We start from the raw sequence: 72,089 nt of genomic DNA on the forward strand, positions 1-72,089 counted from the left end.
GCAAAAAGGAGACTTAAAAAAACAACACTTAAGTACTGGTTTTCTTGAGTTCATAAGAAAACTTTCTCATAATGACAAATTAAGTTCATAAGATATCTATAACTTTTTGTATAATATTGTATAATCACGTATATCCTCTGAAAAAGAGGATGCGAATTGCCCAAGATCAGCAAGCATTACTTCAGAACCTATAATACCGTAAAATAAAACATTTCAACACTCATTAATCGTCACAATCGTATACAATAAAAGTATATTTCATTGATTAGCAACATCATTGTACTTTACAGTATCGCATCAAAACAGCTAAGTCAAATTCCTTTCTAAAAGCCACCTTGTCTGTACATTACATTATCGCATCAAAACATCCTCTTCCCAAACAACCTGCCAGTAACTTCTTTACATCCACTAGTTGCATTGGCCTTTTATTTTTTCCTTCCAAAATCTCACATCAGGGATCCATACCTGGTGCGATGTACCTCAATGTCAATATTATCTTTTGTGATTTCTTTACCATGGATGAAATAATCAGCAAAGACAGCAACATAAACTCCGTAATCACTGTAAACCAAAGAAAGCAAATTATCTAAAAGTTAATGTAAAAAAGAAAAATAGAAATTTTAAAAAGATAGAAAAAGATACCTTTCAGTTTGCTGTGGCAGATTATCAACCATATTAATGTGCAAAGCTTCACTTTGAGATTTCTCAATGCCCCTCTTAACATTGAATTTGGACCTTTCTAGGAAGTATGATATCAATAATTTGTAAGGTAACAGTGCTTTCATAACAAGTTTATCATTCTATGAATCACGGTTGGAGTCATAGACATGGATGCACCAATCACCGAAGGTAAACACACCCAAAACCCAGTGTCTCAATTTAGCTTTTCCCCAGTCGACAAAAATCGGGAAAAACACGTGGTCAACTTCGTCCCACGCTACATTTGCATCACAATAATATCGTCTAATATACTCTTCTATTTCATGTTCTTTAGGGATCACAAACAAATCTTGGTTCTTTTTCTCAAACTCCGTATAGAGTGAACAAAGCTTCTTATTGAAAACAAAATCAGTTGTAGTAAACCTTACGGCAACAGAAGGTCCATATTTTTCCTTCTTCCTCATACAATAAAAAATGACATCCAAATGCTGAGACAAAAAAAAAAGTTAAAGAATAACATTCAATATACAAAATTATACAACACGTAAACCAAAAAAATACAAACATATTCAAAATAGAAGTCAATATATGCTAAGAATTACACACAAGTTGTCACGACCAAAATTACCGATCGTACGGGCACCTACCTTTTCCCACCTGGTAGGCGAACTCGTCCTTTAGTCATTCATCTAAACAACGTAAACAATAAATGAGAAGCAATAGAAGTCTAAAATCATAGATAGATAGCAATGCGGAATTTAAATATACAACCCCCAGATCTGGTCTAAATAACACAAGAGCATCTATATACAACTGTCTAGAAATACAAGTCTGGAAAATAAATATCTGTCTCAGAATGAGAATAAGTAAAGACAGAAGGTAGAGGAGTCTCCGGGCAGCGGACTTAGTAGATGCTCACCCTGGATACTCGTAAGCCTTGCCTTGGGATCACTCTCGAGGAAAAAGATGTGGAGCCTCTCACGAACTCTGCACTCAGATTAAGAGCACAACAAGGTAGTATCAGTACAAAAATTATGTACTGGTAGGTATCATAGGCCAACAACAATTAGATAACATATATAAAAGAAAGGAACTGAAGATAGGCATACTAGCAATCAAGTAAAATCACAACAAAGTCCAAGAACAAGTAACGCAGTAATAGGAATATCAAGACAGAATCAATGTAATATATGCATGAGGTGATCAGCGCATATGCAATGCAATGATATGCACTGGCCAAATGACTATCTCCATACACACATGCTATGGACGGATAACCTCTACGTCTCCAAAGTCATGACACATGAGGGACCTGCGAAGTCCATGTACTAGTCACTCCGCACACAACCCAGAGATGACTTCCACAATACCAGCCACTCCGTACACAACCCAGAGATGGTTCCATATCACTAGCCATTCCGCACACAACCCAGAGATGGATACTATATCAAGTTTGTCCAAAATCTCGAATGTTTCCTTCTCACTTATCATCATCGGTACCAATCACATATCATATCAATGTATCATGGAAATGAGTATGAATGCAATGCATAATATCAAGATCAAGTTTAATGACATCGATTCCCAATCGTGCCTCTACATGGACACATATCACAATATCAATATCGAATAAAGTTCTTTCCTTTATCAATGATAATGTCAAGATAAGTGAGAGACAACCGTATCACAACCACACAAGTCCGCTACCACACACATGGCGACAAGACAATACACAACAAGAGGCGATAATCCCACAAATCAACAACAATACCGACCTAGGATTCCATCCCTACTTCATACCCGAAGGCGTAACTTGCTTTCTCAGTCAATAACTAACTCTACATATGCTTCGCTAACTGAAGTCTAACCAAAAGGTAAGCCACAATATACCTCACTGCCGAGCTGGTGCCAAGAACAACCAGATCATGGCCTTGCCCTTCTGAAGAGTCTCCGAATACTCAAAGTCTAGCCATTATCAAATTCTAAGTTATAAACAAGAAATAATGGTACCCGTATTGCTATACATTCGTTAGAATCAAAATTAACAAAGGAAAAAAGTGAAATCATGCCCACAAGCGTAAAGCGGGTATTCAATGATGGAATAGGTAACCCAACGTTATAGAAGTCCAATTCTATTCTCCATTTGCTAATTTAGCTCAAGTATTGATCAATTTCATCATTCAAAGCAAAAACCCCAATTTAGGCATAAACCGTAGCTTTCCATATTCAATTTTTTTTAACTCAAATAGAAGACTCAAGCCTATTGGTTACTAATTAATGAAATTCCATGGTTAGATTAGTCAAATTCATCAATTAATCTCACATTGGAAGCCTAGAATTCAAATAACAAAGTTAAGGTTAAGCCTTATCTTCTCCCATTAGTGTTCTAGATTCCCACCATTGATTCAAGCTTAGGAAAGATAAATAATGAATAATGAGGTTAGAAGACTTACCTAAAAAAGAATCCACTCAGAAACACCTCAAATCGCCCTTGAGACACTTAGGAGAAATAGTTTTTGGGAATGGGAAATGAAAGGTTTAACTTAGCATTTAATGACTTCTGGAACAATGATTTTCGCCGCAGCAAAAAAACGTCCGCTAGAGCGGACTCCCATGGAACTCACATTCCTCACCCACGGACCAGGCCTCACCGAGGCTAGTCCGCCGGGGCGCACTCAATCTCGCTGGGGCGAGACACCAGACACCAGAATTTTTCTGGTTTTTCGCCAAGTCCTTCCCAAATCCCGATAATCACCCGAGACCTCCCAGATGCAAATCGGACATTTACACACACATAAAAATGCGCTAAGGACTCACTCGTGGTCTCAGAATTTCCATCGGAGGTCTAGTTGACTGGTCAACACCCAGTGGCAAAAAATCAACTTTCCAACCAATAATCCAAAACGCTCCCGGGTGCCCGGGGAACCAAATTGAACATCCTATACCAAGTTATAGTTGAACCTCCGGACCTCACGGAATCGACGGATTTCCAAAAAAAAGGTCGGTCTACTCAAAAGTCAACTGTCGGTCAATCGTTTTTCACTTTAAGGTTCTATCTCTCATAAGTCATCATAAAACTCGCTCCTCAGGAATCGTGCCACCCAATCCTGCGGGTAAAAATCATGCTAACAGGGATGGGGGAAGGGTCAACGGGGGTAAATGGGTCAAAAGCACTATAACGATCAAACGGGACGTGACATCAGATACCAATTAGACAATCGTTCGTTCTCGAACGACAAAGTAGAGAAACGGGGGAAAAGTACTTGAAACGGTAAACAACTGGGGATATCTGGTATGCATATCGCACTCGGTCTTCCCTGTGGCCTCCTCAACAGGACGTCCCTTCCATTGCACTTTAACTGAAGCTATCTCTTTCGATCTCAACTTTCTCACTTGCCTATGCAAGATAGCTACGGGCTCTTCCTCATAAGAGTGATTCTTATCAAGCAACACGGAGTCCCAACGAATGTTATAAGAACCGTCTGAATGGTACCTCTTCAGCATGAAAACATGAAATACCGTTTGAATACTTGACAGGCCTGGTGGCAAAACAAACTCATACGCCACTGTACCAACACGACGGAGAATCTCAAATGGACCAGTATACCTCGGGCTCAACTTGCCCTTCTTCCCAAATCGCATAACACCCTTCATGGGTGAAATCTTAAGAAGAACTGCTCACACTCCATAAACTCCAAGTCTCAAACCTTTCGGTCTGCATACACCTTTTTCCTACTTTGAGCTGCCAGAAGCTTTTCCTGAATCAGCTTTACCATGTCCAAGGACTCCCTCAGCAAGTCTGTACCCCAAGGTGTCAACTCAAAAGCATCAAGCCGCCTAATCGGAGAATGATATCTCCTCCCATATAAAGCCTTGAATGACGCTATATCAATACTCGAATGGTAGCCATTGTTGTACGTAAACTCTGCCAATGGTAAGAATTGGTCCCAATGACCACCAGAATCAATAACGCAAGCCCTCAACATATCCTTAAGCACCTGAATAGTCCTCTCGGACTTACCATCAGTCTGTGGATGAAATGCACTGCTAATATCTAACTTAGTACTCAACTCACTCTATAAAGTCTTCCAGAAATGGGAGGTAAACTGATTCCCTCGGTCGGAAAGGATAGAAATAAGAACCCCGTGCAATCGCACAATCTCTCGGATGTAAATCTTGGCCAACTTCATTGCATTATAAGTAACCTGAACTGGGATGAAATGTGCAGACTTAGTCAACCTATCCACAATGACCCAAACCGAATCATACTTGCCCAAGGTCTTTGGAAGACCCACAAAAAAATCCATGGCTATCCTCTCCCACTTCTATTCGGGGATGGACATTCTCTGAAGCACACCACCAGGTCTCTAGTGCTCATACTTCATTTGTTGGCAATTCAAACTATTACACCTTGTAGTTTTGTACGTTGAAATTCGTTAGATGCTAGCGGCTCAATTGTAAACACTGGAGTTATTTTCTAGGATATATGAGATTATATGCGCCTATCTTATGATTATGAGGGTTAAGTTCAACTAATAAGTCATGGAGGATTAGAGAACAAGTGAATTAAGGAAATTAAGTTTGTTGGAACTTTGGAGAAGGGATGGGCAAGGTTTCGTACGATAATTTTGGCCTAAGTTGAAAAAGGAATATCTCCTAGGATATCAGGAGTTTTGAAGTAAAACGAAAGCCTAAATTGAAGTTCAGGAAGTCTAGTTTCCACCGTAACAAACCGCGCATCGATCCGACATCAGAATCAAACGTTATGAGAATTTCAAAACAGACTGCCAGAGCAGGAATTAACCCTACGCGAATGCCTGGGAGTGGTGCGAACGCGAAGGGAAACCACTGGGAAACTCTTCGCGAATGCGCCCAAGGTGGCGCGAACGTGAAGGGCAAAAATTGAGTCGGTGCAAACCGACTCCAAAACAATATAAAAGGGGGTTTACCCCCTCATTTTCATCATTTCACCCCTGAAAATTATCCCCAACTCCCTAGAACATTCTCCCAACTTCCACCCATAAATTTTAGCCCAAATCAAGTGTAACCTCGGGATTTAGGTTCAGACAGCGTATAATTGTGATTATAGTATCGTATTGCGATGAATCTTGGCTTAGATTCAAGGTGAATATTGAAGATATTGCAGTTTTAGCGGGAACAAGGTAAGAATCTCTACTTATTGATGTTGATTTAGGTTTATTTACGGAGATAGAGCTAATAAATGGTCGTATAATGAATTAGTTGGTTGAGAAATCGAATAAACATCGTGTGAGATGTTTTATGGAGTATTTTGGTATTGATGATGATGTTGTTGATGTTGTTGTTGTTGTTTGTTGGTATTGTAATTTCGGGTTAGGGATATAAGCCAGGGAGATGCTACCCGAATTTCGGCAGATTCTAAAAGGATTTAATTTAAAGGCTTAAGACAAGCACATGACGATAAGCATAACAATAGCATGAATGGTTTTATATGTAGATTATGAGACTATGAATGATCTTATGTAGATAGCAAGACAGGAAGCAGGTTGGGAAGTCGAGAAGTAAGCTTTAGCTATGTTAAGGTTGTTCCTTCTTTTCTTGGCATGATTCCATATAAGGTAAGAGTGTAATAACCTTGTGACTAGAAATTGTCTAGGTAGAGCTTGTTATATTGTTGCATGATTTCCGAGTGTTCTGTTATTCTTTCTGAGGGGATATATCCCTTTCTTATGTCCTTGAGTTCATAGAGAGACAGAAGAGCCATGTTATAGTATCGATATTCTTTTGCACATACATGATATGCATATATTATATTTAGCCTAGCCACTTGATCAGTGAGACATTTTATTTAGCCTGGCCACTTGGTCAGTGAGATAGATTTGCCTGACCGACGGGTCAGAGAGATTTTACAGTTGCCTGGCCGTGTCACGACCCAAACCGATGAGTCGTGACAAGCGTTTGACCTCTAGCAACCAAACACCCCTAAACACGTATCTGAAACATACTGAACATCAAAGGCCCATAAATGGCATAAACTGATCTCATAAGAGGGAAACATCGGAACTCTATACAATCTGCATATCTATACACAACATGCGGAAGAACAGTGCAAGCCAGCTAGGCTGCTACATATACTATACACAAAAGAATAGAAGCCGACAATGCTACTTCGTCTGACTGCTACATACAACTGTCTACAGACCTCTACTGGATTAAAAGTTGTAGAAAGGACGGAACAGGGCCCCATCATACCCATATGTATACACATCTAAAAAGGGGCATACCAAAACTGATTGTAGCTCCGGATCGAATGGAGCGTACTGACCACTGCTAGATCTAGAGGTCCTACTGAGCTGGACCACCTATTTGTCCTCCTGTACCTGCGGGCATGAACGCAGCCCCCGAGCAACGGGGAGTCAGTACGGATAATGTACCGAGTATGTAAGGCATAAGAACAACATGTATACATAAGAATCATGGATAAGATCTGAACTCATAAACTGAAATGACTAACTGCATGTACTTGTATGAACTAGTATCTGCCTAAATCTGCATAAATCTGTATAACTGACAATGCCTCTGTGGGCACATAATATGCACGCTCATGCCTATCAATGATGGTCATGCATTTATATATGTGTGCGTATATAACGCCTGCTGTATGTGCGTATATAACGCCTGTAAAGCCTCTATGGCATCTCATCATATCATATCGGCTCCTCTGCGGCCATAATCAATATAATCATCATAGTGGTAGTGCGTATATAACGCCTATATCTCTTCTCATACTTTACATATATCTAGTATTCGCGTATATAACGCCTTCTGGTCACGGGTCAATGTACATAAATATATAATGAATGTAATGCATAAATAACTGTATGCACAGAGCTGACTACAAAAAACTAGACCCATGAACAGAAAGATCACTCATAAACGGGGTACATGAACATCAAAGACTGAAGTACTTCTAATGCTTCTAAGAGTAGAGTAATATGGAAGCTCTCTTACTCGCTTGTTGGATCATATCATAAGATCATGCCAAAAGAAGGAAATAATGGCTTTAACATACCTTGAAGTATACTCAATCGTCCAACTTCTACCTCTCGAACTTGCAAGTCTACAATCAAGATAACATAGGGCTTAATTAGGCTATTTACCTCGCTTACTAATCATTTTAAACACGAATAGAGCTTGACAATTTATGAGCAAAATTTTCCTTATAAGCTTAACAAGTCTTCAGCTTCTCATTCGGTCCAACATCAACCACAATACCCACAACATAATGACAACACATATAGATATCAAAATATACTTAAATCCATTCCCAATCATCTCTTAAAATAACCCCAAGTCACCATCTTATCCTTCATCAACTTACCATTCCCACAAATACCTTCTCTTTACCTAGTTCACTAAAACTCTTGGTAATAAACTCAAATACAAGGGTATAAATCATTTACATACCTTGAGGGGTCAAAATTCCAATAATCGCTTCAACTTCAACTCCCTAAGCTTCACAACCTTGAAGAAACCCTAGGAGCAACCTTCTTCTTCACAAGCTCGGGTTTACGGGGTCCAGGTCTTGTCAAATCTTCACTAATATGATGAAAAATATTGGGAGAGAATATGTTAGGGTTTTCTGATTTGGAATGGAGAAAAATATGAAATAAGGTCGTGCACCACCTATTTATACTTGGAAGCCAAAAAGGCTATAACGGTCCGGTTCGACGAGCGGGTCGACGGCCCATCGACCTGCGCCTGCAGATGCAAGGTTGCGGGATCCTGTCGACGCCGTACATCGACGGTCCGTCGACCATGTTGACGACCCATCGACAATGACTGGTGTTGTGCAGATTTTTCTAATTCAATTCAGATCGCGTTGATTCGATTCGTTCAACTTCTAACTCTATAAATTGCCAGGAATATCTGCTGGTACCCTCGTACACGGGGTAAGGCATTTTCTACTCCAAACTCGGGCTCGAGTCTCTATTCCAAGGGCATACCCGACTAGGAACCCATAGGTTTTACCACTACGAGAACGAGGGGTGTAACAGGCCACTTGGTTAGTGAGACATATGATATCATTGTATTTGAGACAGATCAGAGGGATATTCTGAGAATTCTTTGGCCTCCAGATTGTATTGTTTTTAGTTCAGTTTCAGTTATCGTTTCCTTACATACTCGGTATACTATTTTGTACTGACGTCTCTTTTGCTGGGGGGGGGGGGGGGGCGCTGCATTCATGCCTACAGGTACAGATCGACAGACTGATAGATCTCTCCAGTAGGCAGAATCTGATATCAGCTGATTGGTGAACTCCCTTTTTGTTTGGAGTTGCCAGGTCCTTGGAGTCTCTCCTTTTTTATTGCGGATTGTATGGTACAGTCACACATTCCCTCGAGGCTTGTAGACTAGTCTTGTATATAGTGTGTCTGTGTGATAGCCTAGTCGGCTTGTATATGTCTGCTTGGATACTGTTGGCTCTGTACAATCATAGTAGCCTCGCCGTCTTGCTCAGTTGTGTACATATATTCTGGGTGTATGTGCCCAGTTCAGACGAGATAGTGAGTATTTGTTTATATATCCAGTTTGCGGCCTCGCCGGCTTGTTGGTATTATTTGTGCACAGGTATAACTATCGGTTCAGGGTAGGGGTTACTCCCCTAGAGTTTCAGGTTTAGAGTGGTTTGCTAGGGCCTAGTTTGGCATCGAGTGCCGGTCACGCCACTCCTGACTTGGGGCGTGACAAACTTGGTATCAGAGAAGGTCTGTCCTAGAGAGTTTACAAGCCGTGTCTAGTAGAGTCTTGTTTATAGATCCGATGCATATGGTGTCTGAATATCATATGCACAACATTACCTTATGAGATAAATACATACACTCTGTGAGAAAGGAGAAAATGTTATAGCACATGATTTCATATCATGTGTGCAAATTTCGATCAACAGGGTTAAATAAGTTTTATCTCGACTTATTGTTGTGTGAGACCTAAAAAATGAGTACCCTTAGGACTCCTATCAATGACTTGAAGGTTGGTTTGATGTTCGATATCTTATCATGCTATCAAATGATCGTGAGAGATTTAGTTTGGCGGAGCATGACTAGAAACGAATTCAAGTTGAGAGACTCGTGAGAAGAGGACGATCATGAACGAAATCTCATTTAATTAGTGGTTGCTGGCAGTGTTTTAAAAGGCGTTTTCGGGGCGAGCCCTGGGGCGAGGCGTACCAAAAATGCCCCGGGGCTATGGGTCGGGGCGAAAGTCTCCAAAGGCGTACGCCCAGCAATTCGGGGCGTACGCCCGGACATTTGGGGCGAGTTTTTTTTGTTGGGGCGTAAGCCCAGAAAACTTCTTCAAACTAAAATGAAATTTGTTAAATAAGTCCTTAATATAATGCCCAAATTCTCAAAAGTCAACATGTAATTACTCAAATGTTTTAAAAAGGAACTGAAACATTAAATTTAAAAGTCAAGACCTTTTTTTATTGCTAGAATGTCTAATATATATTCTTTTCCAATTATTCATCTTGTCTTCTACTATCTCAAAAAAGTAACGAGCAATCACTTGTACTTGTAAGTAGCATATAATAGATTGCTCTAATTAGTTTTTTTGTGGGGCTGGAGCATATATATATATATATATATATATATCACTTATTTATAGTTTTCTTCAATTTTTTTACGCTATTTCACCTATTTAAAAGTATTTATTATAATTATATCATTTTATAAAATACTAAAAATTAAAACCCCATGGGGCTTACGCCCCGTGCCTCGAGGCTTACGCCTCACTGAGGCAGACGTAAAACGCCCCGCCTTACGCCCTCGCCTTTTAAAACACTGGTTGCTGGTACCAATTATGACTTATGGGTCATAATTGTGGACACAAGAAATTATGATACATGAGATCTAGAGAGGTGTATTAATGTGATTCGAATGATCTGGGGCACTGAGAATACTTCTTATGACATCTACTTGAAGAATCTCATTACGACGAGAGTCTATATATTCCTAACAGATGTATAGGAATGTGCTCTCATAGTATGCTGGTCGCACAATCTATTTATCTAGTATGAATGATGCAAGAGAAAGAAAAGAAAAATATGTTTTCCTTTAGCTTGATCGAGCTTGAGCAATCCCTTATGTATGAGTCGGAGAATGTTAATAAAAATATCTTTTGGACCTAATACACCCTTAAGGGGTGCTAGCTAAGTAAGACAACCCATTTATTAATCTAATAACCCTAAGTTCTAATGTGGTTTATATAAACATCATTATAGGTGTTAGAAGATGTACTCTAAGTCATCCAGAGAACGGCTAGGGTTAGTAGAATTCTCTGCATATCTTAAGTAAGATATTTAGGCTGTGGAACTAGGGTTCCCATCCGTCACGTGAGGATTCCCGACAATTTATAATTCAAGTCGTGGTTGCTGCAGACGACCCGCTTCCGCAAGTAGAAAACCCGTAAGTCTCCGAACTAGCAAGTACTACATAAAGTTATCCAACAACACATCACATTCCTCAATCATAAAATTACTCGAGCTAGATTATACTATTTTTTTATTTTATTTGTCCTAATTCATTTCAATACTCAATAATATATATTTAAAACAAATTAATAATTCTTTATGACTATAATTTTTTTTTTTCATATCACAAATTTGATTCCATATTGACATATTAATCTCCTACCAAACTGAAAAGATTCTGTGACCAAAACTTAAAAGAAAATCAAAAGAAGAACAAAATAAAGATAGGTTATTTTTAAGTTTATATTTATATGGAGGTGATTAATTAGGTTATTTTTAAGTTTATATGGAGGTGATTAATAACAGAGTCTTGAACAAAACTATTATAGAGCGAGATCTGTACTTTGGAAAGGGGAATGAAAGAGTATGAGAAGGTTTTCCTCCCTAGCTTCAAGGGCTTCTTTCACCAATCTCTCTAAACAAAACCATAATTCCCTCACACCAAAAACTTCAAATCTTGCCACCACTAGCAACCCCAGCACTGAACAAAGGAATTCCAACACTTCAACCGCAGCTAAAAAAGGACACTTTATTGACCATGAGTATTTTACCCAGATTCTTGCAAGAAAAGACTGGTATTTATTGCTAAACCATGAGTATAAAGCCAAGAGGGTTACTTTGAATCAACAAGCAGTTGTTAGTATTTTGCAAAATCAAGAAAACCCGTTACACCCTTTGAGATTTTATGTTTGGGTTTTGAATATTTGCCCCTCTTTTTCCAAGAATCAATCAGTTAAAGGGGTTTTAGGTAATGTACTTTATAGAAAAGGTCCACTTTTGTTGTCAGCTGAGCTAGTTCTCGATATCAAGAATTCTGGAAATGTAGTTACTGTTGACTTGCTTTGTGTTTTGATTGGTAGTTGGGGGAGATTAGGGTTAGGGAAGTATTGTGCTGACATTTTAGAGCAAGTTTCTTATTTGGGGCTTGCTCCTAGTGCTAGGTTGTATAATGCGGTAATCGATGCGTTGATCAAGTGCAACTCACTTGACTTAGCTTATTTAAAGTTTCAGCAAATGCAGGTCGATAACTGTAATCCGGATAGGTTTACGTATAATATTCTCATTCATGGAGTTTGTAAGGCTGGGGTTGTGGAGGAGGCGCTCCGTCTGGTGAAACATATGGAGGGGGTGGGGTACTCTCCCAATGTGTTTACTTACACAATTTTGGTTGAGGGGTTTTGTAATGCTAAAAGGGTGGACGAGGCATTTGAGCTCTTCGGTGTAATGAAGAGTAGGGGTGTTGTTCCGAATGAAGCTACTGTAAGATCATTGGTTAATGGGGTATTTCGCTGTATGCCACCAGATAAGGCCTTTGAATTGTTATTTAGGTGGTTAGAGAAAGAAACTGTCTTGCCTAATGTAGCTTGTTCTTCCATGCTACATTGCCTTAGTACTAATCTTTTGCCAAGAGAAGCAGCTCAACTTTTAAGAATATCAATTGATAGAGGTTACTCACTGGATAACTCAACTCTTAACATTGTACTTACTTGTTTAATCAAAGGATTAGAGCTTGATGATATTTGTCGGATGTTAGACTTCATCACTGTTCGAGGGGTGAAGGTTAGTGTTGATATTTATCTTGCACTTGCTGATGCTCTTTATAAAGCAGGGAGAGTAGAACAGGGGAACGGATATTTGGACCAGATGTTTAAGGATGGTCTTGTATCTAACACATTCTTTTATAACCGGGTCATTGATTGCTTTTGCAAAATCAAAATGATGGACAAAGCATCAGAAGCTTTCAAAGATATGCTTCAGAGAGGTGTCACTCCCAATGTTGTAACTTTTAACACACTTATTACTGGATATGCCAAGGTAGGAGAGGTTAAGAAGGTACATGAGCTACTAGTCATGCTACTGGAACATGGTTTTCGACCAGACATTTTTACGTTTAGTTCACTGATTGATAGCCTTTGTAGAGTTAACCGGATTGACGATGCGTTAGACTGTTTCACAGAGATGGTAGAATGGGGAGTTGCTCCAAACGCTGTTACGTACAATATCTTAATTCGTGCACTTTGTGTCATCGGGGATGTTGGTAGATCACTGAAATTATTAAGAAAAATGCAAGGTGATGGAATAAAGGCAGATGTTTTCTCCTTCAATGCCTTAATTCAAAGTTTTTGTAGGATGAATAAGATTGATGAGGCACAACGGCTTCTGCTAAGCATGTTGACACTAGATTTGAACCCTGATAATCATACTTATGGTGCTTTTATCAGAGCCTTATGTAACTCTAGGAGATTTGATGAAGCCAAGAACTTGTTTTTCTCAATGAAAGCAAATGGATGCATCCCCGACGTTTTGACATGTAAATTATATATTGATTCAATTATCCAATCAGGTCGTACTGAAGAAGCTCAGGATGTTTTAAGGGAGTGCATAAAAAGGGGAATGCTATCGGAACCCGTTACTTCTTCGTAGTATCTTTGATTTAGGATTGATTATCCCTTAATGCTCCCAAGCTACGTTGCTTGTTAGCGAATCATGAACATAAACCTGCTCTCTTGATTCATCAGGCTGGGTTATGCTCTATATTATTGAAGCCAAATGCACTATAGGTATGACTGTTTCTTGATAAGTTACTGTAGATATGCTGTTATGATCTCCTCTCTCTGATATTTTACTTGTTTTCTTCTTCTTTTGTTGCCCTGCCCATTTTTTTTTATTATAAATGTCTTTCCATTTTGATCCCTAAGTTGCTATTCAGTTTTATGTTTTCCCGGTTGATGCATGACAAAGAAAAACCTATAGCTAATAAAAGTTACCTTTTTCCCTTCCTTGGTCCTCTGATCACTGTATTTGCAACTGTAAATCCCAAAGGTAAATGATGCTATGTAGGCAAGGATAAAGATGCGTACTGGACAGGCAGAGGAAAAAGTGAGATTTGGTTGTAATATAGTACCAGTCTAAGTGTTTGATATATACATCTAGGTAGGGCTGTGCAGTTTGGTTCAACCCGAAATTTTGAACCAAAATAATTATTTTGGATCATTTAATTCGGTTTATGATTTAACAGACTGGTTTACCAATTCAATGATCAGTTATAATGGTTTCACGGTTTGGTTACAGTTTGGTATATTTGGGCATGCATATAAATGTATAGCCTGGCCTTACAACGTATATCTAGTTTCCTCCTTTCTATTACAAAACATTTAGGGCTTCCCTTCGATGTTTCCTAAATCATAGCCGTCTCTCACTCTCTCACTCAGCCCTAAGTCGTGGTTTCACGGTCGGGTTACGGTTTGGTATATTTCACACCCGAGCCGACTGAGAAATCTAATTGGGCATGCGTATACAGGTACAACCTGGCCCTACAACGTATATCTAATTTCATCCTTTCTATTACAAAACATTTGGGGCTTCCCTTCGATATTTCCTAAATCATGGCTCTCTCTCACTCTTTCTGACTCAACCCTAAGTTTGCGTCTCGCTCACTTAGAATCGGGGTCTCTTTCTCTCCCAGACTCTCAGATTTCAAGGCTCAAGCTCCAGCTCTCATTTCATCTCTGTTTTTCAGGGTAAGAAATTACTCCTTTCATCTATATTTTTGTTTGATATTTTGTTGATTCTTTCCCTTCATTTTCACTGCATATTTGCTTTCATATCCTCCTTTCTATTTTCTGTGATGCTCTCACTGTGCAATTGTTCAATTGTCCCTTTCTATTTTCCGTCTTTGACTTTTTTGTTCGATTTTAAGTGATCATAAAATACAAAGCCGTTATTTTGAAATGGCTCATGTGTTGCACTGAAAACCTAGGTTTTTTCTTTACATTTTTATGCTTCATTAGGTCTGATACTCTGATATGATCAATGAGCAACCCTCATAATTCCACTATAATCGCTCGATTCACCCTTTCTATTTATGTTGCATCATTACATTCATCTTTTTCACTTTGCCTTCATAGATGACAGATGTAGGGTCCGAAGTGACGGGGAGTCAGATTCACGTTGTTGCAAAAGTGGCACTTTAAATGAATCATCGACAAACACAAGCCCTACTCCTATTGGATCTCCTTCTAAAAAAGGAAAAGTAAAGAAAAAAACCATGAAAGACAGATCTAAGGCTCGGAAACACTTCGAAAGGTTCATTGATGAACATGAAAAAAAGCGAAATGTAAGTATTGCGATCAAGTATACGATGCTCACTCAAAAGGTTGCGTTACTAATAATTTGCTTGCACATATGGGAAAGTGTAAGAACTTTACCCGTCATCTTTGACCTAACTCAAAAACAAATTGGTTTTGAACCTAAAAAAGTGGTGAAAAAGGTCTCACTTATCCCTTGAAAATTTGATCACGACGTGTGTAGGAAGTTTTTAGCTCGTATGATTATTGTGGACGAGCAACCTTTTAATTTGGTTGAAAAGGGGGGTTTTGGAGATTTTGTTAGGGCTGTTCAACCTATGTTTCATGTTCCTTCGTGTACTATTGTGACTGGGGATTGTCTTGAGCTTTACAATGAAGAGAAATAAGCTTTGAAAAAGTATTTCAAAGAAACAAGACAGAATTTGTATTACTACAGAGACATGAATTTCAATTCAAAGATTTAATTATATGTGTAACTGGTGATTTATTGAATAAGATTGGAAGTTGCATAAAAGAATGTTAAACTTTTATCCAATCACTAGTCACAAAGATAATTATTTAGCTGGTGGTATTTGTAAATGTCTGCTTGAATAAGGATTGGGTAAAATTTTTACTGTGAAGTTCTTATGATGTCATGGTTAAAAAGTTATCAAAACAATTTACTAAGTGGAATAACAATATGAGGGAAGATAAACACCTTCATATGAGGTCTATGGTCACATCAATCTAGATGTTCAAGATGGCTTGAAAGAAAGGAGTGTTCCCGTTGAACGTGTTAGACAAGCTGTTAGGTACATTAGGCAATCTCCTGCAAGATGAAGGAGCTTTAAGAATTGTTGAGATCTTGACAAGATAACATCTAAGAAATTTTTGTGCCTAGATGTTCTAATTAGGTGGAATGCTACATATTTGATGTTGAATGTTGCAGGTGCACTCTTAAGCAGTGATGGGGAAAGTGTTAGATGCATTGTTAAGTGTTTTGAAATTTTTTATCAACTCACCTTGAAAGTATCTGGTTCACTTTAAGTTACATCTAATGTGCCCTTTCTTGAGATTTGTGAAGTGGCTTTTTATTTGAAAGAGAAATTTGACAAGTATTGGGGTGATCCTCAAAAGATGAACAAAATGATTTTTATTCTATGTGTGTTGGATCCTCTCCACAAGTTTCACTCTCTTTCTTTTGCTTGAACTACTATGTTTGGAGAAACACAAGGGGTGAAAATACAAGAGGAAGTCAAGACATACATCGAATCTTTGTTCAATGAGTATGCAAAGAATAATGTTATTCATATCCATCTTTTCCATTTTCACCTACTTCATCAAAGACATCCAACGGCAATATATAATTATTATAGTCCAAATAGTTTAGAAAAGAAAAAGAATAACTCATGCAAGATTTAAATAGGCATAAGAATGGTGGAGGTATTGATTCTAAAACAGAGCTGGATAAGTATTTGGATGAAGATGTTGAGGAAGATAGAGATGGATTTGATATTTTAAATTGATGGAAGTGAATTCACTTAGATTTCCTAGTCTTGGTGAGATGGCTCATGATGTGTTAGCCATTCTCATTTCTAGTATGGCATCTGAATATACTTTTAGTACCGGAAGGCCTATATTTGATCCATTTAGGAGTTCATTGACTCCTACATTGGTGCAAGAGCTTGTGTGTGTGTTCAAGATTGACTTCGTAATAAATCAACTCCCGACTATGAAGAAGAGCCAACTTCACAAATTTCAAGAAGTGTGCGTTAATGTAACAGTGATCCCGATACGTTCAAGTTGAGTTGATGAAAAATTTCAAGAAACTTCTCATGCGTCTAACACTTTTCCCATCACTACTTAAGACTGCACCTGCAGCTTCCTCGTCCTCACAAAGATGGTTAGTAATATAGTTCATCAATCCATAATCAATATCACGATATTTTCAAAAAAGCTTCCTTATAAACTATAACAACATTCAATATAAAATATGTGGAATTCCACCTAGTAAGAGCATCTAAGTAGAAAGATTTCTTAGATGTTATCTTGTCAAGATCACACAATCCCTAAACCTCTTCCATTATGCGGGAGATTGCCTAATGTACCTAACAGCTTGTGTAACACATTCCACAAACATACTCCCTTCTTTCAAGCCATCTTGAACAACTAGATTGATGATGTGAGCCATGCACCTCACATGCAGGTGTTTATCTTCCATCATATTGGTATTCACTTAGTAATTTTTTTTGACAACTCTTCAACCATGACATAATTAGAACTTCCATAATCAGCTGTCATAGTAAAATTTTTATCCAATACCCATTCAAGCAAATATTTAGAAATACCACTAGCTAAATCTTGACTAGTGATTGGACAAAAGTTTAATATACTTTTATGCAAATTCTAATCTTTGTCAATAAAATGACCAGTTAGAAATTAATTCTTTGAATTGAAGTCCATGTATCAGTAGTAATACAAATTCTCTGTCTTGTTTCTTTGAAATATATATATATATATATATATATTTTTTGATGAAATGGGAACCCGCAGCCACTACCCTTTGGGTGCGCACAGGGTAAACCCAGCTCCTGTGCAATAGCTCGCAAACCACACAGGAGAGGTAACCCGCACTAGGCAAGCCCAGTGCGACGAGCTCGACCCAGAAGGCAAATCCCCGGCTGTCGTAGGCAGGGGGTTTCGAACTTGAGACCTCCATTATGAAAGCCCCATGCTCAACCAACTGAGCCACCCTTGCGGGTTGAAATATTTTTTCAGAGCTTGTTTCTCTTCATTGTAAAGCTCAAGACAATCTCTAATTACAGTAGTATGAGAAGGAACATGAAACATTGGTCGAACAACCCTAACAAATTCTCTAAAACCCTCCTTTTCAACCAAATTAAAATGTTGTTCGTCCACAATAGTCATACGAGCTAAAACTCTCCTACAGACATCTTGATCAAATTTCCAAGGGACAAGTGAGACCTCCTTTTTCACCACATTTTTTAGGTTCAAAACCAATTTGTGTTTGAGTTAGGTCAAAGCTGAGAAAATTGCTAGTACCACAATCTTTTTAAGTGAACATCAAATTGCTAGTACCACAATCAAAAGGTTCATCCATGAACCTTTTGAAGTGTTTCCAAGCCTTAGATCTGTCTTTCATGGTTTTTCTTTCTTTCCTTTTTTTTTTTTTTTTTTTTTTGTGTGTTTTCCGGAAGAAGATCCAGTAGGACTTGTGTTTGCCGATAATTCATTTGAAGTGCCACTTTTGGAACAACTTGAATTTGATCCTGTGCAGTCCTAAAGTTTAGTATTCAGAGCGAAACATGACTGTTATGTTTCAAAACCCCTTACTACTCCAGTAAGATGATTGCATAAGGTGTTTCTAATTAATGCTGTTTATATTTCACCGAAATATAGAAGAGTGAAACAGTAGCCATTACAAATTAATCCCAACATGCAATTCCTACAGTTAATTTTTTTTTTTATTAGGTAAAGTACTAAACTTGTTCTAATTTTTGAGAAGTTGCAAGTTTAGTTTAGTCACCCATTCAACTTTTTAGATCAGGTAAGGATGCTAAACTAAAGTTGTACAACTTTTTGAGAAGAATGTACAAGTGACTGAAGCACTTCGTTAGCGAATAAGCAATCCAATCAGTTATAGATACAATAATTTTTTCCGTACAGGCCAAAAATGTATGAAACAAAAATGATTTATATACTATTATTTCACTCAATATTCTGGAAAGTCTTCAACGGTATTGTTTTCTCTTCCTTCTCGAAATGTGAGGAAGCGCCTTTGGAACTACTAGCAGCGGTTCACTTAATTATTTCTCGTTAGTATAGATTAAGATAAACACGAAGAGGGGACTCTTCTTTGTTGAGAGCCAAGATCATGACGTCCTCTAAGAATGAAGAAAGTGGTGCTCAGGATGCAGCAGAACAGATTAAGGCTGCAGCCTTGTCAGCTGCAAATTGTTTGAGTCGTGCTCAGGCTGAGCGTGCTGCTGCTAGAAATGTCAATGCAAATGGCCAGAAGGAAGGACCCCGTCGAAGGCAGGAAAGAAAAGAAGCAAAGAGGCAGATGTATTTAATGAGTACTGAGAAACAGGTGAGACTGCATGAAAGAAGAGACAAGGCGTCAGTTTCGACGCTTGATGCAGCTTCACAATGTCAGAAATGTTTCCAGGCAGGGCATTGAACTTATGAGTGCAAGAATGAGAGGGTGTACATATCACGACCGTCTCGTACACAGCAGCTGAAAAATCCAAAGTTGAGGATGAAAATATCAATATGTTATGATCTAGAAAACCCAAATATTGAGAAGGAGATGAAGAGTGAAAAATCTGTGAAGAAGAGTAAGAGGAAGCATAAGTCTGATATGGAGACAGGGACTGTGCTTATCGGTCCGGTTTTTTATATTATCTGTTCGGTTTATCGGTTTTCGGTTTGTAAACATTCTAAATCTATAACCAAACCAATAAGATATTTGTTAGCGGTTTTCGATTTATCGGTTAGCGGTCCGTAATGGTTCGGTTTTCGGTTTAGCCGATGAGAAAATGCTCTAAATTTTTTTGAATATGTTTTGCAGAAACCGTTTTCCAACTTCAAAAGTGACCTCTGAGGAACAAAAAAATTAGTTTCTTTTTTGTTTGTTTGCCAAGTAATCAATATTTGGATGAAAGTTCACTGCCAAAACTTATTCAATTGAATGACACTGGAAGTTATTTCATGCATAATGGAAACTAGAGTATAGAAAAGAACAGTCACTTAATAGAAGTATGTTTTGATATAATCTTGATATATTCATCAAAAGCAGATGGAAAATTAACTGATCTTGAGCCCTCATGTGGAAGTTCCCTGTCAAAGTCGTGCCTTCTGAGCACTCGACGGCCCTAGTTTGAGAGATCAGAGAAGGTTGGCTGGTTGAGAGAGCCGAATAGGAATAGGAATAGGAATAGACGAATAGGGTTTTTAATAAATTCACTTTTATATAATTAGGGATATAAAAGGTAATTTTAATAGGACCTTATTGGGTTATTGGTTTAACGGCTAATAAAAACTTAAAAACCAGTAACCGAACCTGTAGTCCAATAAAAAGAATAACAAAACCATTTAAAATCATTAACCCAATAACCCGATACTGATAAACCAATAACATTTTTGAACGCCCCTATCAGAGACCGACAGTGAGGCTTCAGTGTTCGAATCTGACAGTGAGGCTCCATCAGTCACAGGGTCATATTATTCTTCTGGGGAGAGTGACTCAAGTGATAGTTCTTCAACTTATTCAGAGTAAGAGGAAGAAGAAGAAGCAGTAGCAGAAGAAGAGAAGACACCCGAAATACTGCTCAACATCTGAGCCCTCTGATTTGTACTCAGATTCCAGGTCTGATTCTGAAGAGCGGACTAGCCGTAAGAAAAGCAGCAGGAGGCATAACAGAAAGCAGCAGGAGGCATAACAGAAAGCAGTGAAGCATTGAACAAGATGAGAACTCCATATGTGGTACTGGTCCTTAAAACTTGAAAATATTGATATTTCTGTTCTAATGTGATAAAAGATCTTTTGAACAATGCACCAAAGATACCTAGGATTTTCCTGTCTCGAACGGATATGGTTTTGTAGATTTCTGTCATAAGCTTATGTTGTGGCTGTAGAATTCAGTGTGGTAAGAGGTGTCTCTTGTATTTAATTTTTTCCATGTGCTAGCATTACTCATTGCCCAGCTCTTATGTGAATGTATTTCCCTTGCTTGCTTGAAATTGTCTTACTCATTTCAGTTTCCCCGAGTTATCCTTTTCTGGAGTTTGACTTCATTGGTAAAACTTTTACCATGTGCTTTGACCTTTACTTGGTCTTAGTTGGACTTGCCAATAGAAACATTTGATGATTTAGCAGTTGGTAAGTTTGCTGATATGTCTTTCATACGGTATATAGTAAACATTATTCCTCAATCATCATTCTGTTGAAATCCTCGACCAGTTGCCATTGATCCAAGCAACAGGTTCTTCATTGGACAGACTCTTCGTTGGACAGACTCTTAAAGTCTTATATTGTTGAGATTTATCAAAAATTAGTAATAATGCTTGGGACTAACCAGATGTGACACCCCAGGTTAGGAGGAAAGTCCCACATCGGCATAACACAGGAGAGGTGCTGGGTATATAAGTAAGCATGCCTTACCTCCTAGTGACGCGTTTTAAAGCCGTGCGGCCTTAGGTCCAAAGCGGACAATATCACTAGTGGGCTGGGCTGTTACAGATGGTATCAGAGTCACTCCTGTGACAGCCTTGTCGATGGTGGACCAGAGTTCAACTGAGTTTAGGAAAATCCTGGGTAGGCGGGGCAAACATCAGTGCTGAGTCTAGGCAAATAGGAAAATCCTATGCGGTGGGGCAAACTTCAGCAAGGACGCTGAGTCCATAAGAGGGGGTGTATGAGACATCCTAGCTTAGGAGAAAAGTCTCACATCGGCATCACAGGAGAGGTGCTGGGTATATAAGTGAGCATGCCTTATCTCCTAGTGACGCGTTTTAAAGCTGTGCGGGCCTAGGTCCAAAGCGGACAATATCACTAGTGGGCTGGGTCTGTTACACCAGATCACCGGAAAGTTGAATATTTTCTCTCTTTATCGGCTTGTCTTAAAAGTGGAGGGTCTACCGGAAACAATCTCTCTACCCCACAAAGGTAGGGGTAAGGTCTGCGTACACCCCACCCTCCCCAGACCCCACTTGTGGGATTACACTGGGTATGCTGTTAAATGTTGAAAAAAACTGCATGATTTTTTGAATATGGCTGTTTTACTAGTAAGAAGTTTTTGTAGAATCAGATTCCCTTGATCTACGTGTTCCTGGCTGAGCTTAAATGGATGAATGAAGAAGAGCATCAGGGTAGACTTAAGAGCTCTGGATATTTTATTGAACGATAGCATAGCTAGGACCTTTCATTTTCTGATTGAGCTTATGTTCAAACAACTGATGCTTTAATCATTCAGTTGACTTCTTGCTGCTAGTCCATGTATACGATCATGCCAGCAAAAGCAGGAGTTTCAGTCAATTTTACCTACTATTAGAATCCTTCGACATTGTAGCTTTGAATTGGAGTGCTGTCTGTAATATACATCTTGTTTAATATTTCGTGGGTTACCCCTAGAATGGCAGTGGAGACCATGGCTTATTGGAGGATAAGATGGAGTCCCCAAACAAAACCCCACTCTGCAATTTTTTGTACAATTTAGAAAGAAAGGTTTAGTAGAAACGTTTGAAGGATTAAAAATATTACTGTTTAAGTTCCTTTGCATCTAATTTGTATTTTTGGTATAACAAGGATACTCCCGTTTGCGTGGATAAGTGGCTTCAGTTTGAGTTTTTAATTACGGTCTACATGTTATCTAATGTTCGTATAGCACCCAAAGGTGTTACCTAGCGATTAATGAAGCTAGAACGGACCATGGGAAATCATGACTGAAATTCCAGCTGATACAGAAAACGTTAGGGGATTTCTTCCTATTTGTCCAAGTCTTGGTGGCCAGAGTTACCAAATTACCTGTACTAGTGGAAGGTAGCAAGTAACAAGTGGATTAGTCGAGATGCGTGCAAGTTGATCCTAACTCTACCTTTATTAAAAACAATAAAATTTTATAACGTTTGTATCTTAGCATTTTCTGGGTTGTATCAATAACATAATTTTGAATATAAAAGGAGGTAGGAGTTTGAGGAATTGGTAGAAGTGCATAAGGATGTTGGCTGTTCCAGTAGGACAACGTTGTCCCTATCAAACATTCGTGTAACTTGGAGATTTTGTAGTCATAGCGAATTTGCAGAATTGATAGATACGTGATGCCAATATCTGAAGTGTGATTCCCTGCTATAGTTCACTCTTGGATAACTCTTGCTGAACAACTTTATACCATAAGACTGTGGTCGAGTGTTGCCTAGCTAACACAAATGTTAGGTACACTATAGAGATATGCTACACAGGCACCCTAAATCTCATGGCTACATATGAACAACCTTTACTTTTAGTAGATTTCTTCTACACCTCTTGATTCTTTAGCTTCAAAGAACTTCCAATCTCTTAGCTGTACTTGAAAGTCAATAGAATACTTCGCTACTAGGCATTATTTTATATACTCCTAGTACAAGTGTCTTGTCTTTTAGGACTCCATCAGAGAAGCGTTTGGGGTTAGGATTATCACTTGTCCTTGCGCCTCTGGTGTAGTAGTTGTATCTTTCTTTCTATATGAGGAACGACTGTGCGTTTCCAAGGAGCAGCAGTCTTTGATTGATCTGCCCTGGAGAAACAGCAAGTTTATCTTTTATCTCTTCCGTAGGAATCTTGATATTTTATATCTGCTTGAATTGATGTTTTAGCTGGTTTACTTATTAATTTGCTTGTATTGGATGGCAAAAGTTTCAATTTTGTATATCTCCTCTGTGAAATCTTGATGTTCTACATCTACTTGCATTGAGCTTGTGGTAATATTTGACATTTTAATTCAATTTTTCCTATAATGAGGATGAAGACGTTAACTTGAAGTTATTTTCATCTTTACTTGTATTTCCACAGGAAGGGAATGAGCTGAGAAAGCTAGCAACATTCCAGCTATCTTTAGATCTAAAAGAATTGTTACTACTTGTTTCTCTGTGGGATCAGGAATAACTATCTTGGTGCTTTGCATTAAACACCTCTTTTGATCTTAAGAAATGTGATTTTCTTTTCAAGGGCCTAACTTAAGGGAAAAGAAGGAAGTTACTGGCATGGTCTTATCAATGACAAAGTCTAAACTGATATTTCTACCCGTTATAGATACTTCGCTGTGCATATGAAGATGGAGCTCCTTGTTTAGGTCTCATACATTAAACCTGGGTGTGTATTGGTAAAAATATTTTTCCTGTCTTCTTACATGGTAAAGAGTTTTTCCTTCCTTTTTATCTTTAATCTTGTCAAGGTGGAGTGAACAGTACTCGTGACTGATTTCAGTTTGTGTGTTCATGCAGCTTCTGGCTGCTGTGGCGAAGTTTTTCTCTTCTTTCCTTTCAGCATCTATGGTCACAAAAGTATCAACATTCTGTTCTAAGTTGGCCATTTTGGGTTAGGATGGTTGTTCTTTTGGGGTTTAAATGAAATGTACAATGGCAGAAGTTCAATCACCCCTCAGTGCTCAACCGAGCAGACTAGGAAAAGGAAGGATCACTTAGAAGTGATGCTGTCCCGTCTTTCACAATTCCAAAAATGGAAGCTGGGTTTGGTCTTTAACAATTCCAAAATGGAAGTTGTCCCATCTCATTATTTCTGTCCTCCAGGCTAAGCAATCATCAAGACACAGCCCTCTGTATCAATGTATTTCTGTCACCAATGCTTGTATGAGGAATTTGTGTTACTAAATGCTTGTATTGAGAAATCGTAGCAATGGCAAATTGTCAGTTTATTCCGTCACATATACTATTTCGCAAATGTGAACACTTCGAGATGAATTCTTGATATGCTTATCTAAAGAATGAATGTAGGTCTTCACACCGTCCCTTATTCTTACCTACCAATGTTACCTTATCTTGCTTCTTGAGATTGGCTGTTCTGTTGCTTCTTCTCACCTAAGATTATAAGTTATTCTATTCCTCGATGTATGCCTCCCCTCAAGCTTTTTCCTTTGAGGAGTGTGTCGTGATGATTGAGATTCTTTATTATTAACTAAAGACACTTGGACTCAAATCTGAATGGAAATCTTTTGATAGGAAGCGCTTTACCCTTAGTAAGCCTATTCAACGCTAATCTCAATTGTCAGGCCACTGAGTTCTGAATGCTTGAAAAAAAATATCCTCAAATCTTTTTGCTATATACAAATAAAAAAAGGCTATGTAAGCTTCCCTAACTGACTATAATAAAACTCCTTTTAATTTTTTTTTTTTGGTTTGGTTCAATTCCCTGCATGGCTTCAGATGGTCAATGAATGGCACTACATTGAAGACTACTTCATAACATTGGAGAGCAGTACAACTATAAAGGGTAACTTGTGGGGCAAGGGTAGATCTCTCTGGTTTGATTTCCAATACGAAAGACCTCAAGCAAGTTAAGTCTCGTTAGTTGGCCATATTGTAGTTCAACTTATTAGTCAACTTTTTAGACCATCCAATATTTTAAGTTTCCATCGAGCAGATCACCATTGCTTTTACATTTCCCCATAGATTTAATCTTGTTTTACTTGACTCTTGTAGATTCTTCACCTATAAGCTTCGTAAGTTACTATTCCATACCTAATGAAAACTTTTAATATATATCTGCAACCATCCTGCAGGTAGAACATTACCCAAATTTTTGTTGTTCCTAATCTTGGAGAAATTATTACGTGTGAAATACAGCAAGGACTACCTTGGTTTGAGGCATTGCTTATTTTTTATATAATCAGCCCAAACTAGTTCTCTTTTCTGTAATACTCAGTTTTTGAGATGGCAGTTTCCATTAACATGAAGCATTCTCTTCAAGCTATAAGCGTGGCCTGTTTCTTGTTTTTGCTTTTCACATTAGGTGACATATACTTTCTGCATCTCTCCTTGCTCCATTACATTGCTGATTTTTCAAGTCATATGACAGTTTATGTGAATGTAAATTGTTCTTGATAGGTAAAGCACATGATTATGAGACTCAAACTGCCGCTGTAGGAGTTCTTGAAAATGAATATTTGCCTAACTATGGAGGCGCAAATGGAGGATATTCATCGGAAAACGGAGACGACTCACCTCACTATGGTGATGCTCAACCTGACTATCTTTTCTCCAAAGCTTTGCAATGTTTTACTGATAAGCATGTAAGTCATTCTTATCCATGCATGCATGTTCTCACTTAATCTTTGGCCTAATTCGCCTACATCATTTGAAATGCAATAAGGATGAGTAAATATGACTTGCTGCAGATATACAGTCATTGTGAGGAGTCTTATAGATTGACTGAGACAGGGGAGCTCCACGTACCACCTGAATATGCCGATCAATTTTGCAGAGGACCCTGCTTGGAGGAGACTCACCTTGTGCTAAATTGTCTTGAAAACATACTGCCGCACTTCAGGTTTTACAATAAGGCCACCGTTAGAGCAGTCGAAGAGACTATCAAAGAGGGATGTAGCTATGGCCCTAAAAGAGGTTAAACTTTCTCCTGTTCTTCCACTTCACTATACAAAACTGTACTGTAGGTTATGGTGAAAAATATATTATTGGATATAATTTGCTGCAAGCGAGAGTACTTTTAAAGGAAAACTAGAATTAGAGAACATGCTGGTGCTATGTATTTTCCCCAGTATCATAAGCAAAAATTTTATGTATATCCAGGGTCGGACCTATGCCTAATATAATGGTGCTCTAGCACCCGTTAAACCCGACACAGACTAGGTATAGTTGTATAAAAAATATATGAAAATTGGGTATAAAAACTCAAAAAGCACCCTAGAAACCAAAAACAAGGCTGGATGCTTTGGTTTCCAGGTGGAACTTTAAAGATTTGGGTGGCCAGGGAACCTGGGTCAAACCTCTGCTCAGGATATTATTTTTGTTAATTTTAATAAGGCACCCACGACCCTTAAATTCTGGGTCCGCCACTAATATATCTTACCCTAAATCTGATGTGATTTAATTTATATATGCTGACATTACACTATCAAATGTACTTTAACTTGTAGCAGGTAACTCTGTCATCTCTTTATAGGTGAGTTACCCTAGTGTAAAAATTATTTTACATTGTTGGTGTATAGAAGTTAAACTTATTCTGAAATGTGTCGACAGGTTTTTTCAGTGTTCTTGAGCACATCCTAGACTATGATAGCACTGCTTTTCGAGCTTCAAAGTCCATGCTGCATGGCTTTGTTCTGATGACTTCGGCACTTATTTTCATCCTTTAAAGCAATGTTCAAAAGTGAAGATATTGATGGAAAATTAGCTTCATCGAGCACTCTAGTTTTTGATGCTGTTTAATTTTACAAGTGATAGTACTGATAGGTTGTATTAGTTAACCCAAAAAAAAAAAAAAAAAAACAAAAAAAGCCTATCTGTTCATTATTATATGTTGATCTGGATAAGAATGTTGTATGATGTAACATTTATTACTTGGAAATTCTTATTCCATATGGGCCGTTGTTGTAGATATGCATCCCAAACTCTTAGCTACATAATGGGCCATTTCTGAGTTATATATATGACTAGATTAATGTATATGCTCACTAATTCATCTGCTCCCCATATCAAAAGGCAAAATTTCCTGCAGGAATATTCCTTAGATAGTCATTCAAGTTTAGGAAATTTTCTATAAAAGTCACTTTTGTTTCATTTAGGACAATAAGATCATTCAAGTATTACTATTTTCCTCAAAAAGTACCTAAACACCTCAAAAGCCTTATTCTCTCCTAGTTGACATGCCATGTCACTAAAGCCCCATTTTTTTATTTTAATAATAGACATATTTAACTCATCAAACTCATTTAATCAAATTCATATTTTATACCCAATTAAATATCACATGGTTAAAAAGCGGCAAAAGAATCAAAACATACTTTTTATTAAGCCACTTTTTCAAATCTAAATTCTTTTTAATCAGGCTTCAAATATATTATCTTTCAATTTAAATTAACGTTCAAGTAATTTAATCTTTCTATTCAAATTCAAGTTTTTTTAAATAGCATATTTTTTTCCACATTGAACGACATATTCTTTCCACATTTAAATATAATTACACAGATAACACAAAAATTACATTTGTATTGGTTTAACTTTTAAAAAATCTAATTAAATTGTATATTTAAAAAATAAAGTTAGTGTAAATTTTTTTCTCTTTATTTTTAGCTATCTATTCTTATATATGTAGTGTGCAATTTTTGGCATTTTCATTTTCATACCATCGAGGTCTTTTTATTTCTCATGCAAAAGGTATAGAATTTTCATTACTATAATACTTATTTTAAAATATTATATTATAAATCTTATTTTTTATTTTGAAATATTATATTATTAGTCTTATATGAAATATAATATATTCTTAATTTATTTCATGTTATGATATAGATATTCCAACCTGTCAAGTTAATCATGTTAATACCTAGAAATATATTAAACTAAAGGTCTAAACAATTTTTTTATATTTTAATTTTAAATTTTACTAATACTTATCTATAGATTTAAAAAAATTCTCTCTTTTAATTCTAATTCATATAGATTACATGCTAGTTTGTTCCTTTGCTGATTTTTAACCGGGTCATATTTGATTAGATATAAAATATGAATTTGATTAAATGAGTTTAATGAGTTAAATAAGTCTATTATTAAAAAAAAAATATGGGGCTCTAATGACGTGACATGCCAACTAGGAAAGAATGAGGTTTTTGAGGTGTTTAGTATTTTTTGAGGAAAATAGTGATACTTGAATGACTTTATTGTCCTAAACGAAACAAAAGTGACTTTTATAGAAAATTTTCTAAACTTAGATGACCATCCAAGAAAGTAACTCGAATATTGACAATAAGTCTCCACTCAATTTAGTGGTGGCATTTTTCATCCTTCAAAAGAAGAGCCACATGGCCGTTATTTTCAGACGAAAAGAAAATGAGATGGGGTTGGAGTAATCTTTTCTAAACTGAGGAAGTTCATTGCCTGCGAATTTACATTCTAACATCTGAAACTTTGGTTACATAGTATTAAATTGAGGAAGTTCTATACTTTCTTTCTTGAGCGATATCATGTTTAATAGTATTAAATTTTTCACAATTGTGGGTTATCTTTTTGGACGACTTTTCTGAATAGGTGTTACAAATTTTAATGTATAGAATCTGCAACTAACAATATTGAGAAGGAAAAGGCTCCCAAGACATTGAGAATAAATATGATAGATGAAAGAAACAACCAAACATATACCAAGGACTCCCTTCCAAGGGTGGTAAGCATGGCATATATAAAATGAAGGGGCTAGTCCATTCAGGCATTCACTATTGGTCCATAATTTCATATATATATAAAGAGGATAGCTAAAAACTCATCAATTATTTTACCTTAGGGTCTTCATTCTCTCTTTTCCTATTTTCCCTACTTCCTAAAAAAGCTAAGACTTCTTGCTTCCATTGGTCGGTAGACGGAAATGAACTAACTGACTAGTGACGACCAGAAATATTCGTATCACTTTGCCTGCACTTGTTTGTACATAAATGAATGTGTTGTACTACCACATGCTCCCTCCGTCTCAATTTATGTGACACTTTTCGACTTTCGAAAGTCAATTTGACTAAATTTTGAAGTTAAATTAGATTAGATTAACTCAATATTTTAACATCAAAATTTATGTATTTGAAAACTACATGAAAAATATTATAAATGACAACTTTTTTCATATCAATTTGGTACAAAAATACATCTTAAAATATTACTCAAAGTTTGTGTAGTTTAAAAAGAAAAAGTCATAAATGACCCACTTTATCTGTCTCTTATCATTTGGTTATTATCATATTTGTGCTTTCTCTAAATTTTTTAGAACAAAAAAATAAAATTTAAAATCACCCTGAGTAAGTGTGCGCGGGTGTTAGATGCAAATAAACTAAAACCGCCATTCCAACTTCATTCACAGCCTAGCAAGAAACCAAAAATCCACAGAAATTACATTCTACCAATGGCTTCTTCTTTGAAGGAACTCTGCATCTTCTCAAGAAATGTTACAAACTTCCTCTCAAAATCAAGAACCCAAGTTTCTGGTTTCTTCACTCTCTTCTTCTTCACCATAACCTTCCTCCTCTTCATCATTTTCTTGTCCACCTCCAACACCTCTCCTTCAATCATCACCACTAACATTCTTTCGTTTCATCTTCACTCGGCCTCGTTTACTTCTATTGATTCTTCCCATACTAGCAGTACAGTTTCAGCATCTACAAACTTTCCAAGAAAATCTTGGATTTATGTTCCCATTGAAGAGGAAACTTCTTCTTGTGATATGTTCGATGGTGAATGTGTTTACCCCGAATTCGGATAATCAATTAAATTTGTGAATGGGTATAGGATATGTGCTTGGATCTTGACGTGTATTTGGAAGAGAAAATATGTGTATGAGCGTTCTTCAATAAAATGGCTAATAATGACAATGATCTATGAATGTAAATGTTTATGAGCAATGTGGGACACTTGATAGAAGATACACGACAACAATGGACACATATGATCTTGACCGAATCAGATATTTAGAGAGAGAGATTATATATATATATATATATGAGTCTTTCTATTACAAATGTTCTTGGAAAAATAGAAGAGCCAACCCCCACAAAGGAGGAGGATATGCCCTATTTATAGTGTCATCTCCATGGGTCTCATACAATGGGAAACAATAAAATAATAATAACAAGGACAGCTCTGCACGGATTTGGTGGGATTAGACTGACGGCGCCGTTTGACACACGCATGGTAGGTGGTTGACTGTGGCAGGACGCTACTGGCGCGTGACCCGCATGCAACGGCCACACAGACCAACGGCTACTCGGACAAACGACCATGAATGCTCGGGTCATCGGGCTTGGATGCTCGGGTCACCGGGCTTGGCCACTACGACAACGTCGAAGGCAGACCTGTCGGTGCCCTTGCCCAGCACCGGCCCAAGCATTACCCCGGTCAAGGGCGAATAGTATCCCTCACAGTCTCATTCCTTCCTTTGGTTCCTCGTTCCACCGGTTCGCCTCATATCCGGTTTCTACCGTATACAGAATGGATAGAGGATAGTGATCTTAAACCGCTTTATAAACCGGGTTCTTGTCCTTTTATTGATGATTCTTTTAACTGTTTCAAGAATGGACTTCGTGATACTGATTATCTCAGGCTTAGATGGAAGCCACATGGTTGTGAGATCCCAAGGTTCAATTCTTTAATTTAAATCTCCTGTTTCTAAAGCTTTTTTTCTCACATTTTCTTATTGAATTTATCTCTTTTTTCTATATAGGTTTGATGGGTTGAAAATGTTGAAGATGTTGAGGGGGAAAAGACTGGTTTTTGTGGGGGATTATTTAAACAGGAACATGTGGGAATCTTTGGTTTGTGCCTTGAGAAATTCACTCAGTGATAAGAGCAGAGTGAATGAAGTTTCTGGCCGCCGTGAGTTCAGAAGTCAAGGATTTTATTCCTTCAAATTTAAGGTCATTTAGTCACTAGTAATTATTTCAATGAATTTCACTTCTTGAATGGTACTATATTCTGAAACATGGAAAGTGTCTTTTGTTGTGTTTATGTGTAGGATTTCAAATGCTCAATTGACTTCATAAAATCGCCATTCCTAGTTCAAGAATGGAAGTTCTCGGATAAAGCAGGAGCACGCCGCGAAACTCTAAGGCTGGATACAATCCATGGCTCTCTTACTAAGTACCATGATGCTGACATTATCATCTTCAACACTGGTCATTGGTGGACTCACCAGAAAACTCACAAACTGTAAGACCATATTCATCTTGTCCCTAGTTTATTAGTGTGGCTGACTTTGCTTTTTCCCAAGAAATGATTTTTATTAAGGTTATTTAATTTCTCTGTTTAGGAATAACTACTTTCAAGAAGGGAATCATGTGTATAACAGATTGGAAGTGGCAGATGCATATACTAAGGCATTGAAGACATGGGCACATTGGGTTGATACTACCATCAACAGCACCAGAACTAAGATATTTTTTAGCGGATACTCAGCTTCTCATTTCAAGTAAAACCTCTCTTAAATCTTCACAAAATTTTCAATATTTTAAAATTGTATATTCTAATGAGGTAATTAAATTCCGTCTTGCAGAGGTGGTCAATGGAACTCAGGAGGGAACTGTGATGGGGAGACAAAACCGACAAGAAACGAGACACAATTAGCTCCATATCCATGGATGATGAGGGTTCTTGAATCAGTAATATCAGAAATGAAAACACCAGTTGTTTATCTCAACATTACAAAGATGACAGACTATAGAAAAGAAGGGCACCCTTCAATTTTCAGAGAAGCAAAATCAAAGAGGAGGGCAGGGATGTTCCAAGACTGCAGCCATTGGTGTCTTCCTGGTGTACCAGATTCTTGGAATCAGCTACTTTATGCAACTTTGGTTGATTCACAGCAAAAGTTTTCCCAGCCCAAATAAGCCATCACTCTCTCTGGCCTTTTCCTAAGGTCTTGTAGTCTGTAAATATGATCAAATACACAGTTCTCTTTAGTCCACTTGCTTTAATGTTTGGTTACAAGTGATTGGGGGATTACAATATTGCATATTAGGAGGAAGAAGTATTCCTTTAGAAAGTTGGAGGAAAGTTGCTGAAGTTATAGTTCAGGAACAAAAGTGCGGAACTAAAGGTCTATTGCTTAGTGATCCTACTTTTGCTTGGAGCTACTTATAGCAAATAGCTTAACTAATATTTTAATCTTAGAACTGGAAGAAAGAACACTGCTCTAAGTTCAATATGCTGGATTAGGATACTTGAAAAATGCCCATGTTATTTTGACAGCACGTTGCAAAACTACTGCTCCATTAACCATTATATGTGAATGTGGTACTAAATTTGAAGACTCAATCAATTTTATGTTTGACTACGATTTTGTCAAACTTTTTGGTTAGTTCTTTACCTAGTATCTTGAAATATGTAATTTTTTCTTTTGAAAAATCTATGTTCAAATTCACATAAAAAATTAGGTACAATAATCATCATACTTTAAAATCCTTCAAATAAATCAAGACAAATGAAGCATTGAAGATTGAAAACTTTTAGTGAAAGAAATAATTACGTAGTAAAAAGTAGAAAGTTTATTTAACACACATATCCTAAATATCTTTGCAAGAAGTGCATAAAATTTGTACGAAAAGGAAAAAGAACAAAGAAATGGAAATTTGCATTTTCATATTGAAGGCTGGCGGGAAATTTTATTAAGAATAAAAAAAAAGCACCGTAAACTTTTTTGTTCTGAGTTGAGGCACGGGGGTCGTGATCGTCTGTTAGGGTGTATAAGAATAATACTGAATAGGGTGCTATTAATAATGTGTTGTGCTAGGATTAGTTATGTTGCATTATTTTTTATTGACTATTTATTTGTTTTATTACTAACATGCGTTGCATAATTTTTAAATAGTATTGAAGAGAGTGTATTAGAATAGGAATAGTACTGGTATTGTTAATGCCATGATTTATTATGTATAAGAACAATACTGAATAAAGTGTATAAGTAATATTGATATTAGTTGTACTGGACTTAAATTCGCAACCAAACATTGTATTAAAATTTAGTACCACCATTATTCTACCTAATACACCCTACCAAACAATTCCTATAGTTTAATGATTGCAATTTTTTTTTTTTTGAAAAAAAAAAAACAAATTGACTATTCAATATTGGAGACTCACATATGTACTATCATAAGTTTTACTTTACTTAAATTACTTGAATGCTTTCAATCCCACCAATTTTATTTTTCTCTTAATTTGAGAAGTTTAAGAAATGAATAAATTTTTAAAAAAACTTAGTGATCTTAAATATGCATATTATTTGTGTGACGATACGATTTTTAAAATTTATAATCATAAATATGTCATAATATTTGTGTGACTTGAAACTTATTTATTACGTGTAAAATGAAAAATTTAAATTACTTAATTTTAAATTTAAAAATAAATTATTCTTTTTGGCACTAAGTAAATAGAATATCAGAATGAAGTAAAAAACAAAAAAAAAGGTAGAGTAAAAAAACTGGAATGGACGGGGTGGGGGTTACAATTTAGTAGTTTCAACTATATGCACTTTAATGGGTGTGTCCATCCTCCTCAAATCCTTTTGTTTCCCTTTTGGCCAAAAACCAAAAAAGAGAACAAATCTTTATATATCATGGGATGGATCAAGCTGCAAGATAAGAAATGACAAAAAGTCAATAATACCCCTTAATATTGAAAACAGTTTAAATTTGGTCCTAACCCGTTTCATCCTAATTTATTTAATCGTAATTGTGGGGTTGGGTCTAAGCCATTTCCAATACCTCTTCGAAAAAAAAGAAGAAAAAGAAATCTTGTTTTGCAAGCACACCATGTCGACATAAATAGTAGTACTCCATATCAATCAATCAAATTGTTGCTCTTGTTTAGGCTCTTTCCTTGTACTAATCAATAATCCAAGGTATACTATTTTCCTGAAATCCGACATCGGCTGAAAGGGGAAGCGGCAATGAACGTGGACGCGATGACACGGAAAGTGGAGGTGGACAATCGGATTCCCCTTCGCAATTACTACAGGATCGCCAATAATCTCCTCCGTCAGGTACTTTTTTTTGTTTTACTAATATCCTCCTGCCCCTAAATTGATTAGCTCACCTCTATTTCATTCATTTTTCAATTCACCTTATTATTCATATGACTCTTTAAACTCCGACCCTTTATTTTATTTGGAAAATCAAGAGATAATTTACCATTTTAACCTTATTATCAATTACTATTGGGTTGGAAACTTCAAGAAATTGTTAGTGGCAGTATGTTTGATTGATTACAATTATTTTGATGATTTAGTATTAATTAGCGGTGATATAGTAAAATTGTCATTTTATTTATTGCTCCTAAAATGGTGTGCCAAGTCAATACATGGACAAGTAAAAATGGACGGAGGGAGTACAACTTTACCTTGATCCCAAACTAGTTGGGATACGTTGTATGATTCTTCTATACCAGTTCTGCTCTATTTGGGTCAGTTTTATGGCAAGAATTCAAAACCCCTTTATTTGTTTTTTAAACTCCATTTCCAACTTGATAGAGTTGAACTTTTTATTTTGATTTTTCAGTTGAAGTTTTAGCTTTTTATTGATATAAGCTGTTAAATGCGGAACCATTGCTAATACTACAAACGCGCCTCAATCCCAAACTATTACCTGCTTCTTGTACTTCGGTTATCGTGCTATTTTGTTGTAGTTACTGTTCATAATGCTTTGTCACGCTTTCTATCGTATTTTGGCATGGCTTCTTCATTCCCATTATTTCCTTATCCGAACTGCTTTGAACTGTTTTTCCTCGAGCTAAGGGTCTATCGGAAACATCCTTTCTACCTTCAAGGTAGGGGTAAGGTCTGCGTACACTCTACCCTCCCCGACTCACTTTGTGGGATTATACTGGGTATGTTGTTGTTTTGCCTATCGAATACAGAGCATGATATAGAACTGTCATTTTTATGATGATAAAACTGGAACTTTCGTGGCTGATGCCTCACTCACAAGTTAGTTGGGTTCAGCTATGTGAATCCTGATAGCTGTATCATTCCAAAACTTTATGTTGACAAATGGTTTTGTTTGGATCGAGTTTTGTGATTGCCTTATGGTTTATTTACAGGCCAATATTCACCGTGGAGAGAAGAATATCATAGATTTGTATATAATACTTCTGAGATATTCAAGGTGAATCAAGCAATTCTTGTTTTTGTGGCCATTTTCCTTAGTTGGACCTATATGTGTTTGCTAATAACTTACTGGTGTTATTTGTACAGTTTGGTTACTGAAACGATACCCTCCCATCGAGATTACCAGGCTTTGCATCCTAAAGAAAGAGCATTATCGAAAAAGGTCAGTGCTTCATCAGTTCATTTTCCCAATTGGTCCTTCACGAATGGAGCTACTTTGAACACTTTTTCTTTTACTAATCAACATTCTGGATTGCAAATTATTCTTCATGTGATCTGTACACGATATTTTTTTTAAAGTAACGTGTCCAGATATGATTAGTGATGTTGTGCTTTAAGTTGACTTCTGGACTTGAACATGCCAAGGTTTCAACTTTTGATTGTTTGATTGTCTCAGATGCTGTTAACAGTGCTAGATGAACTAGAGGGTTTAAAACCTGAATTCCAGTGTCAGTTTCATGGAATTGGTAAAGAAACTCAAGTAACAGCTCAGCCTTACCAACTCAATAATCAGGAGAACCATCGCTATAGACCGGTTGGCAATTCTTTAGGATGGCCTTCTACCAGCAATAAAGCATCTTCAGATTATGATAATCAATGGGTATGTAACATGCTGGTTTTCTGTTTTCTTTGAATTGTTGTGGTTTTAGTTGATTTGTTGCATTTCACGATTGATATTTGACTATTTGTTTTTTCTCCTGTCGCTTTATGCTGTTTTCATTTTTCCTTCTTTAGAGAATGGTAAATAACTTTGATTATATTAGTTTTCAAAAAATTACTTAAATTTCATACATGTGCACTTTGCTGTCTGATTTCATTAACTAGAGTTTAGGGCAAATTTTCTCTTACTTGAAGTCACAGTTTCCTATCCTTTTTCCATCTCATTAAAGTTTGGGCATCATTTTGTCGGTGTAACTTTCAAGGCCCTCTCTTCAGCCTTGTTTTTCTTTCTTACAATTTTTCTCTCTTCTTATGAAATACAAATTTGTATATGGTAAAATTGCAGGCCATAACTAATGCACCTTCATCTACATGGAAGCAGAATAAGGAATACTCTCGTACTTCATCCCCAAGTTCGATCGATATGCAGTTCCAGAAGCTGTGAGTATCTAAATTAAGAAAATTACTATTTTTTCTCAGGGGGTGGGGGTTGTTGTGTTGCAGAGCATTTTATACTTAAATAATTTGTTTGTCTTTGTTGGTTTTGCGTGAGAGGAAGTGTAGATATCAGAAATGTACTCAGGAACAGTAACTCTAGGATGTTTTGCAGTAAGTCTAGTAAGGAATGAAGTAACTTAAGAAAGAACAGTAGTAGTTTTACTGAACAAGCTGCTATACTGTTTAGCATCAGTTGCAAATGTTTTTCCTCATTCTTCTTGTTCAGTACACTTGTACATATGTAGAGACAATGGAAACTCTTTGACTTCCCGAAGACTCATTTTTCTAGAGGCTTATAGAACAACCAATAATGTATCGGTTTTAGAGGCTTTTAGAACATAATAATTTGACTAACTACTTTTGAGACAACCAAGATTGCTTTTAATTAATACAAAGACAAAACTCCCAAAAGCTCACGAAATTTCTGAAATCTTCCTTGGCCAACGCTTTAGTGAAAATCCCAGCAACTTGATTTTTGGACGTGCAATACTCGAGCTTAATCTCTTGTTCTTCAATCTTCAAATGATGCTTCACTGAAATGAGTCTTGTTCGGCGGCTATAAATTGGGTTTTGCTGATTTGTTGTCACGGAACATCCTTGTTGCTTTGTCTTAGCTTTTCTCCAACTTCCTTCAAAATTTTTCTAAGCCAAATAGCTTGAGAAGTTGTGCAGCTATTCTTGCTTCTTTGATTGCCCAGAAAATGCTCCCGAACAAAGTAAAAACATAACCTGTTGTGCTCTTTTCATATCACAATAGCTAACTAACTTTAATTTTTGTCCTCTCGGACCTCTCCAATGCTTGATACCGTAAGCCAAGTTTTTTATATGTTGTTCCAAGGTGAATATAGATGGGATCTTGTATAGATCTTGACAATAAACTTGTAGCAAACATAATATCCGGCCTAAAGGCCGTAAGACACATCAAACTTGCAATAATACTTCTGTACAAAGTGCTGTCCACTTTTCTTTCTCCATCTTCCTTCATCTACTCCGGATTTGAGGCAAATGGTGTTGCCATTGTTTTGCAACCAAACGTGTTGAACTTTTTAAGTATTGTTTCAACATAGTATTGCTGCAACCAAGTACTCCATCAACATTTTGATAGATCTCAAGACCAAGAAAATGATGCGACAATCCCAAATCAGTCATCTCATATCTCTTCATCGAGTCTTGCTTAACTCAGTAACTATATTCTTGTTGTTACTAGTAAAAATCAAGTCATCAACATAAATAGCAATAATAAGAACAGCGTTACCTCGTTTCTTCCAGTTAAAAAAAAAAAAAAAGTTACCTCGTTTCTGAACTAAAGAGTTAGCTCACTCTTGCTCTCGACAAATGTATGATTAGGACTGGACCTACATCGTGTGTAGTGGGTGCTCAATACTCTTGACTAGTATGCTATTTATATCCATAGGCTATTGGAAAGAAAGTGCTAAAAAAGGAGTGAGCACCCAGCATCACTTAAGTCAAATTGCTGCAACGGTCTTGGAAGCCATTTGAATGGGTGCTCGACCCTTGCGCCGGGGGATCGAGACTTCTTCAAAATATTTTCATTTGTAGCATTTTATGCTTTTTGTTTCACCTTTCATTTCTTTATGAGCTTTCCTTTTAACTCTCTTCCCCAATTCTAGGCACCTCGTCCCAAAACGGAATTCTATTATCTTTTTTTCCTTTGTAGTTTTTTATTTTTTACATTCTTTCCCAATCAACCTCAGCTTCCCAAAACATACAAGCACCCTCTTCTCCTACAACGCAACTGAATCCCTCCTCTTTTAGGTCTCTTCTCGAGCACCTAGGATCTTAAAATCCTTGATCTGCCACTGTCTATGATGCACAATGTAGTTGTCATTTTAACTATACCATTGCATGGTGCTTGCTTCAACCCGTAGAATGCATTTTTGAGCTTGTACACTGAGTACACTTTCTCTTATAGCCTGTTTGGATAAGCTTATAACTTATGGCTTGTAAGCATAAGCCATAACTTAGGAATCCTAACTTATGGCTTATTTTTGTTATTTTGGCTTAAAAGCACTTTCTTTTTTCCCTTATTCAAACACTACAAAAGTGTTTGAAAGATATTTTGGCTTAAAAGTAGCTAAAATAAGCCAATCCAAACAGGCTCTTATTCTCTCTTTCAACAAAACCATCATGGTTGCTTTCTTTTTCAAGTTCACCATTCAAAGATGTTGATTTTACATCAAGTTGGTACAGTAACCAATGCAATAAGAGTTCGAATTGTGTCCTTGCAAGACACGGGTGCAGAAGTCTCATGATAATCAACTCTTGCTGTTGTGATTCTTGTGAATATTGCAACCATTCTTGCCTTGGGCTTCAGTATGGAACCATCCATATTATACTTGGTTTTGTAAATCCACTTTACTCCAACGACTTCTCTATTTTCTGGTTTGCTTACCAACGTACAAGTCTGATTTTTTTTTTTTTTTCAATCATTTGAGATTCTTCTACCATTTCTTTCTTCCGGCATCTTTTTTAATTGCTTCTTCAAAGCTTGCTGTGCTGGTTCAACTAATACTTGGGCTTCAGTTGCTAGAACTTGAACCATCACTTAAAGATGATGGTTGATTACATCTTAGAGCTTCTTCACCATCAACTTCTTTATCAGATTCTTCAGCCACTATGTCTTGTCTCTCAACCTTGCTTTGCTCCCAATTCCAGCTTGCTTCTTCGTCGAATAACGCATATCTATTAATAGGCTCATTTGTCACTTGTTTCAACAAGCATATGCCTCCTCTTTTGGAATTGAGCACAACAAATGCAACCGAAAATCTTCAAGTGCTTCACCGAAGACTTCTTTTTACTCCAAGCTTCCAAAGGAGTTCTATTTTGCACCACTATTGTTGGACACCTATATATCAAGTACACCTTTGTATACACTGCTTCAGAACAAAGAGTATTTGGTATTCCCTTCACCTTTAGCGTCGTTTTTTCCATTTCAACAACAGTTCGTTCTTCGTTTTCGGATACACCATTTTGTTGTGGAGTGTACCAATAGTTACTTGCCTTTCTATCCTTCATCTTCACAAAATTATCAAACTCTCTTGAGGTATATTCTTTACCTCTATCACTCCTCAACACCTTTATATAGCGGCCACTTTGTTTTTCGACATAAATTTTAAACTTTTTCCAAACTCCATATATCGCAGATTTTTGTTTCATGAAATAAACCCAAGTCATTCTGATATAATCATCAATGAACAAAATAAAGTACCTGTTACCGCCAAGAGATGTTGTCCTCATTGGTCCACAAACATCTTTATGAGCTAACTCCAATGCTCATTTTGGTCTCCATGCACCACTTTTCAGAAAAGAGTGTTGATGATGCTTTCCAATTGCATACCCTTCTCCAACACTACTCCATCTTCAATTCTTGGCAGCTTCATCCATTGAAAAGTGTTCTAGCCTCTTCTGCCCTGGACGGGACTCGTTGATAACTTGTGCATTCAAGGGTACATCTCCCCCATAATTGAAGATCAGTTGAAAACTTCTTCCTTTTTCAATCCTCATCTTTGCCATGAGTTTCTTTTCTTCTTTTGTATCATAGAATGTGCAGTAATTTCGTTAAAATATATTGCATATTCATTCTCCACAAGTTTCCTGAAACTAAGTTGAAAAAAATAAAATAAATCAGGAGCCAAATGATACTGTCACTATAATTGATGTTTTAGATACAATATAGAGAGAGGACAGTAAAAGTTAAGACTTTCTTGTCAATACGATTTCAGTACTACCTAAGTACTGTTTGCTACATATGAAATATAGAAAAAAAAAATAGCCATACCTTTGTGTTTCCTTGACTGTCTTCTTGTAGAGCTTTTCATGTGTGGTTTGTGGTTGTAGCTCTCTGATTCTTGGAAACTAGGACTCTTTCATTGCTTGCTGAATGTATTCTAGGGCTTTTGCATCTTTCTTCTTAGTCTCCTTCATTTCTGCTGCGGAAGGAGCTGGTGTATTTTCTGGTTCTTCATACCCATCTTCAGCAAGTTCACATCAGTCTAGTGATAGAAATACTGTTTTGGCCTTTAAGTACCAAAAATCACAATTTTCTCCATTGAAAATAGGAACGGACAGTTGAACAACGCCTTGTTCACTGGTGCCAGCATTATTTAACCTTTCTCTTCTTCAAGATGTTTTACTCCACATCCAGATTTTGTAATTAACAAGCTATGATACCATTTTCTTGATTTTGCGTGAGAGGAAGTGTAGAAATTAGAAAAGGACTGAGAAATAGTAACTCTAGTAGGGGATTTGCCTTCTGGGTCGAGCTCGTCGCACAGGGCTTGCCTAGTGCAGGTTATCTCTTATGTGTGGTTTGCTGGCTATTGTACAGGAGCGGGGTTTACTCTGTGCACACCCAAAGGGTAGCGGCTGTGGGTTCCCTTGTCATCAAAAAAAAAAAAAAAAAGGGGTGGGGGTAACTTTAGGATGTTTTGTAGTAAGTCTGGAATAAAACGTAGTAACTTAAGAAAGCACAATAGTAGTTTTACTGCACGAGCTATTATATTGTTACGGCAACAATTGTAATTGTTTTTCCTCATTCTTCTTGTTCAATACTCTTCACATATATAGATACAAGGAAGCTTTTTGGCTTCCCCAAGACTCAATTTTAGAAGCCTTTAGTATAGTCTAGATACATAATAAAATACTCATAAAATACTCACTGCTTCTGAGACAACCAATTTTACTTTTAATTAATACAAAGACAACATTAGTTTTACCAGTCTTTATGATCCTATTTCATTGGTTTTTGAGCAGAGACACTGCTGATGAAGAAGTTAAAACTGGTTTCTTCTCCTAAAGGGTTGATATCACCAAATTTTGGTTGATTATAGTCAATTAGGCAGTTTATGCTGTGAAGCTCTGTGGTGGGTTTCACTGTGTTTATGATATTCTGGAGTAACTGGTTATAAGCTTTGCTGGACATTTTGCAGTTACAGAGCTTGCTATGAAATTCATATGCTTTAAGTTTTCCTGAATAAGTCTTATCCAGGTTAAGAGAATTGCTTACCACATGCAACACTGTTGTCGCCAGGAAGAACTAGTGAAATTATCATTTTTAAGCAATTCAGCTAGTCCCCATATTTTCAGCAATTTAACTCTACCAATACAACTTTTTAACTTGCATCTTAACTTTTGTGCAAGTGAAGCATGGTCGTTTAATTTGTAATGATGGAAGTTTATTTTTCTTTCGAAGTTCTGCAATTCTTCTGAATGTATATTGTGTGATTGTTTGTATGGTAACAGGAAATTACCTGATGTAATTTAAATGGTCGTTATATAAATTTATTGTTGCAGATCTTTCAATTTTACCGTTCCAAAGCAAGAAACATTATCAAGGCACTCGTTTTTAGGCCCAAATGGACTTCGTGGACAGTGGTCAGGACCTAGTTCTGAGATAAAGGTAGTTTTGTGCAGTTAAGAGGTAGTTTAAGATCTTATGATGGAATTCAGCCTAAACTAAATGATTTAATTTGTTTTCTACAGGTTAATTACCCTGCAAATGATTATCTAGCTTCAAATGAGATTTTGAGGTTAGGCCCTGCCAAGTTTGCTAATTGCTATTTCAGCCTGCTAAGAGCTCTGAAGTATTATAAGACAGACAATTGAATTAGTATATCGTAGTAGCCCAAAACTTTCAATACTTATGTTTCTCTATTTTCTTATTTCTTCAAATTACTTTGGTACAACATTTTGAGTGTCGTGCCTCTATTTGTATAGCCTCAATCAGGCTGAAGATCGGCCTTTGGTGTCTAACAACACTAGCTTGAAGGTGGAAAAGTCTACTATGGATTCGGTTCTTTCTTTGGATGATGGGCGATGGTTACACCCTACTGAGGATTCTAATTTTCAATTTCTTGATGATGTGCCGAGTGATAGTATTCCAAGTAACTTAAGGCAACCTTCACCCCCTCCAGTTTTGGCACAACTACAACAAGAGTTTCGTCCTATATCTCCATCCAAAGTTGCAGATCCAAGACCTGGGCCAGCTAATTCCATTCAAGATGGACCATCCAGTTCAAATTCTTATCAACATTTGCATGTTGTGAGTTCTTATTTTATTTTATTTTATTATTTTGGCTTCTGTATCTCTTTGATCCATAGAAGTCTTGGAGTAACTGTCATATTTGTAAGAAATTTTGCTTCAAAGTCTTTGTAGCTGTTGTTTAGATCAGCTTTGCCTGATATAAAGTTGCACTAGTGTGACCTTTGTTCTTTTTCTCTTATACTGCAGCCAGTGAGACTGATGGAAGATTTCTTGAGATTAGCTCGAGAAAATACAGCAAAGAATTTAGAAACTTGTGGAGTTCTTGCTGGTTCACTGGTATGACGAAACACAGTATATCTAAATGCTAAATAGAAAATTTATGAACTCTATTTACCTATTATTCTATGTATTGTAATTTGTGTCTTGTATTTCTTAACTTGCAGAAAAACCGTGTTTTTCACATCACTACTCTTATAGTCCCAAAGCAGGAGTCAACTTCAGATTCAGTAAGACAAATTTTATGTTTCATCTGTGCGTTACATTAGATTTGTGCTTCAGCTTGACCTCTAGTTTTCAGAAAGCAACATTGGATCAATTAGGATGGAAAAAGTCCAAATCCTGCATATGCTTGTCTTTGGATTTTGAAGGGAAAACTGCTGAACCAAGTTTGTAAATTTTTAGAGCTCTGACTCTTTATGAGGACCTTTCAAGTCTCCATTTTTTAATTTAAATAACCTGAAATGGGTGGAATTACTGGAAATAGTGCTCATTATGTTTTCAATTCCCTGTTTTCAGACTCAAAGTTAGAGTGGAGCATAAGAAATAATAAGTTAGTTGGTAGTTTATTTCAGATGCTGTTTCCTAGTACTCTATTTTAATAGTGTCCTGATTTTGAAATGAGGTTATGCGCATGATAAAACTACAGGGAAGGATAGGTCATACTAGTTAAAGCATAAATTAGTCAGATATGCTTCAATGATAAAAATTTGGTTTTACGTGTTTCTAAACTCAACTTTTGATTGTCAGTGCCAGACATTAAATGAAGAAGAGATTTTTGACATCCAAGACAAGCAGTCTCTCTTTCCTCTTGGTTGGATACATGTAAGTGTTGCAAGCAGATATGTTTGACTTCTTAAGATTCTATACTTGGTCGTCAGTGTCTTCTACTCTGGAGTATGAAGATTTGAATAGTGAATTGACTTTATTGTCTCCATGGAATTAAGATAAGTAGATAAAAACTTTCAGCTTATATGGAATTGTTTGAGTTGTTTAACTGACATCTTTATAAGTTTATATAAAGTATATACTCTCTCGAATCTTGTAAAAGTTCCTGCAGTACTGCTTGACAGCTATCTGTTAGTGTCATTATTTTAGTTTCAATCATCGGTTGAAGTCATGGAGCTTACCAAACACTTGGTACCCTGATTGTAATACGTTTTCTATCTCAAGTTACTTCTTTTGCAATCATGGAAGGGGACTCTCTTATGGTTTATGCTGACATGTTTGATGGTTCTGTTTCACTCATTAAGGTCACAATATTCTTTGGTACATTAGTGACTGCTTTTTCTGAAAGATCGTAGGGTATGTAGGGATCTATTTGTGGAAAGGTTCAATGTGTTGTTTTTGCTCAACACTGTTTTATATCTGCAATTATCTTTCCTCTTAAGCTTTCCTCTTTCTGCTGCATGTAAGAATAGCAACATGGGATTCCTTCTTAGTCTGTCTTTTCCCGTTTTAGCGACTGTTTATTCTTCTTTGTGTTTTGGCTTGGAGGGTCATCTTATGTAGATCACCTGTAAAATCCAGCTTCCATAGAACAACCTTTCATATTGTATCTTAGCTTATTTTATTTGATATGCTCCTACTTTTGAATTAGGGTAAAATGTTCCAAAGAAGTTGATTGTTCTGAAAGTCATTAGATTCTTTGTTGTCATAAATGGCCTAAAATCTACTATGTTGAAATAAAAGATGAAACAATTGCGGGAGAAGTCTCTAGCGTGGTGTAAATGAACTAGATTTAGTTGCTCTCACATCTTGACAGGTTTTTATCAACCATGAGTATGACTTGTTGGCTTCCTATTTGTGGTAATTTGCAGACACATCCGTCACAAACATGTTTTATGTCATCAGTTGATCTGCACACTCATTATTCTTATCAGGTAATAAGCAATGCTTTGTGTTACTTTACCTTAGATATGACTGAGCAAGGTTTCAGATATTCAATACTTTGGAATATAAAGTGTGTATATTTCTCCGAAGTTGAAGCCTTGCCATCCGAGTGTAATTGTGAATGGCCATGTAACTTTACAATCTGACAGTAGGCAGGTTTTGGTAGTTCTGTGTATTGAATATCTTTTACTTGTGGCTAAGGATTTGCCATAGATTTTAAATCTTTGAAGAGTATCGTCAGAAAAATGCGGATTATATTACCTAATAAAAAATGCTCATCCCATGGGATGAGAATGGATTTGTAGCTTTTCATTTTTTATTAGAGGGTGCATTTTTGTTTCCCTTGACACACTTTGTTTTTGCTCATTTCTAGATTATGTTGCCAGAAGCAATTGCAATTGTGATGGCTCCTACAGACACAGCCAGGTAAGCCATTATCTATTATTCTCTGGTATTGTTTTTTTTTTTTTTTCCACTCATTCTCTGGTATTGCTCAAGTAGCCTGTACCCCACAAAAAAAAAAAAAAAAAGGGGATTCTTAGTGCGGTTCTTTGCTAAGTAATATTGTTCTGATTCCCCTTTATCTAAAAAAAATATATATACATATATATCAAAAAAAGTAATATTGTTCTGGTTCCCAGCTCCATAGTTAACACACTTGTGAATTGTATTTTAACTATGGAAGTCTTGGATGGACTAAGCACTCTTTTAAAGAAGTCGATTATTGAATGATTTTAATTGAGTCAAAGTCCTGGTATCCTACTGCGGCCGTGCTTGGACTTGAACTTGCCTTTGGGCTGTTTAGGCTCATGTGATGCTAGCGAGGAATGCACTTACCAAAGAAGTTTTAACGCTCTGGAGTCCTAAAACCTATAAAATAGTACAGAAATCCAAAGTACATCATTATCTGAGATCTGAAGAAAGTCGATTAACGGAAGTGACTCCAAAATACTGATTGCAGTTTCTTTATGTGACAGCCCTCATGGCATCTTCCACTTGTCTGATCCTGCTGGTGTGTCTGTTATTCGGAATTGTCAACAACGTGGTTTTCATCCACACGAGGAGCCCGAGGATGGAAGTCCAATATATGAACACTGTTCTCATGTCTATATGAATGCAAACATGAAGTTTGATATTGTAGACCTTCGCTAACCTCACAATTTTATGAACCTTGGAAGGCAGCACATATTGGAGTTACAATGATGGTTGTATAGAGTATTGTCTGAATTTTTAAAGTAGTCTACACCTTCTTGTACATTCATTCACAGGATCTGAGAACACTGTTTACTTGAAGTGAGCGATTGTATTTGTTAATTTATATTGTACATCAAACGAAGACTTTTGGTTTCGTCATTCACATTGTTTCCTAAACTATATATTTATTCGTGATCTATTGCAGCTGTAGTCTGCAGTGTTTAAATTTTGGTTAAAAGTTTGAAACTCTTCTATTCTTGAACTTACCTCGTTTTACCTTTTATAATTTAGTGCCAGTTTGACATTATGTGAAGGCATAAGTTTTTAAAATAGTCAAATGTAATTACGTATGCCATTTAATGCAGTATTCCTCTTTTTTTTTTTTTTGCTAAAATAGAACTAGGAAAACAAAAAGGTTTTACTGACATCTGCGGCACTAACTATGTGCTATTAGGGGTTGTACTATGTGCTATTAGGGGTTGTTTTGTTCGGGAACAAGTTATTCGGGATTCGTATTGTATAAATTAGTAACTCGGGAGTTAATAATTGTTACGAAATGAACACAGTCATGTGCCTTTGTAATATACGTAGATAACTTAATCTTAGGGATTGACAGCAGATATTCAATCTTAGGGATTTAGAGCAGATCTATAAGATTTTTCTTTTAATTCTTTCCATACTTAGAGTTCTATGTACATGTATATAATCTGGCTATTTCATGGAATAAATCATCAATAATTCTTTCATACATTTGTCTTTTACATGGTATCAGAGCCAATGTCTGAGTTGGTATTGTGGCTTTGCCGAGAGTCACTGCGACATCGCTGACAGCTACTGTGCTTCCTCGGAAGTGGTTGAGAGTTCTATCTTTCTGTTTCGATTTTGAATCTAAATATCTCGGAAGTGGTTGAGAGTTCTATCTTTCTGTTTCGATTTTGAATCTAAATATCATTTATGTGATTGAGAATTGAGTGTTGAAGTGTGTTGAATCCATTTCGTTGCACTTGGGTCCGAATTGAAATTTGAAATCTGAAGCTCAACTGTCCGCCATTTTTTAGCGAAGCCGGTGCTTCAAAATTCTGGGAATTCGAGTGGGTGCTATGGATTTTTGTTGGAGATCTGGTTGTGTACTCAAATGTGAAGTTTGAGTCATTTTGGAGTTGATTACATAAGATTGTTTCATCGAAACTTTTGAACGGATTATCGAAGAAGACAATCTGGACGTCCTTTGATTTTGAGGTTGCTTTTCAGAAAATCTATTGGCTTCTCCGACATTGCTATGTCTTTCCCAGCCAACATCCCCTTCGATCTGATTTTCATGGCTGGTCTTGGAGACTCTTGATCAGATCTGGTTAGTCATCTATTTTTTGGTGATTGTTTTGTTTGATTTTAAGATTGTCTGTTTGGACTTGTTGGTTTGTCCATCAATTCATTTGGTACAATGAGTGTTTTTGTTAGGAAAATGACTCACTATAATTAGAGAACTTAAAAGGTCTAAATTTGTTGCAGCTTCTAATTCATTATCTAACAAAATAGTTTTGATTTCAGCTCAGGAGTTTGCCAAATTCTCTCAATATCAGAAATTACTGAAGTGAACCCACTTCAGTTAATGCATTTGGTGAATCATATAAAACGTCTTATCACCTCTTCAAATAAATGGGTGATTGATTCAGGTGCCGCAATCACATGATAGTAATCCTAATATTTTTTTCACGCCTTCGATCACACAAAACACCATCTCCGGTTCCTGTACCTGATGGATCAACTTGTAACAATGTTTGATATGAGACTGTTAAACCAACCTGCACTATTACCCTACCATCTGTATTAAGTCGACCAAAGTTGGCCTTTAATTTGATTTCTGTTAGCAAAGTTACTAGAGACCTTAATTGTAATATCTCATTTTTGCCTGATCATTGTTTGTTTCGTGATCTTATGACGAATGGGGTTATTAGTGAAGGACATGTATAAGATGATCTACATCCTTGATGACTTGGAGCCTCAGTTTGTTGCTTGCTCTAGTATCGTGTCTCTATTTGAAGCACATTGTCGATTGGGACATACTTCTCTATCTCTATCCTCAGTTCCAGAATATTTCTTCATTGGAATGTGAGTCATGTCGATTTGAAAAATGTCATCGCAGCTCATTAAGTCCGAGGGTTAATAAGCGGCCTGAGTCGGCTTTTTGAGTTAGTTCATTTTGATGTTTGGGGACCATGTCCTGTTATTTCCAAAACTGGGCATAAATATTTTGTCAGTTTTGTGGTTGATTTCTCTCGGATTACGTGGATTTATTTTATGAAGAGTCGCTCTGAAGTGTTTACTCACTTTTGTTCCTTCTGTGCTGAAGTCAAAGCTCAATTCAATACTTCGGTACATATTCTAAGAAGTGACAATGCTAAGAGTATATGTTAGAATTGTTTCAGTCATACAAGAGACAACATGGTATTCTCCACCAGTCTTCATGTGTTGATATACCCTCCCAAAATAGAGTTGCTGAGAGGAAGAATAGACATTTACTTGAGACAACTCGGACACTTTTATTCCAAATGAAGGTTCCTAAACAGTTTTGGTCAGATGCGGTCTCTACGACTTGTTTTCTAATTAATCGCATGCCATCTACTACGCTTATTGGTAATGTTACACCTCGGAAAATTTCATGTCGTTATGCGGTAGATAGACTAACGCAGGGTGAGATGTATACGATGTCCCTACAAGTAAGAAGGGTTACTTGACGATTCTAATTAAGATTCCAAAGACATTTGAGGCAAGAGAAGAAAGTTCATTGAGGAAGGCAAAGTATAAGTCGTGTTTTGGAAGGGTTTTACAAAGTACCGAGCTAATGTTGATTTAATAATGTCTTGAGAAAGAGCTATAACGCTTCGTAGATTGTTAATGAAGTATTAAACAAGTACTAAGAAAGTTCCATAAGGATTGGAGATCAAACGAAACGACGAGGACAAGTTCGGAAAGGGTGAGTTATACGACCCATTATACGGTCTGTATAACTTTATACGGTCCTTATAATGGTCCGTATAACAGTCACACTAAGGGGTGATCACTGGAAGATTTATACAATCACTTATACGGACCGTATAAAATTATACGGACCGTATAAATTATGACGGGTAGCTTTGTCTCTTTTTATAAATATAAGTCCCAAGGTCATTATTTTTATTTTCTCATTTCCTCTACACTTCGTGTAACCTCTAGAACTCTCTATACTTCCTATTAACACAAATTCAAGGGAAATCAAAGATCAAATACCAATAACTAGAGGAATCAAATGCAAGAATGCTAATTTGGGTTGATGGAAGCTAGAAATCTCTTTGGAAGTGAAGTTAGGGTTTTTTTCAAGTGAAGCATTTCCATCCAAAACCCATTCCTACACAATCAAAGGTGAGTTTTATGTTCATGTCATGCTATTAAGAGTATTTAATGGTTGAAAGACTAGGGTTATGGAAGGAAGTAGAAAATGGAGTACAAATATGAGAATAGTGGAATTCTTCAATGGTAATTTGATTTGAATCATAGTTCTTGACATGTTATGAGTATAATCTTGTTATGAATGATATTAAGAGTGTTGAAGAAGCATTATATATGAATGAATACGACGTTGGGTGATAACCATGGTTAGGGATGACTTGAAGAGGGAATTTTGAGAATTGAATAATATCTAGCTTAACAAGTTTATTGATCATGATATTGTGGATGTTGTGTCATGACCCAATCGGAGGGCCGCGACGGGCACCCGGTACTAGACCACCCGGGCACCTCTTATCGTACATTCACATTTACATCTAGGTGAGCCACAGAGCTAAATCATACTTTTATCCCTCGTTCAAACTATTTCCATTGGGCAACAATGCATTTATATCATCATCAACAACTATGCCCACAACAATGTACATAAGCCGACGAGGCTACAAAATGATATCCAAAAATATGGGCCGACAAGGCCAAGTACATCTAACCATATACACATGTCTACGAGCCTCTAAGGAGAGTATATCATATCATATAGGTGGGACAGGACCCCGCCATGCCCATAAGTATGTACACAAAATAATAGATACCAAAAGCTGTAGCTCCGAATGAAATGGAGCTCCGCTACGTAGTCCCTGAGTGATAAAGCTATGGATCAAGCCTCTCTCCCTGGCCACCTGCGGGTATGACGCAGCCCCCACAAACAAAAGGACGTCAGTACGAAGAATGTACTGAGTATGTAAAGCATGATCAACATCATTATAGAAGCATAATAAACAACATAAGAAATAGCATAAGATGGGAGGTAGAAGAACCATTGTCATAAACACTTACTTTCTTTTCATAGGGACATTTCATTTCTAATGCGTGATTGTGTACATACATCCATATCCGTACTCATTTACACTTTCATACCCATATTCATATTCATTTACATATTCATATTCATAGCATACCCGATCATGAAGGATCGGTGTTTCACATACCCGGCCACGACAAGGCTCGGTGATCATACATACCTGGCCCTACCAAGGCTCAGGGTTATCCATACCCAACTGCAGTGGTGCGCGCGAAATACATATCATACCCGACCATATAAGCTCGGGGTTACATAATAGTCATACATAGACACATACATAGGAGCTCATAAGCATCTTTGACATCATTACTATCGTCGTTTTATTACATCTATCCTTAGAGGATCACTCATCGTATAAGGAATTTAGTATAATCATAAACACAGCGAGAATCATGAGCTTTAGTAGCTTTAAAGATATAATCATTTGGAGGACATCATAGGCTCATGAAAGAATAGATATATGGCCAAAGAACCATGCCTTATCGAGAGAAGGGTTAGCCTTACATACCTTTTCTTTCGACTATTCTATCGCTTGAACGTTCTCCTTCAATGCTCACGTTTCTACCTTCATTAGAGTTATACTAACATTAGAAAATCGATAGCTTAGCATACTTGACTAAAGCTAGAGAAAATTGGACAACATCTACTTTATTTATACAACTTCCTCCATATCATATATCAACTCCCAAACATCAATAATAACATTCACAACATCATAACAATAGTCTTTATTCACCTACATTATCCTTACTTCTCAATTCACTTCCAATCATCCATATCCATGGTCATAGCACACCATTACGTTCACTCATATAAAATGTCTATCCCATGTTCTCAACATCATTTATAACATAATCCTAATCACAACATATCAAGAATCGTGACTCAATCCAAGCTATTACTAAAAAATGACACTATTCCCACATTCATGACCCGTTTTCTATTTCCTTCTACAATCCAAGTCTTTCAACCTCTCAATACCTTAAACAACACGGAAGTACCATAAAAATTACCTTAGATGGTGTAGGAATGAACCTCGAGTGGAAACACTTCACTTGAGCAAAACCCTAGTTCCACCTCCACTTGGATTTCTTGTCTTGGATGAACTTTAATGAGTTTCTTACACTTGATTCACTTGGTTTGATGAAGTTGATCACTAATATCTCTTGAATTCTTGTGGGAGAAGTGTGGAGAAATATTCTAGAGAGTTCTAGAGAGAAGGGGAGTGAAGGGGAAATGAAATGAAATAAACTTGGACCCCTTATTAATAATACAAAATCTGTCCCGGTTGGATTTCACGGACCAACATAAGGTCCGTATAAATTATACTGACCGTATGTTTGGTCGTACTTTTGGTCCAGTGAGGGGTGCTAATCTGGGCTGAATATATGGCCAAACATACGGCTAGTATATTTTATACGGCCAGTATGTTGGGCCGTATAATGCCTAGTTTCTCCGAACTCGTTCTCGTCGACTCGTTTGATCTCCAATCCTTATGGAACCTCCTTAACACTTGTTTAGCACCTTATTAACAATCTAAGGGACGTTATAACTCTTCTCCAAAACATCATTAAGTCATCATTAACTTGTTACTCGTAAATCCTTCCCGATACATATCGTATGCCTTGCCTTCTGTTGGCAAACTTTCTTCTCTTACCTCGAATGCCGTTAAAATCTCAATTAGGGTCATCAAATGTCATTCCTTACTTGTTGCAATATCGTATACTTCGTGATCTTCGTTAGTCTATTCACTGTACATCAACAAAATTTTTTTCGAGGTGTAACATTCTTCCCCCTTTAAGAACATTCGTCCTCGAATGTTAAGTCCTCGGGGATTCTATAAAAATTTCACCAGAGTTTCCCCTGTAATATGGCACTACCATCCTGTCACAACAGCCCATAATAACAATGCCTCACAGGGCCACAACTTAATAGCAATAGAGTTTGGCCACACACGAACCAAATGCATAAAAAGGAAACATACATACCTCATGATCTTGATGTCTCATCCTGGATCTCTTCCAGGGGCTGAAATAAGTGCGGGTACTTGGATCTCATATTTTCTTCCGCTTCCTATGTCATCTCTTCTCGGTTATTATTTTCTCTATAAAACCTTAACTGAGGCCACTTCTTTGTTTCTAAGCCTTCGTACTTGCCTATCTAATATGGAAATGGGTACCTCTTCATAAGTCAACTCTTCTATCACTTGAACATCATTTACTGGCACGATCCTAGTAGGATCTCCAACACATTTACGAAGCATCGAAACATGGAAAACTGGGTGAAATGACTCCAGATCAGGAGGTAGATCTAATTCGTAAGACACTTTGCCTACCTTGCGCACAATTTCATAAGGCCCAATGTATCGGGGACATAGCTTCCCTTTTTTGCCAAATCTCATAACGCCCTTCATTGGCGATACCTTTAGGAATACCCAATCTTTAACTTGGAACTCTAAGTCTCTTCGACTATTATCCGCATAGGACTTTTGACGACTTTGGGCTGCTAATAGCCGACCTTGTATGAGCTTAACTTTTTCTATGGCCTGCTGGACCAAATCTGGCCCTATCAATTCAGTCTCTCCTGCTTCAAACCACCCAATTGGGGATCTACACTTTCTCCCATATAAAGCCTCATACGGTGCCATTTGGATGCTAGAATGATAACTATTGTTATAAGAAAACTCACTAAGTGGTAAATGATCATCCCAATTTCCTCCGAAATCCAACATACATGCCCGTAAAATATCCTCAAGGGTCTGAATGGTACGTTCAACTTGTCCATCAGTCTATGGGTGAAATGCCGTGCTAAGGCTTACTCGAGTCCCTAAACCTTCTTGGAAGGACTTACAAAAATTAGCTGTAAACTGAGTTCCTCTAGCTGAGATAATAGATACTGGAACACCATGGAGTCGCACTATCTCTTTAGCATAAAGCTTTGCATAATCTTCTGCCATATATGTAGTTCTGACTGGTAAGAAATGAGCTAACTTCGTGAGTCTATCCACAATCACCCATATAGAGTCATACTTACGTCGACAACGGGGTAAGCCTGTAATGAAATCTATGTTAACTACTTCCCACTTCCAAGTTGGAATTTCTATAGCTTGCAACAATCCGCCCGGCTTTTGGTGCTCGATTTTCACTTGTTGACAGTTGGGACATTGAGCTACGAATTCCGCTATATCTTTCTTCATCCCATTCCACCAATAGATAGATTTAAGATCATGGTACATTTTCGTTGCTCCGGGGTGGACAGAATAAAGGGAGCAATGAGCTTCCCTCAATATTTGGTGGCGTAATCCTGCCACATCAGGAACACATAATCTGCCTCGGCAGTGGAGAACTCCATCTTCTGAGACCTCAAATGATGACTTATCTTTCTGAGAGAGTGTATCTCTGTAATGCATTAGCATAGGATCTTCGTATTGTCGCTCTTTCACTTCCACTACTAGCGACGAGACTGCTAAATTCTGAATGGTTGCTCCCACGCTACCTGAGTCCACTACTCGAACTCCTAGGATAGCTAAATGCTGGAGCTCACGAGCCTTTTCTCTTTTCTTTGGTTGTACAACACACAACTTCCCATAGATCTACGGCTAAGAGCATCAGCCACAACAATTGCCTTTTCGGGGTGATACAGAATATCGACATCATAGTCCTTTAGCAATTCCAATCATCGTCGTTGCCGCAAATTCAACTCTTTCTTCTTGAAGATATACTGAAAGCTCTTATGATATGTATAAATATCTACATGGACACCATACAAGTAATGTCTCCACATCTTTAATGCATGAATCATTGCAGCCAATTCAAGGTCATGGGTTGGATAATTTTTCTCATGTTTTCGTAATTACCTTGAAGCATACGCAATCACGTACCATGTTGCATCAACACACAGCCTAGCCCAATGCCTGAAGCATCGCAATAAACAACATAACCTTCCAATCCCTCTGGAAGTGTCAGGACTGGGGCAGAAGTTAATCTATCCTTTAGCTCTTGGAAACTACGTTCACAAGCATCTGTCCATTGAAACTTTGCTGATTTCTGGGTCAGCTTTGTTAGTGGCGCAGAAATAGAAGAAAAACCTTCAACAAATCTCTTGTAATAACCTGCTAAGCCCAGAAAGCTACGAACCTCCGTAGGAGTCGTGGGCCTTGGCCAAGTCTTCACGGCCTCAATATTTTGGCTATCTACCCGAATACCATCGGCTGAAACAATGTGCCCCAAAAATGTCACTGAGTTCAACCAGAACTCACACTTAGAAAATTTGGCAAATAACTCTCGATTTTGAAGAACTCTAAGGACAACACGCAAATTATCCGCATGCTCTGCCTCGGATCTAGAGTACACCAAGATGTCGTCGATGAATACAATCACAAATAAATCTAGGAAGGGCCTGAACACATTGTTCATCAAATCCATAAAGACTACTGGTGCATTAGTTATCCCAAACGACATCACCCGGAACTCAAAATGGCCATATCTTGTTCTGAAGGCTGTCTTAGGGATATCTTTCTCCCTAACTCTCACTTGATGATACCCGGATCTCAAATCTATCTTTGAAAATTATTTGGAACCTTGTAATTGGTCAAATAAGTCATCAATCCTCGGAAGAGGATATTTATTCTTAATCGTCACCTTATTCAGTTGCCGATAGTCAATGCACATTCGCAAGGAGCCATCTTTCTTTCAGACAAACAACACGGGTGCTCCCCACTGGGATGAACTAGGCGTAATAAAGCCTTTCTCAAGCAAGTCTTTCAATTGCTCCTTCAACTCTTTCAACTCTGCGAGAGCCATTCTATAAGGAGGAATAGATATAGTATTGGTGTCTGGAAACACATCAATAGCAAAATCAATCTCCCGCTCTGGACGGAGGCCTGGAAGCTCTTCCGGGAACACATCCGGAAATTCATTCACCATGGGGACTGACTGAAGAGTTGGCGGTTCAGCTTCTATATCTTGAACCCGAACTAGATGATAAATGCAACCTTTTGTGATCATTTTCCTTGCCTTGAGACAGAAAATAAACCTACCTTTTGGTGACGCAGTATTTCCTTTCCATTCTAAAACTGGTTCTCCCAGAAATTGGAAACGAACCAATTTCATTCTACAATCAACATTGGCATAACAAGAAGCTAACCAGTACATGCCCATAATAACATCAAAGTCCACCATTTTTAACTTATGTAAGTCAACCATAGTACGATGGTCACAAATCACAACTATACAACTTCTATATACTCGGCTAGCTATTACCGATTCACCAGCGGGTGTAGACACCTCAAAAGGTTTGATCGACTCCTGTTTGACTCTAAATCGACCCGCAATATATGGAGTAACATATGACAATGTGGAGCACGGATCTATCAAAGCATATACATCATGAGAAAATACCGATAATATACCTGTGACAACATCAGGAGAGGACTCAAGATCTTGGCGTCCAGCCAAAGCGTAAATACGGTGCTGAGGACCTCTAGAGCTGGGGACTCTCCCTTTGCCTCTACCATGGCCGACTAGCGCATGTGAACCTGGCCCCATAGGGCGTATAGATGACGAAGATCCGGCTACCGACCCTGAAGGTGGGTCCTACCTTTACCACCAACTGAGGGGTAATCACACATAATATGGCCTGGCCGACCACATGAATAGCAAACATCTGAACCTAATCGGCACTGACCCCAATGTAACTTCCCACTCTGGGAGCATCGTGGCACGGGTGGCCTCGTCTGACCCGAATCACCCCTGAACTGAGATCCCGAAAAGCTCTGACTCGGCCCGGAATGAGTAGATCTATCAAATCTCTGGCCTGTAAACCGTGGAGGCGCACTAGTCATAGAATGGACTGAATGCCTAGAAAACTGCTGTCTGTGCCTGCCTCTAAACTCACTCATCGGGCCCGAGATCTAGCTTTCTTGTTGTATCCCCTATCATGCTCACGCTCACTTCTTTGTTGTTGTTGTTGGCTTTCTTCTAAATTCTGGGCATGGGCTTGAATGCGTGAAATATCCATATTGTCCTGAAGGGACGCAGTCAAGCACCTATCCATCAAATGTGGCCCTAGGCCCCTCACAAATCGGTGCACTCGGTCACCCATATCTGCTACCATGGTCGAAGCATACCTAGCCAGAGAATTGAAGCGGATACTATACTCTAGAGCACTCATACTTCCTTGCCTCAAATTCAATAACTTATCGGCTCTAGCTCGCCGAACTTCTGGAGGCAGGTAGTGTCGGAGGAAAGCATCTACAAATTCTTGCCATACCGGGGGAGGCGCATTGGCTCCCCATGAAGCCATCCAAACCATGTACCAATGAACCGCAACATCCCTCAATCTATAGGATGCTAACTCCACCAATTCGGTGTCCGAAGCATGTATCAACCGAAGTGTCCTCAACATTCCATCAATAAAATTCTGAGGGTCCTCATCCGGCTTTGATTCAAAGAATTTCGGAGGGTTCAAGCTAATAAAATCACAGGCCCTTGCATTAACAGCCCTATCACCTTGCCCTGTACCCTGCCGCTGAGTCTGGGCAGCAACCCATTGAGTAAGCAAATGAATGGCCTCTTTTACATCTTGGCCTGAAGCATCCGGTGGAGGAGTTGGGGCTGAGGCTCCCTCACGCTCCTCAGAAATAGGCACCGAATGAGAGGACTGAGATTGAGCCGTATTTTGGGACTCACTTTCCTCTACAACCGATGGCGGTGCTCTTTCAGCCCGCTTTTCTGCCACTGTCTTGCCCTTTTGGGATGCTATAGCCTTTCTCTTTACAGGCATCTCTGAAATATATAACACACGGTTAAGGAAAATAAGTTCTTATATCATAGCTCTATCGTACGATCTTATGAAGAAAAAAGGTCATTCATTCCTAAAATGCTCGCAGCCTCTCGTTTATAAGTATGGTGTGCAACATACCCATAACCAAGACTCTAATGGATACGGCTCGTAGACACACCCTAGGACAGAACTGCTCTGATACTACTTTTGTCACGACCCAACCGGAGGGCCGCGACGGGCACCCGGTGCTAGCCCACCCGGGCACCTCTTATCGTACATTCACATTTACATCTAGGTGCGCCACGTAGCTAAATCATACTTTTATCCCTCGTTCATACTATTTCCATTGGGCAACAATAAATTTATATCATCATCAACAACTATGCCCACAACAATGTACATAAGCCGACGAGGTACAAAATGATATCCAAAAATATGGGCCGATAAGGCCAAATACATCTAACCATATACACATGTCTACGAGCCTCTAAGGAGAGTATATCATATCATATAGGTGGGAAAGGACCCCGCCATGCCCATAAGTATGTACACAAAACAATAGATACCAAAAGCTGTAGCTCCGAATGAAATGGAGCTCCGCTACGTAGTCCCTAAGTGATAAAGCTATGGATCAAGCCTGTCTCCCTGGCCACCTGCGGGCATGACGTAGCGTCCACAAACAAAAGGACGTCAGTACGAAGAATGTACTGAGTATGTAAAGCATGATCAACATCATTATAGAAGCATAATAAATAGCATAAGAAATAGCATAAGATGGGAGGTAGAAGAACCATCGTCAAAAACACTTACTTGCTTTTCATAGGGACATTTCATTTCTAATGCATGATTGTGTACATACATCCATATCCATACTCATTTACACCTTCATACCCATATTCATATTCATAATCGTATTCATATTCATTTACATATTCATATTCATAGCATACCCGATCATGAAGGATCGGTGTTTCACATACCCGGCCATGACAAGGCTCGGTGATCATACATACCTGGCCCTACCAAGGCTTAGGGTTATCCGTACCCAACTGTAGTGGTGCGCACGCAATACATATCATACCCGACCATATAAGCTCGGGGTTACATAATAGTCATACATAGACACATATACATAGGAGCTCATAAGCATCTTTGACATCATTACTATCGTCGTTTTATTACATCTATCCTTAGAGGATCACTCATCGTATAAGGAATTTAGTATAATTATAAACACAACGAGAATCATGAGCTTTAGTAGCTTTAAAGATAAAATCATTTGGAGGACATCATAGGCTCATGAAAGAATAGATATATGGCCAAATAACCATGCCTTATCGAGAGAAGGGTTAGCCTTGCATACCTTTTCGTTCAACTATTCTATCGCTTGAACGTTCTCCTTCAATGCTCACGTTTCTACCTTCATTAGAGTTATACTAACATTAGAAAATCGATAGCTTAGCATACTTGACTAAAGCTAGAGAAAATTGGACAGCATCTGCTTTATTTATACAACTTCCTTCATATCATATATCAACTCCCAAACATCAATAAGAACATTCACAACATCATAACAATAGTCTTTATTCACCTACATTATCCTTACTTCTCAATTCATTTCCAATCATCCATATCCATGGTCATAGCACACCATTACATTCACTCATATAAAATGTCTATCCCATGTTCTCAACATCATTTATAACATAATCCTAATCACAACATATCAAGAATCGTGACTCAATCCAAGCTATTACTCAAAAATGACACTATTCCCACATTCATGACCCATTTTCTATTTCCTTCTACAATCCAAGTCTTTCAAACTCTCAATACCTTAAACAACATGAAATTACCATAAAACGTACCTTAGATGGTGTAGGAATAAACCTCGAGTGGAAACACTTCACTTGAGCAAAACCCTAGTTCCACCTCCACTTGGATTTCTTATCTTGGATGAACTTTAATGAGTTTCGTACACTTGATTCACTTGGTTTGATGAAGTTGATCACTAATATCTCTTGAATTATTGTGGGAGAAGTATGGATAAATATTCTAGAGAGTTCTAGAGAGAAGGGGAGTGAAGGGGAAATGAAATGAAATAAACTTGGACCCCTTATTAATAATACAAAATCTGCCCCGCTTGGATTTCACGGACCAACATACGGTCCTATAAATTATACTGACCGTATGTTTGGTCGTACTTTTGGTCCAGTGAGGGGTGCTAATCTGGGCTGAATATACAGCCAAACATACGACCAGTATATTTTATACGGCCAGTATGTTGGGCCGTATAATGCCCAGTTTCTCCGAACTCGTTGTCGTCGACTCGTTTGATCTCTAATCCTTATGGAACCTCCTATACACTTGTTTATAACCTCATTAAAAATCTAAGGGATGTTATAACTCTTCTCCAAAACATCATTAAGTCATCATTAACGTGTTACTCGTAAATCCTTCCCGATACATATCGGATGCCTTGCCTTCTCTTGGCAAACTTTCTTCTCTTACCTCGAATGTCGTTGAAATATCAAGTAGGGTCATCAAATTTCATTCCTTACTTATTGCAATACCGTATACTTCCTGCTCTTCGTTAGTCTATTCACTGTGCATCAACGGAAATTTTTTCGAGGTGTAACATGTTGTTGTTGATGTTTGAGAGTTGTTATATTATATGCAGAAAGTTGTAGAAACAAAGGAAGTGCTCCCTAATTTTCGTTAGCCCTTAGTCTCCTTAGTTTAGCTTCACGTATGTTTTCGGTTATCTAATTTTAGTACGAATTCTCTTGAATGTAGAATTGTGAGTATCGGAGGGGAGCACTTAATCGGTAAAGTTAGAGCGACGTAAAGGTATGTGAGGCTTGTCCTTTTTTTTTTCTTTTTCTTCTAAGGCATGATTCCTATAATATGACTTCCTTTATTTTTCCATGACTTTCTCATATTCCGGAATTATAAGTCTATGGTTATTAAGAGCTGCTCATAAGATAATGATAGGAAACGTGTTATGAATGCGATAATGATGACGATGGATCTAAATCTAGAGACCCTAAAGCTCATGATATGATATTCTTATGAAGTTAATGACTCTTATACGATTTCTTGATGTTATTCATTGTTGTTAGACTCACCTTATGACGTTAATTCCTTCAAGGTGAGACATGATGATCATGATTACTCCATAATGGCATCGGGAGGGGGGGGGGGGGGGGGGGGGGGGGAGGGGTTCTTGACCTTACGTCACCCCGATAGAGTCGTAGCTTTACTTGAGTTCTTATGCATGCTTTATGATAAGTATATAATAATGAGGTTACACCGTGCCTATATGGCCGGGCAGACACCGCTAAGGCGGGCGACATATACACCGTGTCTGGATGGCATGGACAGACACCACTAGTGGGCGGCATGAGGTGTTTACCCCGGATGGGGAAGCCTGGACGCGGGCTAATGATAATCACACCGTACCTATATGGTCGGGCAACTTATATATGCATACTCGATATGATGTTGTTTATGATGTAAGTTAGCATGCATGATACTGTCTTAAGAGACATTTAGTTGCAGGTTGTTTCCTTACTTGATGTTTCCTTATCTCTTCGACATGTTATTATTGTTCATGCCTTACGTACTCAGTACATTGTTCATACTGATATCTTTTCTTTTTATGGACGTTGTGTTCATATCCACAGGTAGGCAGGGAGGTGGTACTGATTCATAGGAGTCTATCAGCAGCTACACAAGAGCACTCCACTATTCCGAAGGTGCCAGTTATTGATGTATTCTTTTGTGTACATATTTAGGTACGACGGGGTCCTGTCCCGTCCTTATGTCTCAGTATTCTAGTAGAGGCTCGTAGATACATGTCTGTGGGTATTAGATGTCCTATGATTAACTCAGTGCATATTTTTGTATATTATTTTTGTAGCCATGCGGGATTATGTATATGTATATGTATTGCCTTGGAGATTATGTGTGTTTAGGTTGGTTATGATGATTAGTATAATGAGCGGTGCTCGGCAGTCAGCTCCGGTTACCCGTCATGCTCCCTAGTTGGGTCGTGACAGGTAATGTGCCTTACAATGTTCTTTTCCAAACAAGTCATTATTTCCGGGATGACCTAAGGTGTATGGAAGCACATGTTATGTTCGTGATGTTCAACCATCTGTTACCAAGTTAGATCCCAGGACATTGAAATGTGTTTTTCTAGGCTATTCTCGCCTTCATAAAGGGTTTCAGTGTTATTATACTAAACTTGGTAAATATCTTGTGTAAACTGATGTTGTATTTTCAGAGACTACACAATTCTTCTATGCACCTCTCATTTCTACCAGTTAGGGGGAGGAAGATGAGTGGTTAATCTATCAAGTCATTTTTTTGATAGAATAATCAGATGTTCCTCTATCTTCCAGTTTTTCTGTTGAGCATCACCTGACTATTCTACCTCCAGTACCTGCTCCAGCTACGCTAATAAGGCCGCCAATTGTTCAAGTTTACTCAAGGAGGCGAGAGGCCGATGACACATGTCATGCACCAGTTCTATTATCTTTTGATCCTCTTCAGCTTGATCCTTCAGAAAATCTTGACCTCCCAATTGCACTTCTCAAAGGTACACGTACTTGCAAATCCACATATTTCATTGCTAATTTTGTTTCCTATGATCGATTATCCTCTGTGTCTAGATCTTTGATTGCATCTCTAGACTCTATCTTTGTACCCAAAACAGTCAAGGAGGCTTTGAATCATCAATGATGGTCTAATACAATGCTTGATGAAATACATGCCTTAGAGGAAAACCAAACATGGCATTTGGTTGATTTACACAAAGGAAAGAAATCCGTGGGACACATGTGGGTCTTTACAGTTAAAGTTAATCCAGATGGTTCTGTGCAAGACTTAAGACCAGACTTGTGGCTAAAGGGTATGCTCAGACGTATGGGGTGGATTATTCAGACACATTCTCCTCGATTGCCAAACTCACTTCTGTCCACTTATTTATTTCTTTAGCTACCTCTGAGCATTGTCCTTTACATCAGTTGGATATAAAAAATGCATTTCGTCATGGTGATCTACATAAAGAAGAGCACATGGAGTAACCACTTGATTTTGTTGCTCAGGAGGAGTATGGAAAAGTTTGTCATTTGAAGAAATCCTTGTATGGCTTGAAGCAGAGTCTTCGGGCTTTGTTTGACAAGTTTAGTAAGGTAATTCAGAAGTTTGGGCTGAAAAAGAGTAAATGTGATCACTCGGTCTTCTATAGGCAATCGATGACGGGTACTATCCTCTTTGTTTTATATGTCGATATTGTTATTACAGAAAGTGATTTTGTTGGGATTTCCACTCTCAAGTCCTTTTTGCATACTAGGTTTCACAGGAAGGACTTGGGTTCGTTGAAATAATTCTTGGGAGTAGAAGTAAGCAGAAGCAAGAAGAGAATTTTTCTATCTCAACGAAAGTATATTCTTGATTTGCTTGCAAAATCTGGAAAGTTGGCAGCCACGCCATGTGTAATGGTTTGCATTTTCACGGGCGGGGTGAGCGCTCGGAAAAGCTACTTCGAAATCATTGGTGCTCTTTTGTACTTTGTTTTAAAAGAGTCTCCATCTAATTTTTAGCAAATTAGGAAAACCAGTTTTGAAGGGTTTATTCATACACTGTGAAAAATCCTTCTTAATTCAAAGTTCTAGGTAAGGGTTCTGGTGATTTATAATATCCGGATACAATTAGTTCCTTTCACATATAAGGGTAAAGTTACTTTATAAAGGTAAAAAGTCTTTTAAAAGTTTGGGTTAAGTGAAATTTGTTCATGCTTAGACTCATACATGGTTTGTGTTTGTCCGTTTAATACGTCTTTTAGAACACCCTTTGTTAGGATTTTACTCTTTTTTAAAGAAAAATAAATTACATGGATTTGCAAGATTTGATCTATGCAATCACAATTTATTATCTTAATCCTGGAATTTTATCTTAAAAACCAATTTGTTTATATAATACAAGAATGACATTTGTCATGGGCTTAGGCCCAAAATTACGCCCTCTTTTATTAAAAAAATGATTAAAGTTTGCTCAGTTTTGACCCAAAATCTCTTATTTTTCTTTCAGTTCTTGGGCTAAGCCCAAAACATATTTGCTTTATTTTTCTAAAAAAGTTGGTTAAATGGGGCCTGGAATATGACCCTTTTGGTTTGGACCTTAGCCCTCAAACTCTATGATTTGCCTTAGTTTATTTCCATAAAAATAAGGTGTGTAGATCAATTCAAATGGATTCTATATGCCTAAAACCATTTTTTCTGATTTTTTGTTTAAAAGGACATAACTCGTTTTTGTAAGCGTATTATTCGCACGGTTTTGAAAACCCATACTTTTGCCTGGTTTTATTTTTACAAAGACAGAACTCGTTTTGTAAAGCATTTTTTTCACACAGTTTCGAAAACCCACTTCTTTTCGCCTGGACTAAAAAATAGGAATTTTGAAAAGACTGAAACTTAACTGGAAAAGGCGTTTTTCTTAGTTTTTGCAAAGATAAAGTTGGATTCGAGGAATAGATGATAGCAACGTGTTTTTCTTATAAAGATGGAATTGATCCCTTTTATTCCCTTATTACACTAGCCATTTTTATCCCTTTTTGGAAAATGTTTACACTAATTTGGGTTTTGAAAATCGCGTTGGAGCCTAAGGGCTAACTAAACGACATAAGCACTGTTCACCTAAGATGCCTAATTCAAATGTAAAGATGTGAGTTTATACAAATACAACATTTCAAACTGAAAGGGAAATTTTCATGCTGAAATTAAAAGGGAAAAGGAGATAGGTTTGGGGTGTACCAAACCCCTTAAAAATCCATTTTTACCTATGGTTTGGCCTTCATGTCATTCTCACCCATGGCTGGGCCTTCTATAATATTAGCTTCTCTTTTTAGACTTAGTAGTTTGAAAGAATATTCCTTTTGGGCCTTTGGCCCAACAGAGTGGTTGGATTCTGGCCCAAGTAGCCGTACAGTTGGAGGGAAAAAGAAAAGGAATTGGATTAGTATAGGTTTAGTGGATCTAGTATTATCAGAATTATACATACATATAATATGTATACATATACATCCCCTATTTTTTAAATCTATGTTTGATGGACCTAATCCTGACATAACCATATATATATATATATATATATATATATATATATATATATATATATATATATATATATACACACACACACACACACACACACACACACACACCTCCTCGCTTCATTACAAGTGCACAACTAAGGACTTAATTGTGTACCATTGCTTCACTGGAAAACCTCAAATTACACCATACCAATGGGAAAAGGTTGTCACCACCCTTGTTCCCGACACCGCACAAGTTCCAAGGGGTTTCATCAACCCCAGGCATGGATGGATATTGGGGAGTGGCTAGACCTATCCCCAAAAACCTCCTCAAACTCTCAAAACAAAACTAGTGTTTCCATAGTATACAACTATAGTCTCAAAGCTGTGCACAAGTATCAACCTATGGGAGGTACTTTAAATACAAATAGCTTTTTAATGTTCAGAATTAGGACAAAAGACTAAAACAAGTATTGTAGTGTAACGATATACATTCAATATATATAACACTTTCAGAATACTTAGTCAAATAATGGCCCAAACAAGTCATACTCTTTTATTTGCATATACATCCTGTCTATGGTTGGCCTATTTTTCTTATAGGTATACACACAGTATATCCATTATATATACATGGTATGTATATACCAAGTGTATACCATGTGTATACTCCCTTGTTTTATTAACATGTGTAGGGTCTATGTGTAACCATACTCTTACATGTCCAACTACTATACAAAAGGCAAAATTAATCAAAGTCCAGTTTTAATTTTCATGCACATCAAAATAAATGATTTATCAATTTCATATATTAGCATTTCTTATAGTAGGAAGTTAGAACTTGTTTAAGGTCGTCACAGAAGCACAATAGGAGAGTATAAACAAAGGGGAAGATCATGTAACTTGTGATTACACTAAAAAAAGAGTTGTAGCATCAAAAGGCCTGGACCAAACAACATCAAGTGAAATTGAGACTGTACAGTTTCCTATTCTCAGGAAAGACCACAGAAAATCTCTGTTTTAATACAACAGTAGCAAGATCATGTTACAATAAAGCTTCAAACTAGTTACCACTTAAGATAGACAGGGGACAGAGTCAACTATATGTGTACCAATAAATTCCAAAAGAGAGATGGCATAAATTCCAAAAACCAATCTTCACATATTCAGACTTCTTTAAACTCCTAGCAGGGACATTTTATTGCCAATAACCTTAAACTAGTTTATTGGTTTTAGAAACAAAAGTAAAGACCAACTTCTGGAAATGACCAAATTCATTACTCTTAACCTCTTAAGTGCATTCTACACCCTTGAACATACTAATTTTCCTAACCCTTTTTACCTTCAAACCTTTTGTAAAATGATGAGATTTAAGGAAAAGCCAAAATTCTTCCTAAGCAGGAATGTTCCCCATGGTCTGTAGGCTGGTCATGACACTCCTCATTTGGGGGGTAGATACTATGAGTCAAGCTAGACTTGGCTCTTCTCTGTCCCCTCTTTTAGGTGTCTTGAAAAGACCATCCTAAACCAAGTGCCCCATTTTGCCTTGAAGAATACTACCATACTCCCATAATCAACATCAGACCAATTCCAATTTAACACCATTCATTTTAGAGAACAGACACAATACATTAATTATTTCATCCCCCTAATTCTATGTATAACTAGATTTTCAAAACACTGATGATATAGAATCAGATGTTACTAGAAAAATCACAATTTTGGTTCTTTTACTCTAAGTTATACTATAATGTTCAGTAAAGTCTAGGCGATACAGTCTAGTTTAAGTAACAAAAGGCTCTTACTAAATTAAGATTAACTAAATATTCATTCCTAAGTTCAGATCAAGATAAGTGCCTTCACATGACCAAGTCCACACATAAATACATCACACTAGTTCTTAAACATTTTTCTCAGGGAAGCATACAGACAAGCAAATAAGTTAGACTCCTAAAAAAGGAAACATGAGTTCATAAAACTAAGTGAATAACTTATTTCTTTGAGATTTAGCAAATGGAAAATTTGACCACTCTAATCATGACAAAGGTATGACAGACCCCTACCCCTCTTATTTTAACTCAATTTTAGGTAACATGAAATTCAAAAAATTTCCACCAAGGCATGCAAACCACCCTTGACCAATTTTCAACTCTCACTGAACCCCACAGTCATGAGAACAAGATCTAAGAAGTCAAGGAAGCCTCAGGGTCCTGAAAGAGGAACATGATAGGGTGAGGTCATCACCTCCCCATCCCTTTCCTGGACCTTACTTTCAGTAAAAAGGGATCAAAGGCCCCACTGGTCATCACCTCTAATTCATGCCTAAGCTCACCTTTTACTCTCCCAAAGCAACCTCACCCTCTTTACCTTATTCTCCTACCAAATGGCAATCACCAAAACGTATGGACAAAAGTGGTTTGACACTGTCCCCCCCCCCCCCCCCCCCCCTAAAAAAAAAGTCTCGCCTAGACCCCTAATCAATCACATAAATTAATAGTTTCTAGTCAACTTCAGTTCGAAAACCCTACTATGTGAAACCATATTGAACACCTTTAGCCATTAACACTTGAGAAAGTTGAATAATTAAATCACTTAAGAGCTTAAAAATCAAATTGAACATCAAACTTCAGGTTCAAAGCAGTTCCATCTCCAATTGATCAATCATTTTTTAGACAGTTAAAGCTACATCAGGCCTCAAGTCATCTTTTGAAGCGATCTTAAACTTCTTTTGAAAATTCAGACATGAACCAGATAAGAGAGAAAGTCTGATAATATGAATGCACAGTTTGAGCTCTATTCAAATGAAACCAAAAATGATACTTAGTCCTGCTAGTAGCATATGGTATTCCACTTTATTTTAAAATAATCTCTTTTCATACACCTTTATTGACTCCTAATGGACCCTTTGGCACCCTATTATCTTATGAGTGATCTTGAATCTCAAACTTCATTTTAAACTTCTTTATCCTACTCTAGGATGTTACTTTCTTTAAAATCCTCCTTAGTGCACAACATACAACTATTCAAAATTACTTGACTAACTTGAGCACATTCAAGCAAACTTGGAAAAATAAACTCACCCAAATGCAAGTAGACCTCCTAACCATGAATGCCCTAGACATCTACAAAAGACTTCTTACAGGTATACTTAGGTCCTTTAAACTCTGTTTTAACCTAGTCATGACCCTTACTATGTTTTATCCCAATCACAGCTCATGTCCCTTATTTGACATCAAGCAAGTATGCAGGCCCACAAAAGAACAGATTCAGGAAGAAAACACAAGCCACATTCTTATTCACAAAAAAAAAAAAAGACAATCACTTTAAATGCTTCAAACAGATATCACAGCACTTTAATGTTCTACTACATTCAACAGGATTAGTATTAACTTAAAAGTTCATCAAATTATTATCATGACTTATGTGGTCATGTCCTTGTTAGATTTAAGCATTGAACAACAAAGGTAGGAACCTTCAACATCTAACAGAATACATGAAATCTATTCCATCATATTTAAACAAACAATGCATTATTTGGGCATACACACTCAGTCTACTTCAAGAAATTACTTATTAATGTCAAACATGGCTTTGAAAATAAAAAGGGGCAAACTCTAGATCTAAGAAACTAATACATCTTAATCAATGCCTAATCAATACATAAACTCAACTGAACCACAGGCAAAATAACAACTAACTAACATTGATAAGTTATTATCATTTAGACTGATACTAAACAATACCAAAATAAGTAAATAGGATAGAACATTACCTTTTTATGGTGCAACCCTGATAAAAATGAATTTGAAAGCCTTAAGTGCTTCCGAAACCCATAACTCAACCACATAGACTCGAACAAAAGAGAAAAAATAAAAAATTTCAACTAAAAAAAGACCTCACACTTAGTGAAGTCTTAAAATTTTACTAATAGAGGATTAAAAAATTCGAAGTTTTAGCCTTTATTTGAACTTCTCCAATTTTTCTAAACTCTGAAAAAACTCTTTTAAAATTTTTTGACTTAAAGACTCAGACTTTCTTTCAAAAAAGCCTTTTTTTTCTCACTTTTTCCAACTTGTTCTGTAAAGGGGGGTTGGGGTTCTATTCATAGAACCCCAAAAATCATCTAACCCCAAAACCATCGATGTGGGACAAACGTATTCCCAGAATAATGAACTTTAAGACCAGATCTACGCCTTTCATGGCCTCTTAAGCATATGAATGGTCAGATCTTGACCTTACTCGGTTCGATCCAACCTTTTCAATCCCAACCAATGGAATTTAAGCAAGTTACAATAACAATACGTGTAAATATCAGCATAATGAAGTAAAATAAAGCAAGAAATTCGATTCATTACCATGTTTGGATTTAAAATCACGAATTCGAGTGCAACATTAAATGCTTTCATCATAATAGACATAATTAAGTTGCATGCGACTGCTATGTTTTGTGAATTTGCCATTTTTGGCATAGAGAGAGGAAGGGAATGAGAGGCGGCGATTAGGGTTGCATAGAAAGGGGAAAAGAGAAAGGCAGGGAAGGGGGGTAGGGTGTTTTGCTGAAAAGGGGAATATGAGAGTAAGAGGTTGGGGGGGGGGGGGTATACCCCCTTAAACATTGTTTTTAAATGATCTGGGCCGGGTCTGGTTTGAGTTGGACTCGGTCCAGATTTTAAACAAATTAAAAGAAGCATTTGTTTTGGTATATCACATATATGTATATTAAGTGTATACATATATATATGTATACCTGGTATATGCATGTATGTATAACTGGTATATGCATATAAATATATATTTTTTGATAATATTTTTAATTAGATAAAACTAGGACATAATTATTTCAAAAATAGTTATAAAAAATTGGCCAGATTATGTTAGTGGGCCCAAAATGACGAACATGGCCTTAATGGATCCTGACCAAGCTAATCATTTCAATTATGACCAATTTTGGCCTTAATTGATTTTAATTCAGCTGGTAATTTCAATTATGACCATATTTGGCCTAATTAGCAAGTTTAGAAATTAAATTGTATTAGTGACCTTGATTAATTTTAGCCAATGAATTTGGTTATTTCAATCAAGGCCATTAAAAGGGTAATTTTACAAAATTGACCCAATTTCCTTGAACCATGGACTGGTCAAATTAATTGTAGCCATAACAAATAATTTAAACCTCAATTTGCAGTAAGGACTACTTAATTAACTAATTAAATATTTATAGATAATTTTACATAAATTTTGGCAAAACACACAATCATGCAAAAAATTAAAGATTAAAGGGAGAAATGGTGAATTATTTAAATTACTCAAAATCAATGGATTAAAGGGAATAAAGTATTTACTAATTTCGTCAGCTTTAATAATTAAATAATCATTATTATTTTAAAACAAAATGCCGTTTCCTCTTTGATTAAATCAAATAAGTACCTTATAAATGTCATAAAATGCCAATTCATTTGTAAACAACTTTGTCATGTCATGAAAAAACTTTCATCAATTTAAAAGAGCAAAATGTTGTTCTGAGCAATTTTATAAAAATTATTTTACTTATTTTTTCAAGGGTTCTGAGTAATTAAAATAAACTACGGAGGTCAAAAATTAGGTGTCAACAACTGCCCCTTCGGTGTTCGGGGATGGCGGGACCATCCTTGAGCTACGAAATTTGACTAACCCTAATTTTTGATTAACCTGGTCCATTTCACCCTTTATCTTTCATGTAATTCTCACATACGTGGCCGGACCCTGGTCTCTGGGTTTCCTACATACCTCAGGTTACATGAGCATTCAGGCCACTTGTAGTTCGACTCAACCAAAGACTTTTAAGTGATTTAAAAGGAAAATCCTGAAATCCTCAGTGTTGTGACTGGGGTTTTTTCGGACGACTGTTAGAATGTGACCGACCCTCTGGTCTTGAGTTCGCCTACATATCCCTGGTTTTTGGAAATCAGGTCACATGTAGTTCGACTCACTAGAGAAGTATATGTTCCTTATGTAGAAATACTTTCAGATTTACGGTGTGTGTCCGACCGGTCGCGATTTTTCAGAAAAGAAAATAAAACAAGGCAAATTGTGGTTGAGTCTGAGTCTGGATAGCTTCCAAATCTTTGCCGGAGAGCTTGACTCTCATGGGACCTTATTTTGATCGGTTGCGTATGAAAAGGTTCCATGTTTACTCCGCAATTTGTCTGGATCCGGTTCAGCAAACCGGCTTCTTTCTAGTGGTTGTGTGCCTTTTTCCTAGTTTTGACATTATGCAGATATCTTATGCGGAATTTAGATGAATGACCCGGGCCCTCTTGGCTGTTTGTATGAATGGCCCTCTTGGCTATTTGCATGAATGGCCCTCTTGGTTGTTTGAATAAATGGCCCTCTTGGCTGTTTGTATGAATGACCCTCTTGGCTGTTTATATGAATTAATGGCCCTCTTGGCAATTTAAATAAATGAATGTCCCTATCGGCAATTTAAATAAATGAATGGCCCTCTTGGCATGCATATGACAATTATAGCCCTTGTGGCTGAATAATCTTTCTTTCGTCCATTGTATTGGCTGTTGACCCTTATAGTCGATTGTGCCCTTTTGTCTTTGTCATGACCCTTTTGGTCATATGTATCCTTATGCTCATCAATCGTGACCCTTTTGGTCTAATATTTTTTGTCGTTCACCCTTTGTGTGACCCTTTTGGTCGGATTCATCTTTACGCTCATTTGCTTTATGACCCTTGCGGCCAGATGTGTCTTTATTACCCATTTTGTTGTGACCCTTTTGGTCCCTCTGCACTGGGCCGAGCTTTGACTTCCGCCTTTGTTGTGAGTAAGCCGGTTGGTGGTGTGTTTGCTGTCCTGTAAAAGAAAAAACCTGCATCCATAGAAAAATTGTGAGTTTCCTAAGAAGCCGACTAGCGTTGTCATCTTCCTGTCTGGTGTCTCCTCTTGATGCCCTTCGAACCTCTTGGGCTCAGTATTTTGAGAGATGTTTGCGGGATGTAATTATGCTATATATTTTTTGAAAATTCAGAGTAAAAATTTATAAAACGCATATTATTTTTTCTTTTAAAGCAAATGTGTTTTTCATTTTATGCGTCATGACGTGTGTTTTCCTCGAACGAGGTTCTTTGGTCCTTCCCGGAGGTGTAATTGCTGACTTTCGTATCGGTAGAATTTTTGCGATCTCTCTCAAAAATTCTACCCCGCTTTCAGAACTTGTTTTGAGTGAACTTTGTCTTGTCTTGCTATGCAGGAATTTTTGAGGTCCCCTAAAAAATTCAGCCCCAGCGTACTGCTTTACTCTTTCTCTTTCTTTGTTGACTCTTTTTTATAAGAATTTTTTAGGTTCCCTAAAAAATTCTTCCCCAGTGTAGGGTTAATGCTGTCTGATTCTTTTGCTAACCCTTACAAGCTTGATCTTGTTGACTTTCCCACCTTAATTGTCTCTGTGGTCTCCTAGGTGTTTCTTGATTTTTCTTTTGTGACGATCGAGCTCGAGAGCTTCTATATATTCTGTCGCAGCAGGAATTCAAGTTGAAGTAGTTCGGAATAAAGTAATTGAGTTTTGGTTTCACTAATAAAGCGACCGGGTTCGGTATGGACTGCCTACGTATCCCATCACGGGGGAATTCAGGTCATTGCATAGTTCATTACATAGATGATTTGTTTTCTCCTATTCTATTACTGAGTACAATTACAAGCAAAAGGTGCGATTACAAGGAAATA

General features: G+C 37.3%; 5 protein-coding genes across 13 annotated transcripts; all 5 read left to right on the top strand.

Moving 5' to 3' along the window:
- Positions 1–11,440: 11,440 nt before the first annotated feature.
- Positions 11,441–24,758, top strand: LOC132626645 (putative pentatricopeptide repeat-containing protein At3g16890, mitochondrial). 9 transcript variants are annotated; one of them, XM_060341587.1, is made up of 4 exons: positions 11,441–13,731; positions 20,418–20,743; positions 23,807–24,146; positions 24,221–24,758. In XM_060341587.1, the coding sequence occupies exon 1, from the start codon at positions 11,537–11,539 to the stop codon at positions 13,592–13,594; it is 2,058 nt and encodes a 685-aa protein (XP_060197570.1). In that variant the 5' UTR covers positions 11,441–11,536; the 3' UTR covers positions 13,595–13,731; positions 20,418–20,743; positions 23,807–24,146; positions 24,221–24,758. The 9 variants fall into 9 exon arrangements, with proteins under 9 accessions (XP_060197570.1, XP_060197566.1, XP_060197569.1 ...); XM_060341583.1 differs by having other exon boundaries at positions 24,238–24,758; XM_060341586.1 differs by having other exon boundaries at positions 23,963–24,146; positions 24,238–24,758.
- Positions 19,133–19,438, top strand: LOC132628678 (uncharacterized). Its single transcript, XM_060344442.1, has one exon. The coding sequence runs from the start codon at positions 19,133–19,135 to the stop codon at positions 19,436–19,438; it is 306 nt and encodes a 101-aa protein (XP_060200425.1).
- A 584-nt stretch (positions 24,759–25,342) lies between the features above and the next one.
- Positions 25,343–27,447, top strand: LOC132626647 (uncharacterized). The gene is made up of 4 exons (XM_060341592.1): positions 25,343–25,762; positions 25,858–26,042; positions 26,148–26,373; positions 27,010–27,447. The coding sequence occupies exons 1-4, from the start codon at positions 25,684–25,686 to the stop codon at positions 27,123–27,125; spliced, it is 606 nt and encodes a 201-aa protein (XP_060197575.1). The 5' UTR covers positions 25,343–25,683; the 3' UTR covers positions 27,126–27,447.
- A 2,353-nt stretch (positions 27,448–29,800) lies between these two features.
- LOC132621006 (protein trichome birefringence-like 4) lies at positions 29,801–32,744 on the top strand. The gene is given in 6 exon segments (XM_060335190.1): positions 29,801–30,206; positions 30,954–31,101; positions 31,187–31,379; positions 31,478–31,671; positions 31,772–31,930; positions 32,015–32,744. Coding segments are annotated over 6 exon segments (1,407 nt in total). The 5' UTR covers positions 29,801–29,872; the 3' UTR covers positions 32,394–32,744.
- A 1,433-nt stretch (positions 32,745–34,177) lies between these two features.
- Positions 34,178–46,310, top strand: LOC132626648 (AMSH-like ubiquitin thioesterase 3). Its single transcript, XM_060341593.1, has 14 exons — positions 34,178–34,504; positions 35,560–35,624; positions 35,714–35,789; positions 36,024–36,227; positions 36,633–36,727; positions 42,098–42,203; positions 42,287–42,333; positions 42,521–42,845; positions 43,035–43,124; positions 43,232–43,294; positions 43,815–43,889; positions 44,885–44,947; positions 45,331–45,383; positions 45,935–46,310. The coding sequence occupies exons 1-14, from the start codon at positions 34,412–34,414 to the stop codon at positions 46,107–46,109; spliced, it is 1,530 nt and encodes a 509-aa protein (XP_060197576.1). The 5' UTR covers positions 34,178–34,411; the 3' UTR covers positions 46,110–46,310.
- The last annotated feature ends 25,779 nt before the right edge of the window (positions 46,311–72,089 follow it).

Source organism: Lycium barbarum, chromosome 2 (assembly GCF_019175385.1).
Source record: "Lycium barbarum isolate Lr01 chromosome 2, ASM1917538v2, whole genome shotgun sequence".
Taxonomy (NCBI): domain Eukaryota; kingdom Viridiplantae; phylum Streptophyta; class Magnoliopsida; order Solanales; family Solanaceae; genus Lycium; species Lycium barbarum.

Excerpts from the sequence above, each read along its gene's own strand:
- LOC132626645 (XM_060341587.1), top strand. The coding sequence starts at position 11,537 with ATGAGAAGGTTTTCCTCCCTAGCTTCAAGGGCTTCTTTCACCAATCTC.
- LOC132628678 (XM_060344442.1), top strand. The coding sequence starts at position 19,133 with ATGACGTCCTCTAAGAATGAAGAAAGTGGTGCTCAGGATGCAGCAGAA.
- LOC132626647 (XM_060341592.1), top strand. The coding sequence starts at position 25,684 with ATGGCAGTTTCCATTAACATGAAGCATTCTCTTCAAGCTATAAGCGTG. Across the intron at positions 25,763-25,857 it reads GTTTTTGCTTTTCACATTAG|GTAAAGCACATGATTATGAG; the intron begins GTGACATATACT and ends TGTTCTTGATAG. Across the intron at positions 26,043-26,147 it reads AATGTTTTACTGATAAGCAT|ATATACAGTCATTGTGAGGA; the intron begins GTAAGTCATTCT and ends GACTTGCTGCAG.
- LOC132626648 (XM_060341593.1), top strand. The coding sequence starts at position 34,412 with ATGAACGTGGACGCGATGACACGGAAAGTGGAGGTGGACAATCGGATT. Across the intron at positions 34,505-35,559 it reads CCAATAATCTCCTCCGTCAG|GCCAATATTCACCGTGGAGA; the intron begins GTACTTTTTTTT and ends GTTTATTTACAG. Across the intron at positions 42,334-42,520 it reads GCTTCAAATGAGATTTTGAG|CCTCAATCAGGCTGAAGATC; the intron begins GTTAGGCCCTGC and ends CTATTTGTATAG.